Here is a 72,089-nt window from a genome sequence, read left to right as displayed (position 1 = left end):
CTTGTGCTTTCAAACTATGAAGTGTGTAGGTTGTGAAATATGTGTTGTGGCTTGGGGTTGGAGTGGAGGCTCTTAAGTGGGGATCAGGTGGCCTGTGGGCCATATTTATGCAGAAGGATGTGGTGTACAGGAGCTGGCTTTGGGATCATATGAGGTTCACCTCTTCTCAGCTCTGTGTTCACTGCCGTCCAGTTGCTATGAAATGTGTCCCGCTAGTATTTTTACATGATGTAAAAAGCCAAGACTTGACCCCCTCCTCTGATATCTTACTGTTTACTGGCATACTCCCCCCCATGTCTATACATGCACTCATGTATATGGTATATATGGTCAGATGATTTTGTGGAGAGTGCACAGGCAACAATGAATTGGCATGTATCGGAGGTCTATGTGAATTGGTACTGCCCCATTAGGCTATTGACTACAGTGGTTCTGAGCTATTGCAGTCTTCTGTGTCAGTTAATTCTTTAGGGCCAAACAGCTCTCTCTCCAGTTTTGACTTTGTATTGTTCTTTATGCAGATGAATTAAGACTTGTTTATATTTTAGTCACATAGATGCGATTTTAACATGAGTTTTGACTTCTATGTATTCTTGATATGAACACGTCAATGTAGTTAGGCCTGGTGAAGAGATGGCTATGAAGAATGTATGTATTTCTCTATTTTTCCTTAGTTTTTATTGGATATTTTGTTTATTTACATTTGAAATATTGTTTCCTTTCCCAGTTCCCACTCGAAAATCCCCTATTCCATCCTCCCTCCCCCTGTTTCTATGAGGGTGCTCCCCCACCCACCCACCCACTCCCGACTTCCCAACCTGGCATTCCCCTACACCGGTGCATCAAAGCTTAACAGGACCAAGGGCCTCTCCTCCCATTGATGCCCTACAAAGCTTCCCTCTGCTACTTATGCAGCTGGAGCCATGGGGCCCTCCATGTGTACTCTTTGGTTGGTAGTTTAGTCCCTGGGAGCTCTGGTGGGTCTGGTGGGTTGATATTGTTGTTCTTCCTATGGGGCTGCAAACCCCTTTAGCTCCTTCAGTCCTTTCTCTAAATCCTCCATTGGGGACCCTGTGTTCAGTCCAATGGTTGGTTGCAAGCATCTGTCTCTGTACTTCTCAGGAGACAGCTGTTATCAGGCAACTGTCAGCAAACACTTCTTGTCATCCACAATAGTGTCCAGGTTTGGTGACAGTATATGGGATGGATCCCCAGATGGAGCAGTTTCTGGATGGCCTTTCCATCAGTCTGTACTTTACACTATGTCTCTGTATATCCTCCCATGAGTATTTTTCCCCTTTCTAAGAAGGGCTGAAGCATCCACACTTTGATCTTCCTTCTTGAGCTTCATTCATGTGGTCTATGAATTGCATTTTGGGTATTCTGAGCTTTTGGGCTAATATCCACTTATCAGTGAGTACATACCACGTGTGTTCTTTTGTGACTAGGTTACCTCACTCAGGATGATATTTTCTAATTTTTACCTAAGAATTTCATGAATTCATCATTTTCAATAGCTGAGTAGTGCTCCATTGTGTAAATGTATCACATTTTCTATATCCATTCCTCTGTTGAAGGGCATCTGGGATTTCCAGCTTCTGGCAATTATACATAGGACTGATATGAACATAGAGGAGCATGGGTCCTTGTTATATGTTGGAGTATCTTTGCATATATGCCAAGGAGTGGTACAGCTGGGTCCTCAGGTAATACTATGTTCAATGTTCTGAAGAACTACCAAACTGATTTCCAGAGTAGTTGTACCAGCTTGCAATCCCATCAAAGAGTGTTTCTTTCTCCACATCCTTGCCAGCATCTACTGTCACCTGAAATTTTTATCTTAGCCATTCTGACTGGTGTGAGGTGGAATCTCAGGATTATTTTGATTTGCATTTCCCTGATGTCTAAGGATGTTGAACATTTCTTTAGGTGTTTCTCAGCCATCTGATATTCTTCAGTTAAGAATCTTCTGTTTAGCTCTGTACTCCACTTTTTAAATAGAGTTATTTGGTTCTCTGGAGTCTAACTTCTGAGTTCTTTGTATATATTGGACATTAGCCCTCTGTTGGATGTAGGGTTAGTAAAGATCTTTTCCCAATCTGTTGGTTGCCATTTTGTCCTATTGATAGCATCCTTTGCCTTACAAAAGCTTTGCAATTTTATTAGGTCCCATTTTTCTATTTTTGATATTAGAGCATAAGCTACTGGTGTTCTGTTCAGAAAAATTTCCCCTTTGCCTATGTGTTTAAGGCTTTTTCCCACTTTTTCTTCTATTAGTTTCAGTGTATCTGGTTTTACGTGGACTTAATCCACTTGAACTTGAGCTTTGTACAGGAGATAAGATTGTATCAATTTGCATTCTTGTTTGTGTAATTATTTATTTATTTTTATTGGATATTTTCTTTATTTACATTTCAAATGTTATCCCCTTGCCCAGTTCCCACCCCCAGAAAGCCCCTATCCCACCCCTCCTCCCCCTACTTCTATGAGGGGGTTCCCCAACTCACCTAACCATTCTGCCTCCCTGCCTTTTATTCCCCTACACTGGGGTACCAAGCCTTCACAGGACCAAGGGCCTCTCCTCCCATTGATGCCCAATAAGGTCCTCCTTTGCTCCAAATGTGGCTGGAGCCATGTGTCCCTCCATGTGTATCCCTTGGTTAGTAGTTCAGTTCCTGGGAGCTCTGGGTGGGGGTGGGGGTATATCTGGTTGGTTGATATTGTTCTTCCAATGGGTTTGAAAATCCCTTTAGCTCCTTCAGTCCTTTCTCTAAATCCTCCATCGGGGACCCTGTGCTTAGTTCAATAATTAGCTGCTAGCATCTGCCTCTGTATCTATCAAGCTCTGTCAGAGCCTCTCAGGAGAAAGCTATTTCCAGCTCTTTTCAGCAAGCACTTCTTGGCATCCACAATAGTGTCTAGATTTGGTGACTATATATGGCATGGATCCACAGGTGGGACAGTCTCTGGATGGCCTTTCCTTGCATTCTTCTACATGCTAACCACAAGTTGAACCAATGCCATTTGTTGAAAATGCTGTCTTTTTTTTCCACTGGATGGTTTTAGCTCCTTTGTCAAAAATCAAGTGACCATAGAAGTTTGGGTTCATTTCTGGGTCTTCAATTCTATTCCATTGATCTTCCTGCCTGTCTCAGTACCAATACCATACAGTTTTTATCATTATTACTCTGTAATACAGCTTGAGGTCAGGGATGATGATTCCCCTAGACGTTGTTTTATTGTTGAGAATAGTTTCTTCAATTCTATTCCATTGATCTTCCTGCCTGTCTCAGTACCAATACCATACAGTTTTTATCATTATTACTCTGTAATACAGCTTGAGGTCAGGGATGATGATTCCCCCAGACGTTGTTTTATTGTTGAGAATAGTTTTTACTAACCTAGGTTGTTGGTTGTTCCAAATGAATTTGCAAATTGCTCTTTGTAATTATATGAAGAATTGAATTAGAATTTTGAGGGGAATGCATTGAATTTGTAGATTATTTTTGGCAGGATGGCCTTTTTACTTTATTAATCCATGAGCATGGAAGATCTTTCCATCTTCTGAAGTCTCCTTCGATTTCTTTCTTTGGAGATTTGAAATTCTTGTCATACAGATTTTTTACTTGCTTGGTTAGAGTCAAACTAAGGTATGCAATATTATTTGTGACTAATTTAAAGGGTGTAATTTCCCTAATTTCTTTCTGAGCCTGTTTATCCTTTGAGTAGAGGAAGTCTACTGATTTGCTTGAGTTAATGTTATATTCAGCCACTTTGATCAAGTTGCTTATCAGTTGTAGGAGTTATCTGGTGGAATTTTTATGGTCACTTAAGTATATTTTCATATCATCTGCAAATAGTGAACTTCCAATTTATATCCCTTTAACCTCCTTTTGTTGTCTAAATGCTCTGGCTAAGACTTGGAATACTATATTGAATAGATAGGGAGAGGGTGTGCAGCCTTGTGTGGTTCCTGATTTTAGTTGGATTACTTCAAGTTTCTCCCCATTTAGTTTGATGTTGGCTACTGGTTTGCTGTATACTGCTTTTACTATGTTTAGGAATGGGCCTTGGATTCCTGATCTTTCCAAGACTTTTACCATGAATGAGTATTGACTCTTGTCAAATGCTTTCTCAACATCTAATGAGATGATCATGTGTTTTTTTTTTCAGTTTGTGAGAATATTATTGAGTATTTTTGCATCGATATTCATAAGGGAAATTGGTCTAAAGTTCTCTTTCTATGTTGGGTCTTTGTGTGGTTTATGTATAAGTGTAATTGTAGCTTCATAGAACAAATTGGGTAGCATTCCTTTTGTTTCTATTGTGCAGAATAGTTTGAAGAGTATTGGTATTAGGTCTTCTTTGAAAATCTGATAGAATTCTCCACTAAACCCATCTGGTCCTGGGCTTTTTTTTGTATGGGAGACTTACAATGACTGCTTCTATTTCTTAGGGGTTACAGGACTATTTACATGGTTTATATGATCCTGATTTAACTTTGGCACCTGGTATCTGTCTAGAAAATTGTCTGTTTTCATTCAGATTTTCCAATTTTGCTGAGTATAGGCTTTTGTAGTAGGATCTGATGATTTTTTTCAAATTAGCTCGGTTTCTGTTGTTCTGTCTTCCTTTTCATTTCTAATTTTATTAATTTAGATACTGTCTCTGTACCCTCTGGTTAGTGTGGCTAACAATTTATCTATCATGTTTATTTTCCCATCTCCTGGTTTTGTTGATTCTTTGTATAGATTTTTTGTTTCTACTTGGTTGATTTCAGCCCTTAGTTTATTTCCTGCTGTCTACTCTTCTTGGGTATATTTGCTTCTTTTTGTTCTAGAGCTTTCAGGTGTGCTGTAAAGTTGCTAGTGTATGCTCTCTCCAGTTTCTTTTTGGAGGCATTCAGAGGTATGAGTTTTCCTCTTAGCTTTGCTTTCATTGTGTCCCATAAGTTTGGGTATGTTGTGCCTTCATTTTCATTAAATTGTAAAATGTCTTTAATTTCTTTCTTTTTTTCCTATTTTCATATTTTATTCTTTTTTCCTTTTTTTTTTTTAAAAATTCAGTATATTCTTTATTTACATTTCAAGTGATTTTCCCTTTCCTGGATCTCCCCTCCCTGAAAGTCCCATAAGCCCTCTTCCCTTCCCCTGTTCCCCAATCCACCCCTTCCCACTTTCCTGTCCTGGTATTCCCTGACACTGCTACACTGAGGTTTTCCAGGACCAGGGGCCACTCCTTCGCTATACCACTCCTGGGCATATACCCAGAGGATTCCCCAGCATGTAAGGATACATGCTCCACTCTGTTCATAGCAGCCCTATTTATAATAGCCAGAAGCTGGAAAGAACCCAGATGTCCCTCAATGGAGGAATGGATACAGAAAATGTGGCATATATACATAATAGAGTACTATTCAGCAATTAGAAACAATGAATTCATGAAATTCTTAGATAAGTGGATGGAACTGGAGAACATCATCCTAAGTGAGGTAACCCAGTCTCAAAAGAACACTCATGGTATGCACTCACTGATAAATGGATATTAGGCTAGAAGTTTGGAATACACAAGACACAATTACTTTCTTTGTTTCTTCCTTGACAAAGTTATTGAGTAGATCATTGTTCACCTTCCATGTGTATATGGACTTTCTGTTATTTTTGTTCTTACTGAAGACCAGCCTTAGTTCATGGTGATCTGATAAGATGCATGGGGTTATTTCAATCTTCTTATATCTGTTGAGGCCTGTTTTTTTGACCAATTACATGATCAGTTTTGGAGAAGGTATCATAAGGAGCTGAGAAGAAAATATATTCTTTTGTTTTAGGATAAACTATCTCATAGATACCTGTTAAATCCATTTGCTTCATAACTTCTGTTAGTTTCACTGTGTCACTGTTTAGTTTCTGTTTCCATGATTTGTCCATTGATGAGAGTGGGGTGTTGAAGTCTACCACTATTATTGTTTAAAGTGCAATGTGTATTTTGAGATTTTGTAAAGTTTCTTTTATGAATGTGGATGCCCTTGCACTTGCAGCATAGATGTTCAAAATAGAGAGTTCATCTTGGTAGATATTTCCTTTGATGAGTATAAACTGTCCTTCCTTTTTTAAATAACTTTTGTTTGGAAGTCTATTTTATTCAATATTAGAATGGCTACTGCACCTTGTTCCTTGGGACCTTTTGCTTGGAAAACTTTTTTCTAGCCTTTTACACTATAGTTAGTGTCTGTCTTTGTCACTGAGGTGTGTTTCCTGTATGCAGCAAAATGATGGATCCTGTTTATGTATTCAGTCTTTTAATCTATGTCTTTTTTATGGGGGAATTGGTCCATTGATATTAAGAGATATTAAGAAAAAGTGACTGTTGCTTCCTGTTATTTTTGTTATTAGAGGTAGAATTATGTTTGTGTGGCTATCTTCTTTTGGGTTTATTGAAGCAATTTTCTTGCTTTTTCTAGGCTGGTAGTTTCCCACCTTTTGTTGGAGTTTTCCATCTATTATCCCTTGTAGGGCTGGATTTGTGGAAAGATTGTGTAAATTTGTTTTTGTCGTAGAATACCTTGGTTTCTCCATCTATGGTAGTTGAGAGTTTTTCTGGATACAGCAGTTGGCATTTGTGTTCTCTTAGGGTTTGTATGACATCTGCCCAGGATCTTCTGGCTTTCATAGTCTCTGTTGAGAAGTCTAGTGTAATTCTGATAGGTCTACCTTTATATGTTACTTGATATTTTTCCCTTACTGCTTTTAATATTCTTTCTTTTTTTAGTACATTTGTCGCTTTAATTATTATGTGATAGGAGGTATTTCTGTTCTGGTAAAATCTATTTGGAGTTCTGTAGGCTTCTTGTATGTTAATGGGCATCTCTTTCTTTTGGTTAGGAAAGTTTTCTTCTATAATTTTGTTGTAGACATTTACTGGCCCTTTAAGTTGGAAATCTTCACTTTCTTCTATACCTATAATCCTTAGGTTTGGTCTTCTCATTTTGTCCTGGATTTCCTGAATGTTTTGGGTCAGGAGCTTTTTGCATTTTCTTTGACTGTTGAATCAGTTTTCTATGGTATCTTCTGCACCTGAGAGTTTCTCTTCTATCTGGTATTCTGTTGGTGATACTTGCATCTATGACTCCTAATCTCTTTTCTAGGCTTTCTATCTCCTAAGATGTCTCCCTTTGTGATTTCTTTATTATTTCTATTTGCATTTTTAGATCTTGAATGGTTTTTTTCAATTTCTTCACCTCTTTGGTTGTGTTTTCCTGAAATTCTTTAAGGTATTTTGTGTTTCCTCTTTAAAGGCTTCTACCTGATTACCTGTGTTCTCCTGTTTTTCTTATTTATGTCCTTAAAGTCCTCTATCATCATCATCATCATGAGATGTGATTTTTAAAGCTGAGTCTTGCTTTTCCACTGTGATGGCATATCCAGGACTCACTCGTGGGAGAACTGCATTCTGATGGTGCCAAGTTTCTGTGGCTAATGTTCTTGTGTTTGCCTCTCACCATCTCGTTATGTCTCATGCTCCCTGCCCTTGCTGTCTCTGACTGGAGCCTGTGATCCTGTTTGTGTCAGAACTCCTCAGAGTCCAGCTGTCTCTGTGAATCTGTTATTCTATGATCCTGTGATCCTGAGATCCTGGGTGTGTCAGAGCTCCTGGGAGTCAAGCTTTCTCTGGTTGTTGCAGGAGTGGGTGGGTAGCCAGAGCTCTGAGTTTTCTCAAGGCACAGGTGCAAGCTGAAGAAACCCATGCCTGTGGCTGGGCAGGGATTTGTGTTTCTTGTGGGGGCACCAGTTATTCTGGTTGTTGGGAAAGATAATGTGGCCTCAGCTGTGATCTTGAGTGTGTCAGAGCTCCAGACCTTTTGGGTGTGCTTGATCACCTGGGAGTCGAGTTTCCTTTGAGATCCTATGATCCTGTGATCCTGGGTGTTTCGGAGCACCTTTGATCCTGGGCATGTTAGAGCACCTGGGAGTTGAGTGTCTTCTGGGTGTTGTGGAACTGGATGCAGAGCTAGCACCCAAGGTCTGCTCAGGACACAGGCTTCAGAGCAGAACATATATCTTGCCTAGTGTGTTGTTTGTATGATGGGTGGTGGAAGTCACAGTATTGTGATATTTGTTTGACAAGCAATCAGATGTGTTGGGTCTTCTTCACTGATATCAATCTCCCTTAGAATCATTTGTATGCCAAAGGTGCTGCTGACTCCTCTGTAGGACAGCTGGTGGGCTAGAATATACTCCCCAGAGTGTAGTGATTGAAAGCCTACAGATCATGTGCTCTTGCTGTTGCATACTCCTTTCATGTTGGGTGAGTACTACTGGGTATTAGATAAGTTATCTGTCTTACTAGTTGTGAACCAACATGTTTCCAAGTTAAGCCTGAGACTTCAGGGATTAGGTAAGACCTTCATGGGCCCCTTGTATTGAATGACATATGTAGGGATGTTGAGACATGTATATGCCACAGGACACATTCAGAGGTGAAAGAACAACTTTGTAGAGTTACTTTATTTCTTCTACATTTACGTAGATTCCAGGATTGTCACTTGTGTCCAGTTTTTTACCTGATAAGCCATCTTGCCTGATGTTACACTAGAACCAAGCTTCAGTATCCATTTGAAGGAGGGAACCTACACACAAGCCACAAGAGACCAACCACCTTTACATTTCTTAGAAATCATGGAATTATTTATGGGGTAAAGGCAATAAAGTTACAAATAAGGCACTGAACGTTCTAGAGAGACAGTGTATAGAAGAGACTGGTAAATCACATGAGTGGTACAGGGAACCTCGAGGAGGTAACACCAAAGTTCTAGCTGAATTTTGCAGGGATGTGGACCTTGAGCTGAAGTTGCGATAAGATCACAAAGTACTTATCAGTGTCTCAGAGCAAGGAAAGGCTTGGGCTGATCCAAACTATCAGAAATGGCAGGCCAGCAACCTGATCAAAGATGAGACCACCCAGACAGCCAAGACAGGTCCTTGAAAGCTCTGAGAAGGATCTGTAGCTTTAGTGGACTGGCTGAGAGGTCATTTGGAGGAAGCAACACAGTTCGATTGTCTCTTGAAAGGATGCATTTGTCATGTGGTCACACATGTAGGTGTAGACCTGAATGAGGATAGGAATAAACTTCAGTAAGGATAGTGGGGGTTGTTCTTAGGATAGAGACAGGGAGGAGGGAACAGACTGGAGCCAAGACTGTCTGGAAGAGAACTGGGGACTGGTGCCCAGGACATGAGAAACTGGGAAAGAGAGTGAAATTACCCTGAACCATCACTGGTCTGATGTACTTTTACATCCCTGGCACTAATAGAAAGTTGTGCTACTTAATGCTTATATTGAGGAATTTGCTAAGTGAGGGCTGAAGAGCTAGAACTAGGGGACTGGGGACAATGCCCGTCAGCATCTTTACAATGACCCAGAGTTGGGGATTCCACATCCCAGAGTGGCCCCTTCCACAGAGGAGCCTCTTTTGTGATGGGGGGCCCTTGAGCATGGGCACCCCTTTCTGTGTGGCGTCCCTTCCACTTAGGTGTCCCCTTTGGGAGGATGCCCCTCTGCACAAGCATGCCATCTGTATGGGGCTTGTTGTTTCTGTGTAGTTATGGGTTTTCTTTTGTTGTTTCTTGTTTTGTTTTTTTTTCTTTTATTGACAATAGGCTTTCTTTGTATACTGTATTGCTTACTTTCCTCTCCTACCTCCTTCAGTTCTTCCACCTCCTTTCCCTTTCCAACCCACACCCTTTATGTCTCTCCTTTGAAAGCAAACAGTTGTCTAAGGTATAATAATAAGATAAAACAAAAACAAGTAATCAGAATAGAATAAAACCAAACACAAAAGAAAAATAGCCAAAGACACACACACACACACACACACACAGGAACCCCATAAAGACATAAAATCCAAGAACCTGTAAAGTCAAAAAACAAAGAGAATGCCCTGACTCAACACCACAACACAAAGAAAACCCAAAGATGTTATTGAGTTTCTTTTGTGCTGGCTGTCTACTGCTGGGCATGGGACCTACCCATAGGAGTGGTATATTTCTTTAGAGAGAAAACTGATTTTTCTCTTTGCAAGTGGTTATCAATCGGAGATAGCTTCAGGGTTAAGAACATCAGGGAGTGGTGGGGGAAGCTAAGGGTGGAGGAATAGGGGGACCATGTAGGGCGGAGTATGTTCACTTCTTTTGACTCTAAGACTTTATCTAGTGCAGACTGGTATAGGCCCTGTGCATTCTGCTCCAGTCTGTGAGTTTATATTGTAAGTTGTTGTTTTTAGATGGCCTCCCTCTTCAGTGTCTTCTGGCTCTTATGCTTTTTCTTTTCCTCTTTCATGGAGTTCCCTGAGACCTGAAGGGAACAATTGATAGCAACACTCCATTTAAGAAAGAGTGTGCTAAGGTTTCTCACTCACTGTGTGATGTCTGACTGTAGGGAACTAGAAAAAATTATGTTGACTGCGGTAATGTTAATCCCACTGGGTGAGGAGAAGACTACTACCACAATTTTAACTCAGATTTGAAGCAGGCTTTAATTAAATACTGGTCAGGTTGTTAAACTCAGGCCAGCTCCATTCCAGCAGTCCCAGGAAATGTCAGTTGGTCACATTTTGCAGAGGCTTACAAATGCAGCCCCATAAAACCATCATTTTTTTCTCATCAGGTCATTCAGGGTCACACATATATCCTGATGTTCTTTTTGCTCACATAACTCCTGCCTACCTGAGATGAAGCACATCTGATATAGTTGGGTCAAACAAACTTGTTTAGGGTAGCAAAAACACATTGTGGTTTATTATTTCCCTTCAAGAAATGCTTCCAGTATTCCAGGAAGTCATCTGTTCTTGGGCAGGTGGGGCTTTCTGGTTAAACTTGGCCCACAAAGACAAAATGTGATCCAAGTCTTGCTCAGACATCATCAGAGAAGTCTCCTCCTGCAACAGATGGTTCTTGGGTTTGGGAAGCATCTTTGTTCTTTGTGTCCAGACATCTTTCTGATTTCAGATGATGTGATGCTATGGAATAACTGGTGGAGAGGGAGGTGGGGGTCTACTCTGCAGTGTAGAGTCCTGGATTTTTTCAGGTCCCATTATGTTTTTTGTTTGTGAGGGATCTATCTGGAAGACTGTCTGCCTCTAAATCTGATACATGAGGTGCAGTTTATTCTTCAGCAAGGATATACCCCTTGCTAGCCAGCAGATGATGTCTGAGGCAGGAGCAGTATTTCCAGTGTTTATCTGAAGATTGGTGAAAATCCTGTGGTTCACCAGGGGCCTGTCAGGAGCGAGAGCCTAGTTAATGCCTCTGTCGAGTTCACCCACTTTACCTACAAATATTTAGTGTCCTGTTGAGCATCCTTTTCAAATTCTGTGTTGTTTTTTATTAACATGTAGTATATTAGGTTTTATTGCAGAAGTCTCAAACAAAATTTGTTTCCATTGATTCTCTGTCCCTTGACTCTCCTCTGTCCCCTGCCCTTATTGTGTCCATATGCCCCTAGAAGTCTCCTCTCAGATTTCATAACATATGTATTCTGTTGCCCTCTCTTCCTACCATCTCCTCCCATAATGTGGTCTCCTATTAAATTTCATAGCCTATATCCACAATCACACACTTGTAAAATAATACACATAAACATAGTTTTCCAACATGAAAATTACAAAAACCCTGTATTGACATTGCCTTAAAAGTTTGGTTTTAAAAAACCATGTGTTATTATTTATTATGAATGGAAATGCCTGAGTTTTCATTGCTACTGAGAGAAGCTGTTAAGTTCTGTGATGGAAAGTAGCCTTATATATGCCGTGGGTCAGAGACCATTGATTGTATAAAAATGTAGTGCAGACATTTGTCAAGGAAAGAATAGTTGACATTATTGGAATATGTTCTTGAATTTGTCTCTTGGATGATTGTAGGGCCTGTTGACTATCACAGCTGTATTAATTAGGGGAAAACAGCAAGTAAAATGGTCTGTACAGGACAGTGTTTAGTACAGGTGTGACCATTCTGGGCCTAGTTACACTCATAGGACCAGTGTTATATTTGAATCTGCAGTTGGTTGAATTCCAGGACACTCAGACCTGACTGCATGAGCTTAGGCCCTGTTGCTTCCCTCTCAAGAGTTCTGTTGTCTTCACATCATCCTGAGACCCTTGAAGAGAGAAGCCTGACTTTTTCTCACAAATGAGAAATGAGGAACACAATGTGGTCATGTCTTAGTTTGAATCGCTGAGGGAGTCTGTAAACCTCAGGAAACTGGAGTTTGACTTTTCCTTTTAAATTTGTAGGTTTCTTCTAAAGTGTGTACTGAGCAGCCAGATGGCTTTGATGGTTAGTTAAGGTTTCTTTCTGTTTTCATGCAACTTGGCTAGATGAAATCATCAGTCACTGGCAACGTGGGGAAGCCATTGTCCTGCCCTGGCCCTCCAGAGTCTCATGCTTTCATGCTTTTATAATCTAGGGCCACCACTGTCCTCACAGTATGTGCACAGGCTAAGGATAGAAGCCAGAATGCTCTGTGGGAAGTCAACAGAACTAGGCTGTTCCCCTCTGTTCGTGGAAGATACTTTGCAATATCAGGAACAAGGATTTTCACCTCTCTTTTCTCCTCCAGCATCTTTCTTCTTGATAAAAATATATTTTATTTTAGTGTGTGTGTGTGTTTGTGTGTGTTTGTGTGTGTGTGTGTGTGTGTGTGTGAGAGAGAGAGAGAGAGAGAGAGAGGAGAGAGAGAAAGGAGAGAGAGAGAGAGAGAGAGAGAGAGAGAGAGAGGAGAGAGAAAGGAGAGAGAGAGAGAGAGAGAGAGAGAGAGAGAGAGAGAGAGAGAGAGAGAGAGAGAGAGAGAGAGAGAGAGAGCTCGAGCTCATATCTATTCACATGTATGTGGATGCCAGAGAAGAATGCTCATCATTCCCTTCTCTGCCCTGTCTCCATGACTCTGGCAACTCCAGAGCCTTCAGGTGTGTGTACTCATATTTGTCCTTTTGTACCTGGCTTGTTTCATTTCCCATGGTGTTCTTGAGGACCACCGTAGTGTTTTACAACCACCCTTCTTAAGCTGTTGGCTGCACTGTGTGGTAGGGTCTTGATGTTAAAAACCCAAATCTGTGTAGAAAGTGTGAGTCACCCCAACATTCACCTTTTCTTACCTTATCCATTGGGACTCTGTTGGTGCCTGGATCCTGGCTAAAGCCTAGATGTCTCCAGTTTATACAGTCTTGAGTCCATGCTTCCCTCTCAATTTTCTGAGCCTCCCATTCCAGCACTTGGAAGGTAGAGGCAGGAGCATCGGAAGATCAAGGCCACCTGAGGCTACATTAGGGAAAGTAAAAAGAAGGAAAGTTTCCCATTCTGAAACTCAAGCTTGGCCTTAGAATCTTTCAGAATCCTTCATTTTTACAGCCATGCCTTTCCACTCTCATACCTTCTCCTGTTCCTCTCCTCCCTGGTTACACAGGAAACTTTGTCCACAAGTTCCAATGGTCCATGGCTGTTCTTGGGGTAAACTTTACAAACTACCTTTTAATGGCACAAAATCTGACTTGTAAAAAGTCAGGTGGAGGCAAAAATCAGGCACAGTTCTCTCTGCCTCTACTTATTCTAGAGCAGTGGCTCTCAACCTTCCCAGTGCTGGTACCCTTTAAAACAGTTCCTCAGGTGGTGGTGACCACCAACCATAAAATTATTTTTATCGCTGTTGTAACTTTAATGTGTTACTATTTAAGTCATAATGTCAATATATATGGTTTCCAATGGTCTTAGATGACTCCTGTGAAAGGGGTTGTGATACGAGAGGCTGCTGTTCTAGACTCAGGGAAGTTACCCACATGGCCCTGCTTTGTCGTCTTCCTCTGAGTTTTGGCAGGCTTACTTGAACAGCCATCTTCGCCCCTGTAAGAAGCTGAGTCCTGTGTGTGTTCCTCTTCTCAGGTTAACTGAAAGAACTGGATCTAAGGGAGCCCTTGGGAAGAATCCCATGGACAGACAACCCACTCCCCACTTGGAAAGGTAAGCTGGAGGAGCACTGCCCCTGCGGTGTTTCCAGACTATCATAGGCGGGTTGCTTTGCCCTTGAGTCTGGAAGCTGTACCCGCCTGACACTTGGAGAATAGGGTGAGATGGCCTGGTGCTGCCCATTGTTGGGCAGATGAAATGCCTGCCTGGAGTTTCTATTTCTTGACCAGAATAATCCCTACCCCTAGCATTCTTTAAATCACACACTTGGGGCAGGGGTGTATGCCTATATCTATATCAAGGCTAATCTTTTTTTTTTTTTGTCGGCATTTTTGAAATCACATGTATTTTGTGAATTGCTGCTAATCATCAAAATCCCCAGATGCTCAGTAGCACAGCTCTTGGCATTCTGTTCATTGTTTCCTTAGGAGCTACTTAGCGTAGTTCTCACCGCATTTGCCTTTGACTGACCTGGACAGACCCTTTGTCCTTTTCTCCTTCCTTCCTCACTGCTTTTGCACTTCTCAAAACTCATGTCCATAAAATGATCACTTTCCACCACGGGACTCAGCAAAGCCACGAAAGCCCTACCATAGTCCTGAGAACCCCATAGAATCAACCTCTCATAACTCTCAGTGAGCACTGTCATATTTGGCCTGGTGATTGAGCATCCTAAGATGCCTTTCTCATCACTGGCTCTATGGATGATGGCTATCTGTTCTTTGTCTTCTAGTTCCTGAAAGTTATGAGGACCTCAGTCTATGATAACCAAGTGCCCTTAGTACTTTCCATGAGTTAGTCCTCCAGCACCTGATTGGCTAATCTCTTATTGCCTCAAACATTGCGGCCTTTCTAGTGAGGAGGGATGGGCAGTTTGCTTGCCCATTTCTCTACATACATGGTACTCAGCCTGGTATTTCTATCTCATGTCCAACCTCAGGACTAAGCTGTGAGAAGCTTTCAGGGCTTGCTTAAAAGTCTTTCAGAGACAGAACACTCCATACCCATTAGGGTTGTTGGCACTGGTCGGTTACTAAGTTTTACACTGGCATACCTGGATATCTAGGTTTGTGAGAGAACATGTGTCTAGACTCTGTGAAGCCAAAGTTTGATTCCAGCACTGAAAAGAAAGAAAGAAGAAAGAAAAATTCTGCAGAGGAAATTAAAAGATGATGTAGTTCAAGAAATGAGGCTCATTATTAAAAAAATATGTTAAGAAGAAGAGCTGCAGCCTGAGAGTCAGGGTATGTGTGCGGTCCCAGCTTCTTGGGAGGATGAGGCAGGAGGCTTGCTTGAGTCTGGGAATTCAAGACCCAGTTTGGGCAGAATATCTCCAAACAAACTTCAAGCATAGAATGTGGACTGGTCAAGGGAAGAATGTGTACTTAGTGCACAAAAGGCTTCACATTTGATCACCAACATCAAAGAAGAGGTGACAAAGCAATCCTTTGATGCCTCCCAGGATGCTGTAACTCCTCATTCTCCACCCTTAGCACACACCTCCGGATGTGTGCTGGTGCTGGGCATTGAGCATGCTCAGTCTGTGTTCTGCCTCCCTCTTTTTTGGTCTCTCATCCCTCCAGATTTCATCCCTGAGAACAGGACAGTATCTTGACAATGTGTAGCCTGTCTAGGCACACATTGTGCCAGGCATAGCACACAGTGTGTATCCACTCAGGTCTGTGGAATGAGTCAACATCTCTTGTAGAAATGTACCTAGAGGCCCAACCTGAAGCCATTTCTTATAGGCTCTTGGAAAGGCACATTGGAACAGAAGAGGGCCTCGAGGGATGTGTAAATAGTGTCATAGACTGTGAGTACAGAAGCGATTCAGACAGGGGGCATGGTAACACACAGAACAGTTGAAGGAGACTCACAAAAGACCTCTCTACATTTCTACTCCATGATTTTTTTTTTTTTTTGGTTTTTTCGAGACAGGGTTTCTCTGTATAGCCCTGGCTGTCCTGGAACTCACTCTGTAGACCAGGCTGGCCTCGAACTCAGAAATCCTCCTGCCTCTGCCTCCCAGAGTGCTGGGATTACAGGCGTGCGCCACCACCGCCCGGCAAATTTTTGGATTTTTTTTTTTGAGACAGGGTTCTCTGTATAGCCTTAGCTGTCCTGGAACTCACTCTGTAGACCAGCCTGGCTCAGAAATCCACCTGCCTCTGCCTCCCAGAGTGCTGGGATTACAGGCATGCACCACCACTGCCCGGCTATGATTTTCTTATTCTTTATGACAAAGAACATTTTTGTAAGTGAGTAAAGGTTTAATAAGCATAAGGGAGCTAGTACTCCAAGAGAAGGTTGCTGGGTGTGTTGTGCCCTAACTTTGTCATGAGCCTAACACACAGCATTTCTTTTGATTACTGTTATTTTTTTATTTAGTTCACATAAATCTGGATGTGAGGGAGAAACTTAAAAAGCCTGCCAGATGGAGCCAACAAGGACACAGTGTCCTGACACAGCAAGAACTTAAGAGGCTAATACTCCACTTAGAATATATATATATTATATATTCTAAATTTTATATATATATATATGATTATAAATTATATATATATATATATATATATATATATATATATATATATATATATATAAAAATTTAGGAGGTTAATAATAGTTTTTCTATATGGATCTTTCAAGAATCCTTAGTGTTCTTTGTCTCCAACCTTTCCTTTTCTTATCCTTCCTCTTCTCCTGCCTGTTTAAACCTTCCCTGACTAGGTTCCCATTCCCCACTACTGTTACTTTGCTAAATGGATAGATGTAATATCAAACTGCCTTCTAAATCTCTCTGTGTGTACCCAGTTCAGTTCTCAGTACTCACCAAAGAAGGATCTTTGTGTTTTGGCTGACAGTTAATACACAGAGTCACAATTAGTTGAGTGGAAAGAGGGGAAAGAACAAGTCAGTGGCGTGTCCAGCCATAAGTGGGACTCCTGTACCACATGCTCTCCCATCACGGCTCAGGGAACGTTGCTGAAGAGGGGGCAGAAAGACTGTAAGAGCCAGAGGTGAGGGAGAGCCTGGCGAAGTTGTTCTCCTGAACACGAGAAGAATCGCTGTACTTGCAGCAGCTCTGTTGCCTGCAAAGGCCAGAACAGGATCAAGCCAGTCAACATTTCACCGGTGGGGTAGGCACTCAGGAGCCCTCAGTCCTAGCTGAGGTGCTACAGACAGCTGATGACTGCTAAGGGAGACAGACTCCAGAGGAAACAGATCAGTTTTCATTAGGGGGAATGGCCAGTGGTAAGATTACCCTGCTCTAGTTGGGAGAAGGACTTGAGTGGGGGATCAATTGGAGGGGAAAGGAGAGTAAATATAATCAAAAACCAATGTATGTATGTATTAAAGTTCTTCCAAATAAAACTTTTAAATTAAAAACAGGTCTAAGAAGTTTATAGCTATAAATTCTAATATCAAAACATAAACACAAAACCTAATGATACACTTCAAGAGAAACAAGAACAAACCAGACTCCAGAAGAACTGATGTCAAAACAGAAACAACATGGCTGGAATGAGAGGTAGGAAAGGTAGAGGCAGCTCAGCAGACGGGGAGGGGGAGGGGGATTGATGGGAAAGGCAGCTCAGTTGGGGGGGGGGAGAGAGAGAGGAAATGAAGCACAGCAGAGGGTCAAAGAAACAGTGTTGGTATTGAAAAGAATAAGCAAGATTGACAAGCCCTACAAAGTGACCAAGACAATAAAAAATAATAATAAAATTAGAGATACGAGGAGGTAATATTTTTACAGATATGGCTAAATCCCAACAATTATTTGGGAAAATTCCTGGTTAAAGGGGGTTCATCAAGGAGTCTTCGGGTAAGTCCACATACGCATTTATGAACAACACAGCATCTAAGCAGACTCAAAGCTTCAGCCCCACAGTCACCCATAAAAAAGTGAAATTTTGTCATGTTCAGAATAATACACAGAACCGGAGTCCATGTTATGTGTAAGAAGCCAGTTCCTTAGAAACATGGAAGTGTGGATGGGGCTTAATAGGAAAGGGGGAAGGCATTAGCCATGTGGAGAAAATGAGTTAGAGAAGATGAATATGATCCAACACAGTATATGCATGTATGGAAATGTTATAATGAATTTCCTTATTCTATACGGTCAAAATAAACTACATTGTCAAATAAAGAAACCAATGTAAAAAATGACAAATATTTTTAAAAAATAAATGGTAAATATTAATAAAAATAAAAACATTTTTTAAAAAATAAATGGTAAATATTAATAAAAATAAAAACATGAGCACAAATAAAACCCAAAACAAAAATTAGTAAATAAAAACTTAAAGTTGTTAATCCCTAAGACCACTACTACAATTTTTAGCCATATTTGAAGCAAAGCTTTAATCAAATATTGGCCAGGATGATAGACACTGAGTAGGCCCATTTCAGGTTCCCAGAAAATGGCCAGGAGCTGTGTCACTTATAATAGCAAACCCGCAAGGTTACATACTTCCAGCCTTCGTCCAGTCAGGACGAGCATACATCATGATGTACTTCCTGACTATGCACCTCCCACCTACATGTGATCAGGTGCATTTGAGTCAACCACATTTGTTTAGGGAAGTGAAAACGTGTGGCTTGTTTCCCTATATGAACAACAGCCTCCAGCACCTCAGGAAGTGTCTGTCCTTGGGCAAAGGCTCTCAGCTCTCTTGGGACAGTAATTAAAAGGTAAAACAACTTTGGCTCTTGCACTCTTCTTCAGTTGTATCCCAGGACAAACCCTTGACTCGGTGACAGGTACCTGTTTATTTTGCAATCTAAGTACCATCAGCTCAGTGCTACCCAAACAAGAGTTATCATCTAGTTAAGGCATTAATGATACCACAGCCAACAGTAATTGGCAGAAACATAAGGGTAAAAGGACCTGTGATGGCTGACATGAGAGTTACTATCTAGGAGGAACCTGGAAAGGAGAATGGGCCAGTCTCATTGCAGCTCAGGTTTCCCTGACCCTTTTATTATTACTATTATTTCTATGATTATGATTATTCCTAATGATTCCCAAATGGTTTATATAGAATTAATAATTTTCTCTTAAAACTATACAATAACCTCTTTATTTAAGTTTAGTGCAGCATCATGGTATTTTATTATTATTAACATCATCATCATTATTTAATCTTTTTTACAGTCCAGTTGTTATCCCTCTCCTGCTCTGCCCTCTGACTGTTCCTCATCCCATACCTCCTCCCTCCAACCCCCCAATCTCATCTCTAAGAGGATATCCCCACCCCTACCTCCACCCCACCAAACATTCCCCACTCCCTGGGACCACAAGTCTCTTGAGGGTTAGGTATGTCTTCTCTCACTGAGGCAAGACCAGGCAGTCCTCTGCTCTATGTGTGTCATAGGCCCCATATCAGCTGACATATGCTGCCTGGTTGGTGGCTCAGGGTCTGAGAGATCGTGGGGTCCAGTTTAGTTGGGACTGTTGGTCTTCCTATGAGGTTGCTCTCCTCCTCAGCTTCTTCCAACTTTTTCCTAATTCAACCACAGGGGTCCCTTGTTTCTGTCCATTGGTTGGATGTAAGTATCTACAGCTGACTCTTTCAGCTGCTTGTTGGGCCTCTCAGAGGGTAGCCATGCTAGGCTACCATCTGTAAGCACACCATAGCATTAGTAATAATATCAGGCCTTGCAGCATCCCCTTGAGATGGCTCAGCAGTTAAAGGCTAGGCATAACCAAAAATATAAAAATTTCTGTTTTACATAGAGCAGGTTGAGTCCCCTATTGTATTGTAGAACTATTTCAGCTAATGAATCTACTACCCATTGATAGAACTGGGTCTATTTGGTTTTTAGCACGAACCTTTCCTGGGATGCTAATAGGGACTATAGGAAGCTTTTTTTGGTCTCTATGCCAGGGAGTTTCCTTTTGACCTAACATTCTGGTCTGATAGGGACAAGGGAAGACATATTCTTCCTGTAACTACTTCCTACTGGAACCAGGATGTTGTCAGGGCCCAGGAAGGTGAGAATGTAGTCAAAGGCTGGGAGGAGATATTTCAGAAACATCACATTTGCTGGACTGGCCCACATCAGCTTTCAACAAGTCCATGACTCACAGTTCTTTGGAGCAGCTGTCGTCCACAGCTGATTCCTGGATTGTGTCCGTCAGTTGAGGGAAAATCTGCTGAGACAGATAAAGATAAGGGACTTAAGTTAAAGTACAGGAACTTAAAGGAAGAGCTTACATTTGAAACTTTCAAGCCCGTAGTCCTGGCAGTTGGAGGAGGGTAGGAGTCTCAATACCATGGGAGAGATCCTATCCTCAGAAATAGGCAGATAGCAGAACAGGCTGTACTTATCTAGAGTCCATTTAACCTGTGAGAAGTGGATCCAAGTCTCATAACTCCCTCAAGCTTACATGAAGTTTTAGATAACAGAGACAAAAGCTTTAGATATATTAGCCACACTGAAATCCACATTGTAGAAAAAGCATCCAACAGGTGTCTGTACGGATGACTGGAGTAGCCTTTGAGTTATAGGAAAAACTATGGTTTTGGAATCAAAAGCATGAACATCTCTTCTGTCAGAGAGCTCAGACAGATGCTAGCACAATGAGAAGCTCTTTTAGGTCTATGCCCTTAGGACAACCAAAGGATATTTAAAATCTTGAGCTTGTGACTGACAATAGCAATCAATGCTCTACCAGCTTATAAGAACTCCATTGATCAATGTTATAGTTCTGAACTTTTGAAATCTTAATAATAGCATAGAGGGGAAAGAATTATGAAATAATTCACACTTTCACATACCTTACTTAAATCACTTTCTAATTCCTTTACACTTTTACTTATATACCTTAAATCATTTTCTTATGCCATTATAACTTTATCTACACACCTTAAATCATTGTTTAGACCTTCAGAACTTGCATAGACTTTAAGCCTTTTTCTTTAAATTTAACCATGTATCAGAGACAGGAGGAGCAGTCATTACTGAGAACAGCCATTACAAAACCATTGCAAGTTCTTTTAAATAAAGGAACAGGAAACAGTTACATCTGAAACCTGTTATCCTTTAATACAAAGCCTGTTAGCAAGGAGACCTAGTAGCTCTCAACAAAGCGAGGCCTGGTGTTTTACAGATGAAATGAGGTAAACATGTGGCTTAAGAGATCTTATTAGGAGGAGGAGGTGGAGGAGGAGGAGGAGGAGCTGCCTGCTGCAGTTAAACTGACATCTCCAGTCAGCCTAGGGATCAATGCCACCAGAGATCTGAGAGGGATAAGTAATAGCAGAAAGGCTAATCCAAATGGCCTATGGATTGGTTAAAATAACAGACTGACTTTCTACCTAGGCAGTTACTCTAGGCTCCTGTAGCCACCACAGCATTATTAGAGGCAAAAGCAACCTTTAACTGCCAGGCCCAGACTATCTGAGAGAGTATCCAATGGAGGAGGAACTTGGGGGACTGACTTTACTTTGTCTAGGCAAAGCTGCGCAATCAACTCTCCGGGATCCTGCTTCGTTACAGTTTGGCAGGGTCCTGGCGGTGGGTGAGGCACTGGGTGAGGCACTGGGGCAGCCCTTCCTCAAAAGACCAGGAAAACCAGAATGTGCTCAGATGTTTTTAAGAAAATAGGGAGCTTCCGGATTTCAAAGATGTTGCTGAACTTGAGGAAACAAATGAAGCAGTTGTTCAGTTCCATTTTATAGATCAACAGGAAGTGTCTGGTCAACCTGTACAATGTATAAACTGTCAGCGGAAATATTCAAAGGCCAGGGATAACCTCAAAGCTTGGAGTAAAGCAAACAGTTTTACACATTAAACAGGTTTTGCTGGAAAACAAAAGTACAAGGAGCTCCTTAATGAAGCATAACAGCAGCGATCCCAGAACTTCCATGGCTCAGAGGTTAAGAGCACCACCATCTCCTCTTGGAGAGGTCTTGAGTTCAATTCCCAGCAACCACATGGTGGCTCACAACAATCTCTAATGAGATCTGATGCCCTTTTCTGGCCTGCTGGTGTACATGCAGGCAGAAAGCTGTATACATAATAAATAAATCTTGGGAGAGAGAGAGAGAGAGAGAGAGAGAGAGAGAGAGAGAGAGAGAGAGAGATAGTGATAGTAGCATATAGAGGACCTCATAACAAGGAATTGGATAATCACAGGGTGGTGTTGAGAAAACTGAGTTAAAGAATTTGCAGGATATGGAGGACAAAACTGACCCGTAACGTCAGCAAGGGCTATCTGCTGAGAGTCAGGTGAAGAATTGGAAAGAGGGAAAGGGGTGCACCATGACATCCAGGTCTCACGTAATGACCTAACTGGCCAGAAAAGGCCCCATCAAGGAAGTTGAGCAAGAAGGTCGTAGGAAAAGGTCAAAGCACTGCTGGCATTAGCGGGCAGAAAAGTCCACTCTGTGGGACTGAAGTCTTCGTAGGGCTAAGAAATGATGTAAGAGTGAGGGGAAGCCCCGTGTCACTGTGGCTCAACTGCCCATGCGCGGCAGCTTGACTTCACTAATCATAAGGTCATGTTGCTTTCAGGGTGAAGTTGTCCAGGAGAAGAGGGGTCATGGAATGGTAAAACCAGGACAGCAATCTTTGTAGTAAATTTGAAGGAAGGTCTAATCCAGTTAATGTTTCCTAACATTTTGAAAGTTAATTAGGTGCTTGCAATTGATCCATATATGTGTGTGCCTTCTGTAGGCAAATGGTGTGTTCCCCTAATAAGAAAAGGGAGCTGAGTTTTTGTTCTGTTTTTTTTTCCTGAAGAAATTGCTGGACAGTGAGAAACAGCTGAGTTGTTAGTTCTCTAGCAGGAGCTGCTAAGAGCAAAGCTTCCTGTGCCGAGTAGCCTTGAGAGAGGGGTTCTTTCTTTTTTATTACTGGAAATAAAATCTGAGCAATAAGCTGTTGGCACAGCGTGGGGCCACACCCCGTGGTAACACCTTCAATTGAGACTTCTTCATGGGTCCTGAAAATTAAGCCAAGGGAGTCTAAAAGCAAAATGAAGAGGTCCCCGGGGATGAACAGGGACTAGTTAGAATGCATCCTTGAATATCATAAGGCGTCAGGGAAAAGCACAGCCTAGGGAGAAGAGGGGACGGCTGTAACGCTCCCATAGGCTGCAGAACCACTGACAGCTCTGGAGTCTTGTTATTACAAGATAGTCTGGGCCTGGCAGCGGAAGACAGCTTCTGCCCTGGAACCTCTCCCTCTACCAATGCTGTGCATACCACAGGAGCCGAGGGTAACTGCCTAGGTAGTAAGTTAGTCTCTGTTATTCTAACCAATACATTTGGATTGTACTTCTTGCTATAACTTGCCCTTCTCAGATCTCTGATGACATTGATTGCTAGGCTAACTGGAGATTTGTCAATTTAACAGTAGCAGGTAACCAGCTCCTGCTCCATTGTCCTGACCTTTTCTTAATATCAAAAATAGTATTACAGAGACTGGTACTGGGTTCAAGATGTCCAGAGAAAGCCACTCCTCAACCAGTGGTGTAGCAGCCTCTTGTTCCTCAAGTGTGCGTAGCCACAGACCCTCCCAGACTGGATGTTCAGTGCACCAGACAGTAGACTCTTAATGTATGGGTCGAAGAGATATCAGTGCCTCATGGAAAAACCCAGGCCTTCCGTTCTAGGGTTGAGGGAAGACACGATGATAGAGATTATGTCTTGTCCCTCTCTATCAAATCAGGAGTTGTAACCTTGTTGAAACATTTCATGGGCCACAGTAAGACCATAGAGAGCACATCCCCTCCCCACAAATTAGTGGGGAAGATGGAAAGAACATATTGGTTGAAATTGCCCTTGATGACCCTCAGCTGTTTCCTAAGTGAAAAAAAGACAGCATTTCTGAGGACTCTCTGCTTATCCAATGCCCTGCAGCCCTGTGAGAGCTTACAGCAGAGGCCAGGCCTCAGGTCAGGTACCCAAGCCTATTACAGACACATAACTCAGTATCCACCAGGCCCCGAAATGCTTTGCCATCAATTTTTAGCTGCAACTCAGGATGTTGTAGTCCCACCAATTATACTGAACAGCAACATCAGACAAACCAAAATCTTTTGTTCTCTTAGAAGCCAGTAAGCACACAATAATTTCCTTTAACTAGTGGCACTACAAGAAGGCAATCGGCTGATTAGAGCATACTGTGGAATTCCTTGAGAATAGTGAGCGGTAACTTTAATTTTTTCCCCCGTATCATTAGCGTCAGTGATGCCCAGGAAAACATAAAATCCCCTCACAGTTACGCTAGATCTGTCTAGGAAAGGACCCACCATGCCTTGGGTCAGGGGACCAAATACTCCTGTGGGGTTGCCTGGAGCCCCATTTCAGGTGCTAATACACGGTAGGAGGGGGCCCAGAAGTCCAAGCTGGTGGAGCAGGATGACTAAGTGATGACTAAGGATGTTGAACATTTCCTTAGGTGCTTCTCTGCCATTCGATATTCCTCAGGTGAAAATTCTTTGTTTAGCTAGGTACCCCATTTTTTAAAAGGATTATTTGGCTCTCTGAAGTCTAACTTCTTGAGTTCTTTGTATACATTGGATATTAGCCCTCTGTCGATGTAGAGTTGGTAAAGATCTTTTCCCAATTTGTTCATTGCTGTTTTTTTCTACTGACAGTGTTCTTTGCCTTACAGAAACTTTGTAATTTTATGAGGTCCCATTTGTCAATTCTTGATCTTAGAGAATAAGCTATTGCTATTGTTCTGGAAATTTTCCCCTGTGCCCATGTCCTCAAGAGTCTTCCCCAGTTTCTTTTCTATTAGTTTCAGTGTGTGGTTTTATGTAGAGATCCTTGATCCACTTGGACTTCAGCTTAATATAAGGAGATAAGAATGGATCCATTTGCATTCTTCTGCATGCTAGCTGCTAGTTGAACCAGCACCCTTTGTTGAAAAGGCTATCTTTTTTCCACTGGATGGTTTTAGCTCCTTTGTCGAAGATTAAGTGACCATAGGTGTGTGGGTTCATTTCCGGGTCTTCAATTCAATTCCCTTGATCTCCCTGCTTGGGGTCTGGGATACTGATTCCCCCAGAAGTTCTATTACTGCTGAGAATAGTGTTAGCTATCCTGAGGCTTTTGTTATTCCAGATGAATTTGAGAATTTCTCTAACTCTATGAAGAATTGAGTTGGGCTTTTGATGGGGATTGCATGGAATCTGTATATTGCCTTTGGCAAGATGACCACTTTTACTACATTAATCCTGCCAGTCCACAAACATGAAAGATTTTTCCATCTTCTGAGGTCTTCTTCGATTTCTTTTTTCAAAGACTTGAAGTTCTTGACATACAGATCTTTCACTTGTTTGGTTAGAGTCACACCAAGATACTTTATATTATTTGTAGCTATTGTGAAAGGTGTCATTTCCCTAATTTCTCTCTCGGCCTGTTTATCCTTTGAGTATAGGAGGGCTACTGATATGAGTTAATTTTATATCTGGCCACTTTGCTGAAGTTGTTTATCAGCGGAAGGAGTTCTCTGGTGCAAGTTTTTGGGTTGCTTAAGTATACTACCATATCATCTGCAAATAGTGTTAATTTTACTTCCTTTCCAATTTTTATCCATTTGACCTCCTTTTGTTGTCTAGTTGCTCTAGCTAGAACTTCAAGTATTATATTGAATAGATAGGGAGAGAGAGGGCATCCTTGTCTAGTACCTGATTTTAGTGGGATTGCTTCAAGTTTCTCTTCATTTAGTTTGATGTTGGCTACTGGTTTGCTGTACATTGCTTTTACTATGTTTAGGTATGGGCCTTGAATTCTTCTTCTTTCCAAGAATTTTAACATGAAGGGATGCTGAATTTTGTCAAATGCCTTTTCAGCATATAATGAAATGACCATGTGGTTTTTTTCTTTCATTTTCTTTGTGTAGTGGATTACATTGGTGGATTTCCGTATATTAAACCATCCCTGCATCCTTGGGATGAAGCCTTCTTGATCATGGTGAATGATTGTTTTGATGTGTTCTTGGATTCGGTGGGCAAGAATTTTATTGAGTATTTTTGCATCAATATTCATAGGGGAAATTGGTCTGAAGTTCTCTTTCTTTGTTGGATCTTTGTGTGGTTTTTGTATCAGTGAAATTGTGGCTTCATAGAACGAGTTGGATAGTGTTCCTTCTGTTTCTATTTTGTGGAATAGTTTGAAGAGTATTAGTGTTAGGTCATTTTTGAAGGTCTGATAGAAATCTGCACTAAAACCATCTGGTCATGTGCTTTTTTAGGTTGGGAGACTTTCAATGATTGCTTCTATTTCTTTAGGGGTTAGGGGACCGTTTAGATGGTCTATCTGATCCTGATTTAACTTTGGTATTTGGTATCTATCTAGGAAATTGTCCATTTCATTTAGATTTTTCCAGTTGTGTTGAGTATAGGCTTTTGTAATAGGATCTGATGATTTTTTGAATTTCCTCAGTTTCTGTTGTTATATCTCCCCTTTCATTTCTGATTTTGATAATTCGAATACTGTCTCTATTCCCTTTGGTTAGTCTGGCTAAAGGTTTGTCTATCTTGTTGATTTTCTCAAAGAACCATATCCTAGTTTTGTGATTCTTTGTATAGTTATTTTTGTTTCTACTTGGTTGATTTCAGCCCTGAGTTTGATGATTTCCTGCCTTCTACTCCTCTTGGGTGAAGTAGCTTCTTTCTGTTCTAAAGCTTTCAGGTGTGCTGTGAAGCTGCTAGTGTATGCTCTCTCCAGCTTCTTTTTGGAGGCACTCAGAGCTATGAGTTTTCCTCTTAGCACTGCTTTCACTGTGTCCCATAAATTTGTGTATGGTGTGACTTCATTTTCATTAAATTCTTAAAAGTCTTTGATTTCTTTTTTTATTTCTTCCTTGACCAAGGTATCATTAAGTAGAGCATTGTTCAGCTTCCATGTGTATGTGGGCTTTCTGTTGTTTTTGTTGCTATTGAAGACCCCCCTTACCACATAGTGGTCTGATAGGAGGCATGAGATTAGTTTGATCTTCTTCTATCTGTTGGGGTTTGTTTTGTGACCAATTAGATGGTCAATTTTCGAGAATGTACCATGAGGTTCTGAGAAGAATGTATATTCTTTTGATTTAGGATGAAATGTTCTGTAGATATCTATTAAATCCATTTGGTCCAAAACTTCTCTTAGTTTCACTGTATCTCTGTTTAGTTTCTGTTTCCATGATCAGTCCATTGAGGAGAGTGGAGTGTTGAAGTCACTCACAATTATTGTGTGAGGTGCAATGTGTGCTTTAAGCTTTAGTAAAGTTTCTTTTACAAATTAGGGTGTCCTTGTATTTGGAGCATAGATGCTCAGAATTGAGAGTTCTTCTTGGTAGATTTTTCCTTTAATTAGTATAAAGTGTACTTCTGTGTGTTTTTTGATGACTTTTGGTTGAAAGTCTATTTTTTTGGATATTAGAATGGCTACTCCAGCTTGTATCCTGGGACCATTTGCTTGGAAAACTGTTTTCTAGCCTTTTACTCTGAGGTAGTGTTTGTCTTTGACACTAAGCTGCATTTCCTGTATACAACAAAATGTTGAGTCCCATTTACCTATCCAGTCTGTTAGTTTATGTCTTTTTATTGGGGAATTGAATCCATTGATGTTAAGAGATATTAAGAAATAGTGATTGTTTCTTCCTGCTTTTTTTGACATAATTTTTATGTTTGTGTGGTTATCTTCTTTTGGGTTTGTTGAAAGAAGAATAATTTCTTGCTTTTTCTAGTGTGTAGTTTCTCTCCTTTTGTTGGTGTTTTCCATTCATTATCCTTTGAAGGGCTGGATTTGTGGAAAGATTGTGTAAATTTGTTTTTGTCATAGAATACCTTGGTTTCTCCATCTATGGTAGTTGAGAGATTTGCTGGATATAGCAGTCTGGCTTGGCATTTGTGTTCTCTTTCTTTTTTTTAATATTTTTATTTTCTATATTCTTTGTTTACATTCCAAATGATTTCCCCTTTCCTGGATCCCCCTCCCCATATGTCCCATAAACCTCCTTCTCTCCATCCATTCTCCAATAACCTCTGTCCTTTTTCTCTGTCCTTATATTCCCCTCCAATGCTAGATCAATCCTTTCCAGGATCAGGACCCTCTCCATACTTCTTCATCGGAGTCATTTGTAATGCGATTTGTGCCTTGGGTATTCAGGGCTTCTGGGCTAATTAATATCCACTTATCAGAGATTGCATTCCATGTTGCTGTTTTGTCCTTTTAACAGTGTCCTTTGCCTTACAGAAACTTGGTAATTTTATGAGGTCCCATTTGTCAATTCTTGATCTTAGAGCATAAGCTATTGGTTATCTGTTCAGGGACTTTTCCCCTGTGCCCATGTCCTCAAGGGTCTTACCCAGTTTCTTTTCTATTAGTTTCAGTGTGTCTGGTTTTACATGGAGGTCCTTGATCCACTTGGATTGAAGTTTAGTATATGGAGATAAGAATGGATCAATTCGCATTCTTCTGCATGCTGACCTCCAATTGAACCAGCACCATTTGTTGAAAAGGCTATCTTTTTTCCACTGGATGTTTTCCGCTCCTTTGTTGAAGATCAAGTGACCATAGGTGTGTGGATTCATTTCTGGATCTTCAGTTCTATTCCACTGGTCCACTTGTCTGTCACTGTGACAATACCATGCAGTTTTTAACACTATTGCTCTGTAGTATTGCTTGAAGTCAAGGATACTGATTCCCCCAGAATTTATTTTGTTGTTGAGAATAGTTTTAGCTATCCTGGGTTTTTTAAGACCTAACACCAATACTCTTCAAACTATTCCACAAAATAGAAACAGAAGGAACTCTACCCAAATCGTTCTATGAAGCCACAATTACGCTGATATCAAAACCACACAAAGATCCAACAAAGAAAGAGAACTTCAGGCCAATTTCTCTTATGAATATTGATGCAAAAATACTTAATAAAATTCTTGCCAACCAAATCCAAGAACACATCAAAATGATCATCCACCATGATCAAGTAGGCTTCATCCCAGGGATGCAGGGATGATTCAATATAAGGAAATCCATCAATGCTATCCACTACATAAACAAACTCAAAGGAAAAAAAAACCATATGATCATCTCATTAGATGTAGAAGAAGCATTTGACAAAATTCAGCATCCTTTCATGCTAAAAGTCTTGGAAAGAACAGGAATTCAAGGCCCATACCCAAACCTCATTAAAGCAATATACAGCAAACCGGTAAACAACATCAAACTAAACGGAGAGAAACTTGAAGCAATCCCACTGAAATCAGGGACTAGACAAGGCTGTCCTCTCTCTCCATATCTTTTCAATATAGTACTTGAAGTTCTAGCTAGAGCAATTAGACAACATAAGGAGGTCAAAGGGATACAAATTGGAAAGGAAGAAGTCAAAATATCACTATTTGCAGATGACATGATAGTCTATTTAAGTGACCCGAAAACCTCCACCAGAGAACTCCTACAGCTGATAAACAACTTCAGCAAAGTGGCTGGTTATAAAATCCACTCAAGCAAATCAGTTGCCTTCCTATACTCAAAGGATAAGCAGGCTGAGAAAGAAGTTAGGGAAATGACACCCTTCACAATAGCCACAAACAATATAAAGTATCTTGGTGTGACTCTAACCAAACAAGTGAAAGATCTATATGACAAGAACTTCAGGTCTCTGAAGAAGGAAATTGGAGAAGACCATTTATGTTCTCTTAGGGTTTGTATGACATCTGCCCAGGCTCTTCTGGCTTTCATAGTCTCTGGTGAGAAGTCTCATATAATTCTTACCACTTTATATGTTACTTGATATTTTTCCCTTACTGCTTTTAATATTCTTTCTTTGTTTAGTACATTTGTCATTTTAATTATTATGTGATAGGAGGTATTTCTGTTCTGGTCAAATCTATTTGGAGTTCTGTAGGCTTCTTGTATGTTCAGGGGCATCTCTTTCTTTTGGTTAGGGAAGTTTTCTTCTATAATTTTGTTGTAGACATTTACTGGCCCTTTAAGTTGGAAATCTTCACTCTCTTCTATACCTATAATCCTTAGGTTTGGTCTTCTCATTTTGTCCTGGATTTCCTGGATGTTTTGGTTCAGGAGCCTTTTGCATTTTTCATTTTCTTTGACTGTTGAGTCAATGTTGTCTATGGTATCTTCTGCATCTGAATTTCTGTCTTCTATCTCTTGTATTCTTGTTGGTGATGCTTGGATCCATGACTCTTAGCTTCTTGTCTAGGTTTTCTCTGTCCAGAATTGTTTCCCCTTGTGATTTCTTTATTGTTTCTACCTCCGTTTTTAGATCCTAGATGGTTTTGTTCAATTTCTTTGCCTGTTTTGTTGTGTTTTCCTGTAGTTCTTTAAGGGCTTCTCCCTGTTTAGTTGTGTTCTCCTGTATTTCTTTAAGGGAGTTATTTATGTCCTTCTTGAAGCCTTCTATCAGTATCATGAGCTGTGATTTTAAATCCAAATCTTGCTTATCTGGTGTGTTAGACTTGCTGTTGTGGGAGAATTGGGTTTGGATGGTACAATATTGCCTTGATTTCTGTTAGTAACATTCCTACGTTTGCCTTTTGCCATCTGGTCATCTCTGGTTTTAGTTGGTTTTGCTGTCACTAGCTGGTGCTTATCCCTCCTGTGTGCCTGCAAACCTATCACAGCACCCCTGGGTGACTGGCTTTCCTCTGACACAGAGTGCTGTGGGACTGCCCAGCTCCTGTATTCAGGTGGGGCCCTGGAAGACTGAGTCCCAAGTGATCTTACACTTGGGTGTTCTCTGCATTCCTGGCTGTAACAGCCCTCTCAGTCGCAGGAGTGAAGACAGTGGCCCCACCTCTAACCACGGGACTCCCTGCAGAGCAGATGTCCCCTAGCAAGATAGGTGCACAGATGACTGTGATGGCACTGACCAGCTCTTGGGTACAGGTGGGGCCCTGGTGGACTGAGTCCCAAGTGATCTTACACTCGGAACTGTGTAAGATCTCTGTGTTCCTGGCTTTAACAGCCTACTCTGGTGTCAAACACTTATGAACCCAACACACACTCTTTCCGGGAAGGCTGAGGGAGGAGGATTGCCCATGAGTTCAAGGTCAGATTGATTTACATAGTGAGGTCCTGGCTAGCCAGAGTTACATATTGAGACTCTGATCCCTGTACCCCATAAAATAAAAACAAACAATGGAAAATAAAGTCTACTTTAAAAGTATTCAGGGAAATCCCTATCAATGATTTTGCTATCATCTGTGAAATTATCCTTCAAAGGCAAAGGACAAGGCCTGGAGAGTTGTCTCAGCAGTAAAGAGAATGCACTGCTCTTGCAGAGGGCCCCCATTTCCTAGCACCCACAAGAAGCAACCTTCAACCACTGGCACCCCAGCTGCAGGGTATCAGAACCCACACTCATGTGCACATACTAGGACAGGCACATTCACATAATTAAAAGCAAGAGATGTTATAAATGGGAAGAACTTGAGGTAATTTGTAACTGGGTGACTCTCCTTAAAATAAATTTTAGATTAAAATCTCAGAGAAGATAAAAAAAAGGATGGAGGTCAGACAACTGAATTGACATAATGAAAAATATTAAGGAAGAAAGCAAAGAAATAATAGTTTAATTTTTCTGACTCATAATTCTCCTAGCAGAGCTGGGGAGACTTCTCAGGCAGTAAAGTGTGTGCCGTTCAAGCCTGGTCATCTAGGATTGGCCCTCAGCATCCACGTAAAATCCTGGCATATGATGTAATCCCAGAGGCGGGGAGGCATTTGATTGACACCTGAGGTTGTTCACTAACTTCTACATGCATATGCATGCGTGTGAACATGTACACAAAAAAGAAATGAGGGAAGGAAAGAAGGAAATTGGGCACAGAAATACTGACAGTGGATACGAGTGGGCGTGTGCAGATGCACACAAGGATGTGTGACCCTCAGTGTAAGTGAAATGAATGCAATAGGAACACCAAGTCTAATGGCTGACCTCGAGCACATAATGCCACAAGTTGTCCCTGACCCACTTGTGCACAGTGCACATGTACACACAAACAGTGCACATGTGCACACCAACATGACACTAAACACCAGTCCTGTATTGGCTCACTGGTAAATGCCAGCAACCCTCTGAGGAAGAAATTATACAGACTCCCTTTTGCCCAGCAGTACTGTTCACTGGACCTAGGGAGGCAGCTGCCCTACCACCGAGAGGTAGCACCTTCACCCTTCCCAATCCCCTACAAACTCTCCAGAGCACAGAAGCAGATTCTATGAAGTCAGAATTACCCAAATAGCAAGACTGGACTATACAAGAACAGAAAAGGACAGGCCAGTGACTCCTGTGAACACAAATGTAACTCAACAATATATTAGTACAGTGTCCAGATGTAGTTGGGGTAAGCCTGTCATGGCAGGACCTGGGAGGCAAGGACAGGAGGGTTCAAGACCAGTATGAATTACATAGTGAATTCTGAATCAGCCTGAGACACACAGCATGATGCAGACTTCCTGCACCTGCAGACACTCAGCCCTAGTCCTGGTGGCCTGGCCTTCATGTCCTTGGCCAGGGTGTGCTCCAACCTCTGCCTGCTACAGCCAAGTCCCCAGTTATGCCCGAAGAACTGCAGCATGCCAGATAGGGCCAAGCATAAGAAGAAGGGAGGGAAAGGAGGAGGATCAGACTGTAGGAGAAGGAAGAAAAGGAGGAGAAATAAGGGGAGGAGGGAAGAAGAAATACGTACAAATCTAAGAATATACACAATATATCCATAAGGGTCTCAAAGAGCAACTAGGTGGAAAGAAATATCCCATGTTCATGTATTTAAAAACTCCTTGTCGTTAGCATCAATATGACAGTTTTTCCAAGCTGATCTATAGATCCATTGCAATGGAACAGTACACGGAGCCTAGAAACATTCATCTATATACAATTGACTAGTATTGGACAAAGAATTCAATACACAATTACTTTTTTCAACACATGCTCATGGGAGAGTTAGAATTCAATATGCAACACGCAAATAAGGCAAAGCCCCTTAGAACCAAAACAAAAAGAAATAGAAATACAAAAAAAAACAAAACAAAACAAAAGAAATAGACACCATGACAAAATATAACTCAAATGGTCCCCAGACTTAGATGTAAATAGAAACTCTGAACATGCAGGGCATAACATGGGAGAACACAGCCTTACAGTTAGGTAATATTTTTTACTTTTGAAAATTTTATTTCCTATGTGTACGGGTGTTTTCCTGCATGTCTGTCTTATACTACCTGTCTATGTGTACGAGTGTTTTGCTTGCATGTTTGTCTGTGTACTACCTGTCTGATGCCCACAAAGGCCAGAAGAGGATGCCATATAGCCTAGAACTGGTGTTAGAGATAGTTGTGAGTGCTAGAATAGAACCTGGGTCCTCTGCAAGAACAGTACGTACTCAACTGCTGTGCCAAGTCTTCAGCTAACTCACATACAAGACCACATTAAAATTCAGGAGCAAATTGTTGACAAGACATAATTCATGGAAATGAGAACCTCCTGACCTCTGGGTGCAGCTCAGTGGTAACATTTTACTGGAATGGATTCAAGAGGCCTTAGGTTCGAGCCCTACCACTCACTGTAAATACTTCTGCTCTGTAAGGGATAATGTCAAAAGACTAAGAAAAGCTGCAGACTAGGAAACATCCACGAAAGACAGACTTGATAAAGGGACTGTATATGAGACATGCAGAGAATCCTAACAAAAGACAAAAGACAGATCATTTTTTAAAAGGGTTTAATGGTCTAAGCAGACACCCAGCCAAACACATGTAATGGAATGGTGTTTTAGATCATACAGTGTCAGGAGAGCAGGAGTTGTCAGGAGTTCAAGTCACAGTAAGTGACAGCAGCACACTGTGTGCAAGAGCTAAATACTCAGCAGTGACAAGCCAAGCCAAGATGTAAAAGGTGAAGGTGGGTGGGGCTTCCTTGGCAACATCAGCATGCCAGGGTGGGGCTTGTAAGGGGGCTGGTCCTCAGCCTGAGGCAGGGCCTGTTTCCATAGCTGGAGCATCTGGTAAAATATAGCTGGGGCTCTAGACATCTGACTTCCCCGGACCTCGGATACGTAGGCTTCAGGTCAACAGGCCACTCACTCAACATACAGTGCAGCTTTGGCTAGAGCTACCTGTAGGAGGGCCTTGAGCCAGACACCAAGTCTGGGTGTGGCTTGGGTAGGGTAGGGCAGGCTGATAGAGGACCAAGATGCTTCAGGGAGAGTTTGGTATTTAACAAACAAACAAAAAACATTTCAGATAAAGATTTGTTCATCTTAGAGTGATTTAGTCTCTGGATAGATGTGAGTGAGTGAGTCAAACTGTAGTAAATAGGGGATGGTCATGGCCCTGCATACCTTTAATCCCAGCACTAGGGATGCCGTGGGCGGCTGGTGAGTCTTTTGAGTTCCAGGCCAGTCAGGACTACACAGTGAGGTCCTGTCTCAAGAATAAATAAATAAAAGAGCAAATGGGTGGATTACTGAAATTATTAACATATTGACATCTTGTAGTAAAATGTGGCGGTCATTTCCAATCATGGAGTACCAGTTTTCAATATATTTTCATTTTATGCCGATGTAAGTATATATCCCTGTGTGCTGATCTATGTAGTGCTGAGCTACAAGGAACCTCATCCCTAGACTCCACCCAGTGATGAAACTAGCAGCAATGGCATATTGTAAAAATGCACATGAGGCATGACAGGACTTTACAGGCTGCCTTTTGAATTCTTCCATGGCGTGCAAAATGAGATTTGCATTTTCAGACAAATATATGGCCGGCAAGGATTTCAATAGACAGAGAAAAGGCATTCCAGTGTTGAGGCCCTTGAAGTGGGCCTTACCCCCTGCTAAGATTCCTGAAGAATATTTGTATTGATATTAAAGGACACAGATGATGGAAGGAGGCCACTGGCCTGGAGAGGCCCCATAATCAGGTATTAATCCCATTGAACCAGATTCAATTTTTACCCATATTAACCAAATTTATAGCAAGCTTTATTATAAGCACACAGTATAGCTGGCCGGGCTACTGCCTCTTCCCAATGGGAGATTTGAGAGCCCATCCTTGAATGTAGGAGAAAGTAGAGTTTATAGAGCTCAAAAACTGCAGGGGCAGGGGGGTTTCCAGAGGGGTTTTGGTTACGTGGGAACTTGGCAGAACATCTCAAAATTATTTGTCAGAACACTTTATCAGGGTGGAGGTTAGGGTATGAAGTATAAAACAACTCAAATTCCAGGAAATGCATTAAGATATGGTCAAACACACACACACACACACATCAGCATGCACACAGTCACACATCAGCATGCACACAGTCACACATATACATACTCACACCAAGAAAAAAAGGAGGAAGGAAAATAGTTTAAAGTCCTGAATGCCTATTAAATATTCTGAGACTCCAAAGCGCCATTTTGTATGCTTTGTGTTATGCGGTATAGTGAGAGGTTCCTGCCCATGTGGGCTCCGCTGTTTGGGGTCTGTATTGAAGCCAGGCATGACTGAGGGCTGTGTGTGAAAGAGCGCTAATAACTCCATGGTAGCTCAGAAGCAAAGCAGGCAAGGGTGGGAACTGCTGTCCTGAATCCTCTTAAGGGCCACAACCCCCAATGACCTGGCCCTTAATTGAATGGTGTCATGGGCACAAGGATCTTAGGAGAACATTTGTGATTAACCATAGCACATCTGTCTTAGGTTTCTATTTCCTGGTGGAAGCTAATATTTATGCCCTCCAAGTTCTTCCCCCTTGTATGCTCCCTTGAGAAAATCTATACTTACATAATTCATGGCTCTACTAGACACAATACAAGAATATTGTCGAACTCTTACCAGAAATCCGCCAAACTCGCTTCCAAAACGTTGCCACAGTGAGTTTGCCTCAATAATGAATGGAAGTCCATGGTTAGTGTTGTCTCTGCTTTGCCCTGTGACCATTCTCAAGGAGGCTCACCAGACACCTCACCTTGGTGATGAGAGGAGATATCTTGTCTTGTCCTGATCTTATCAGGGAAGCTTCACATTTTTTTTTTTTTTGCTATGAAGAATTATGCTGCCTCTAGGTTTTATGTAGCTGTTTCTTTTTAAGTTGAGAATGGTTTTTATCTATTTACCTCTGTAAGTTTCTGGGAAGCGCTGATTTGTTGCATAATTTTCATGAACATATTTAGTTCCAACACTTTAAAATTTTCTTTCCTTTTCTGATTTGGGGTTTGGAAGACTCCAGCTAAGCCCTGTGTTCCTTTACTTCCACTGGTGGTTCTGTTAGGCTCACTTCTTTTGGGTCTGCATTGAGTGGCCTATACACACTACAAAATACAACATCATGGTATAGTGACTGTATTGTCATATGCTGCAACCCTGGTTGTTATCCTAGTTGTAATGTCTGCTCTGTGTGAAATCAGCATACTTATTTCTACCTGTGTTTAGTTTTGGTGCCAGAGATCAAACCTGAGGCTCTGTGTTTGCTGGAATCCTCTTTAATGTAACCCTCTGACCAATTCTCTCTCTCTTTTTAAAGATTTATTTATTTATTATATGTAAGTACACTGTAGCTGTCTTTAGACACTCCAAAAGAGGGTGTCAGATCTCGTTACAGATGGTTGTGAGCCACCATGTGGTTGCTGGGATTTGAACTCTGCTGAGCCATCTCTCCAGCCCCCTCTGACCAATTCTTGATTAGCAGAAGCCAGATGTGTCTTTCTGTCTCATTACTGTTTGTTTATGTGTCCTTGTATATTTTTGCATGGGTATATGTGTTCTTGAGTGTGTGTGTGTGTATGCGCAAAGAAGTGGAGGTCAGAAGTTGACATCAGATCTCTTCCTTGCTCACCCTGTACTTTATCTTCTGAGACATGGTCTCTCACAGACCCAAGAGCTTGCTAATTTAGCTGGTCTACCTGCAGTTTAGCCCTTGGATCCACTGTCTTGGCCTTTTAATTGCTGGGATCTGCCTGGATCTTTTATGAGGGTTTTGGACATCAGAGCTCTGGTCCTTACCCTGAGATAGCAAACACTTTTAGCTCCCAGCCCACACATTTACATTATTTTAATTTACTATTGTTGGTCTTAACTGATGATCTACTTTACAGTCCCCATCTCACAGTGAATATGGTAGCTAATAGTAGAGTTAGAGCAAAATTATATTGTGACCAGTTTACACACTAATGGTCTAAGTATACTAACTGCCATTTTGCCATGTCCTTCATTCCTACTTTTGTTTTCTATGTTTTTGACCTTTAAGTCAAAATGTAAAATGAACATTTTTTATTATTATCTATTTTGTCTCTTTTCTTAGCATACAATAAGTTATCATTCTTTGAGTTAAGTGATTGCCTTAAAGTTCCTAGTAAAGACAAACCAAGGGGAATACAAAAGAGCATTCACCAGAACAGGTTCTTTCTGCCATTGTTGGGAAACATGGTGTTCGCAGACACACAAAATGGGAGCTGGCTATAGGCGTCAACTAAACTCTTCTAGACTGTTCTTAGCTTCTTCCTCTAAATGCCAGACCCTTCCCTCAAATTACTCACACAAGAAGTCCCTGGCTAGCTGAGGACTGGATTAGTCTTGCCACCCATGTCTTTAGGGGAACAGAAAAAGCTCCCTAAGAAAGAGGCTAATTCTAGAAACTGGGTAATGGTCTTTAGGGCTGAAGGCTGGAAAGCATCACTCTACTCAAAGGATTTTGAGGACACAGGTAATGACAGCATGTTCTAAGTAGTCCCTGTAACAAGACAGGCTTTGTGAGAGGGTGAGGGTAGGATTCCAGGAGCTGTTAGTCTGCATTCTCCCTAGATCAGTGAGTAAATCTAGATCACCCTAGAGCATGGCATCTCCAGGTCTTCCCCTCAACATCTTCTCACTCCATGTAGCAGCACAGAATAAAAGTAGCAGTTCTAACACCATTTTCAATTAAACTAGCTTTATTTACTGTAACTTAAAAACTCCCAAAGTGACATCACCCTCCCAATCCTTGCCCCACCCCTCATCCCCATGTTTATATCCTAGTGCCTCTAACCTTCTAGATCCACCCTTAGCAGCAGCTGGATCAGTCCTGATTGAGCAAGAGCTCTGTTTTTCTCCCTCACTCTGGGGTTTCAAGATAGAGGCAGGGTAAAATCTCTGCCAACTTTGAGGGGACATGACACAAGAGGTTCAGTGCCTCTTCTTCCTCTTCCTCTTACGGATACCTAGTGGGTCAAGCTTCCTCTTCTGAGGCTGTGAGAGGCGAGCCAGCTCCAGAGCTGAGAGTGGACCTTCAGGTACCCCATGATCAGGTCCTAAGTTAGGCCTCTTAGCCATAGGAGCCAAGTCTCCAAAGAGAGCTCGCTTCTTTGACTTGACAATTGGACATGGATCAGGGCTAAAGCCCCTTACCATTGGACATGGTTTGGGCATACTAGCAGAGTCAGAGAGATCTGCATAGGGGCACATTTGTTGTGACAGTGTCCAGGGCACAAGGTTGTACTGGGAGGCCAGGAGGAAGGACAGACTGTGGAGCTCCTCCTTGTCCTCAATGGTTCTACCCAGTGACCCGAAGAGGTCCTCAGTAGAAGCTGCTGTTCTGAAGCTCCCTGCACATCTGGAGCCTAGGCTTTGGTTATATGTTCCTTTGCAACAAGGAATATTAGTGGGTCTAATATCTACCAGAGAGGATGAACTTTGATTACTTGGGAGGATGGTAGCAGGCTTAGGCCCCCATAGTTCTGCACTGGTGGCTCCAAAACACTGGTGGTCTAAGGAAGCCATTCCCAAGGAACCAGTCTGGGCACCGGCCCCTCTTTGGGCACCATGCCCATCTCTCTCTGCACCTTGGCAGACAGTCAGTACAGAAGCACTGGCAGGTATCTGAGGGGCACCAGGATCCGGAGGTGCACTCTCGACTCCTTTTTTCTTCAAAGTCAGGCAGTGCTTCTCCAGCAGCTACAGGAGGAAATAGGTACATAAGACCCAACACAGGCTGGGAGGCCCCGAGGGGACAAAGCATTGGGGTGGAGTTAGCCAAGGGAAGAGTCAACTCACTGAGTGTCAGAGATGGGCTCTGGGGGCTGACATGTTGGCTCCTTGCGGCTGTTCACTTCACCCTGCCATGTCATGTCCATACCCACATCCCCTTCTGGGTGAAGCCCAAGGCAAAATGATGACTTCCCATAGGTCAGGGTGAGTCAAGGTCACATGGGTCTTATGAGCATGGTCTTCTCCTCTCCCTGTTTGCCTGGTGTCCCTCAGTGTTCCACTCCATTTAGGATTCTTCCTTCCCCATCCAAGTTACCTAGTATTTCTCTATATCCTGGCATGGTATCTGGTTGCCTCTTCTCCACCTATTGCCCCTTCCCCATTGTCTCCAGACCTTCCCTGTCTACCTGGTCTACAATGAGTTCTTCCTCGTGCTCCAGCTCCTTGGTGAGAGCCAGTATGTCCATTTCTGGTTTGGTAGATAGGATTTCTGCCACAAACTGGGGGTTTATTATGGCCTCCACCTATAAACAGAAGTAAAAGTACTTGAGTGCCAGGGCCAGGGAAACCCCCAAGCCAAGGGGACCTCTATCATGTACTGTGTTGCTGGCATGTCATGCTGGCAGCCAACATTCACACACACATGCACATGTATAATGCACACACACATACACACAATACACACATATATACAGGCACACACATGCACACACAAATACATGTGCACACACATGCACACATACACATGTGTTCACATACACAAATACATACATACTCAAATACACATGCCACATACATGTACAAACTCACATACACATACATATATATACATACACATGTGTGTGCACACACATATACATATGTGCAAACACACATATACACACATATGCACACACACATACTCATACATAGACATGCATGTACATATACATACTTACACTTACATACATACTCATACATATACACACATGCACATACACATTCACGCACATACACATACTCATACATGCACATGCACATACACACTCACACATATACACACACATACACACATGCACACACTTGTACACACATACACACACATATATACACATACACACACATGCACATACATGCACACACACACATACACAGAGGGTGGGGGAAGAAAAGAGGGAGGGAGAGGGAGAGCTCTGCCATTAGGGAAAGCAGGCTCATTAGGAAGGACTAGGATGCCAAACTCAGAATCTGGCCCACTCTAGGGCTCCAGATGTAGCTCACTTGTTCAACAAAGTGTTTCTGTGAGCACAGCTCATCAATGTAGCTCAGGAGTCCTGTGTCTGAGTAAAAGTCATCTCCTTCCTGCTCTGGCCCGCTGTTCTCATCTTCCTCCTTTTCCTTGGGCTCTCCTGTGAATGACTGAGGAAGCCCTTCCAGCCAGTCCATGATATCCATGTACTCTCGCACTGCTTCAGGTGGAATTTCCATGGGTGTCTCAGTCTTTCGTAACCGCTGGTGTCTGAGCTCTGGGAGGTGTGCAGGGTCAGTCTTATGGACAGTCTTCATGGAGGTACACTCTAGGAGGTAGGAAAGCACGATGCTACATGGATGGAGACCACTGCCACCCCAAACAAACCACACAGGGCATATAGTTCAGGGGAACTAAAAAGACCTAGGGTGAAGCCAAAGCAGTTTTCTCTGAAGATCTGTGAGAGAGGATGTTGCAAGAGGTGATATGTCTTGAACTCCTGTGGGAGAACATTTGGAGCCACTAATATTTCAGTGGCCATATTCTGATCACATGGTGTTTGGATCCTTGGGGAGATGAAGGCAAGGGATCAATGGTCATGGCCAGTTCAATGATTACCCAGTTCAAGACCAAGACCTGCAAGGAACCCCAGGCTACACAGCAAAAATCCCATCCAGAAGGAAGAAGCCTATGTGTGGGACAAAAGTCTATTTCCACTGATTTGACCTCTGTATAGAAACTTAAAGGTATGTGAGCCCTACCTGGTTCCTCAACCACCTCAGGAGCTGGAAGCCTTGGAGGATCTTGCCTTGGTACAGTTGCAAGAACTTGGCACTGGATGCCTCTCATTACCTCTAGCCTGGAGTTCTCCATCTCTTCTGCACTCTCAAATTCTGTGAACCTAGGGATGAGGGAGGCCAGGGCCCAGCATGAGAGATTACTATGGTGGTAATGCACACAGGGTCTTGAGATAGTCTGGTACAGTCCCATGAAGTTGCTGATCATGGGGCATAACCACAGCTCTGGGGAACCCTAGGTCCCTTGCAGGGAATCAAACAAGTTTGAGGTGTCCAAGCAGGATTTTCATGTGACTGCTCCCTAAGTCCCATCTTGACCTTGCCTGGAGCCATACAGACGAGCTAACTGCCAAGATGGCTACAGATATGACTGATGGACTATAGAAGGTTATCTTGGACCGGACCCAGACATGCGGAAGCTGAGACTGGAAGAGCTGGGATGACCTCGGAGACGAGGGCCCAGGAGGTATCAGGAGAGAGCAGAAGAGAAGCTGAGAGGTGTGACTGCTCCCCTCTAAGAGCTTGTTGGCTTGTGTGCATGAGGGCATCGCATGGTGCAAAGGCATGAGACATGTCCTCAGAACGTCTAAGAGGTACCCCTCACCTGAGTCTCTCTTAAGACTCACCCAGTGTGATACATTGGGATCAACTGAAGCAACTCTCTTGAGACACAGTGGTCTCTACTGTCAAAGGTGGTGGCTCAACTGCCAAGTACCTGGCACAGTGGTCTTTATTTATTGTTAGAAGACAGTGGTTCAACTGTCAGGTAGCTGGCATTAAGACTTGTAGAGCATGTTGCCTTTTCACTTCCCACAGTGCTAGAGGAGACCCTATGTGCAGGGGAACTGCAATGGCCAAGGTGAGCCAGAACTTTTTCTCTAAAGATCTGTGAGGAGCAATGTTGCTAGATGTGATATGTCTTGAACTCATATGGGAGAACACTTGGAGCCAAAAATAGTTCAGTGCCCTGGGGCTGGGATGGGACTCTTCTCCCACCCTGACCCTCAACAGAAAGGCATGGATAAATACCCATGACCAATGAGGTCAGAGCTGCTGGGACCATGGAGCAGATAAACCAGCACTATGGGAATTGAGAACGCCCCATCTCCCCTGGACAGAGAGATTATCCTGTTGGCAGGGTGTGGGTAACAAGCTCACCAAACCCAGCTCTAGCTGAGCAGAGCCCCCCAACACATACCCTCTTCAAGATGCCTGACTCACCAGGCCCATCCAAGTCTAGACAGCTACCCATTTACCCTCCTTTAAGACTCCCTGACTCACTTTTCTGCCATCTCAAAGAAGATCATCCGGTCATAGTTGCTTGTACACTGCCATTCCTGCAGACCCCTCCACAGGCCTTCTTCCACATTCATGGTGGGCTTCCTCCGGGCCAGGGACCGAAGCACTGGGCTGTAATTCATTAGGACCATTTAATCAAATGATCAGCCTGTCCTCCAGCCCCAGCAGGCTCAGCCCATACGCCTCTACATCCTTGTACCAATGTGGAGTCTTAGCCTAATTCCTAACCATGCAGCAAACATCAACACAAAGATATACATCTTTGTCTGTTTCTCTGGCTGCCATGTGAATTCTCCATGTATCACTGTATAGGGGAGAACGAATGGGGCTTAGTATCCCAACATGTATGTATAGATGCCAGAATAAAAGTAAAAGTCATTAGAAATGGGACCTTGGGTGATAGCCAGGTGAAGGTCATAATGTGGGACTCCCAGGATGGGAAAGTACTTTTCCGGGAATGGAGAAGAGACTCTCAAGGTCTCTTTTGGACCAGAGAGACAGCTATGGACCCTTCACCAGAGCTGGTTCTTCTAGGCCCTGCCTGGGTCTCTGATGTCCAGATCCATGAGAATATAGTGTGTATGGTTTCAGTCATCTATCTACCTGGTGGTGTAGCTGAACTGGCTGGCAAAATGCCCAGAAAGACCTAGAACCTAAGGTTACCCAGGGGGCAGTGGTGCGAATGCCTGCAGAGGATCAAAATGGAGCAGGGACCCCAAAGATTTCCCCAGCACAGGCCCAGTGCCTTTCTGGCCTATGAAGAATTCCCCAGAATAGTGAGGTGGGGAACACATGTACAGGTCTTACTGAAGTCTGGCATTTTCCCCCAACCCCAATTATGATGTTCTGTGGGTCCTAAATGCTCCAGTTCATGCTGGAAGAGATAAAACGTTAAGGAGAAAAATTAGCAAATGGATTCAAAGGCCTATGCCCAAACCCTAGCTCCCAGGACTTCAGGGTCCCGGGTGTGACATAGCTATTCCTCAGAGTGTGGCTCTCTGAAATGGCCCTATCAACTTCAGCACCCTCCTTGTCTACCTCACACTCATGGTGTTGGAGCCCCAGGAGGATCCTTGGGCCACAGGTACCACTCACATGAGGAAGCAGGAGAAAGCCGCCACATCAGGGGTCTGGGGCAGGTGCCTCTGGACCAATGTCTTGATATGCTGCCAGCGCCGGAAGTTCCCATAGACACTGTCTGGTTTGGACAAGTAGTTTTCTGGGGAGTTGGCTTGGATGTTGGCCGGGCCACTCTCTCCATATGCCCCTTTTGGGGGTGGGGCCGAGTTCACTGGAGACCTGACAGAAACCAGCTGGACAGCTTGCTGTGTGGTGGGAGGGCGAGGTCCCAGGACCCACGTTCCTTCTTGGGGCTGGACAGCCGAAGCAATTCGGGGATTTATGAAGGTGTTTGCAGCAGGTGTTGTCATGAAGAGTGAAGCGGAGCACCCCATACCCCCACCCTGGGTCCCAGGGACATTACAGTTGAGAGGCACCTGAGTGAGAACAATGTTGGCATTGTGCATGGGCTGGACAGGCCTGCCTAGAGTTCCAAGCTGTACAATGTTCAGAGGCACAGTGGTACTCAGGGCAGCCGTCCCATCTTCTGCCACCAGAGACATCCCGGGCAAGGCAGATAGGACTAAAGGATTCCTGGGAGAGATGCCTGCAGTCACAAGGGGTGCTGGGGGCTCCCAAAATAACTGGGGTGCTGGCTGGGGGGCAGGTGGGAGAACAGGCAAGGTGGCAAAGGTGGGGATGGAGGCACCAGGGTTGACAGTCATGTTCTGTCCCAGTGAAGATGCTGTGAAAATAAAAGAGAGAGTGGATAGAAGCGGGAAGGGTACAGGAGGGCGGCTCTCTGATCTGCTGATCAGTGGAAACTGGGGGGAGAGTCGTGGGGAGGAGGAGACTGTACAGTTTGCAGATGTCCCTGAGTAAATTCCACGCTGGGTTCATCTGGCTGAGCATTGTCTCAGCAGGAGTCTTCCTCCCCATTCACCAAGATTCCTAGATCACTGGATTGTCTGTAGAGAGGAGCCCTCAGCTTTCTCCACCTCTGAGAGACTCTTCCAGGAATCCCTGACAGAAAATTGAAGTGTTCTAGTTCTCTTCCCACCAACGGCTCTTTCTGTCTCTCCCTGGACCACAGTCTGTGTGCTGGTGTTCACGGGAGGCAAGGCACCATCAAGGAGGGCCAGTTTCTGGAAGGGCCTCTGTGAAGGTGGCGGGTTTCAAATATTTTGACCTCGGCCCCTTTTGAGTGTTCCTTTCATGCTCCCAAAGCTCCTTCCCTTTCTAGTCCAGTGCAACAATCCAAAGCAACACCGAGCGATCCTCCAAGCCTATGCCCTGGAGTCCTGGAGGGAACCCCGTAGCACGTCCTACCCATGCTGCTGCTCCCGCTCCTAATATCTCCCGCAGGAAACAGCAACAGAGTAGATCAGGCAGCCCCACACTGCCTGACGATCTTTGGTCCCAACTACGGTTAGGAGCTTTTCCCACAGCACTGGTGTGTAAGACAGCCATCCAGTTGCTGGACACCCTGTTCTTGCAAGCCCCGTCGTGTCTGTGGGAGGCTATAACGGAACGGTGAATGGGGCGGGGGCGGGGGGGCGTCCAGAGGTTTCTGGGGATTATCATAGCTACTGGCCTTGTCACAATTTGGCCATGAAATTTTGTGAGCTCCCACCGATATAAAAGAATTGGGATATAATCATGAGCCAGATGCTAAGCGGGATGCAGTTAGGTTATTGTGGTTCAGCAGGAACTCGCAAGGACCACATCAAAGAGAGCCAAGTCCAAAGAATCTGAGCATGATGGCCAGGACACACGGTCTAGGTCTGCTCAACAGTAGTAGTAGAACATGTTCCAAGGCAAATGGCTCTCTCCAAAGCCTCTGGCAAAGGAAACCAGACACCTCAGAACCCACTAAAACCCAACAGCACTCTGCATCGTGTTTGCTTGTCAAAGCTGCGTCTGGGAAGAGAGACTTCCTGTCGCAGTTAAATGATGGGCTAAGGAAACTGTGGAGATAGTGCTAAGATAACACCTCTTAATTTATATTTTAAAATGTAGTCTACAGATTCGAAACAAACACCTATATCTTTCTTAGCTGATACCCTCTGTTCTGCCTCTGTAGAATCAAAGACATCAACCACCCAATAAAGGAGAAACCTTCCCTGGGAGGGAAGGTGGAACTCTAGACTGCCAGTTGATGGAGTAATCTCCACTTCTACAGAGAGGACACCGCTGAGATCTTTTCTATCTAGACATTTGTCTGAACTGTCCTCCTAAGGTCTAGGGTGGCCCAGTTAAATTCCTGAGATCCAGAATTTCATTGAGTGAGTTTCAGCAGCTGGGAGAAGTGATCCAGAGATCAGCTGTTGCCTAAGAACCTTCTCTGGACCCCCATACACCTATGAACTGTGCTCAGGAGACCTGTGTCCCATACAGCAAGAACTAGTCTAAGTCGGATGCAGTGTATTTCCTATGGCAACTTAGTTGCATCTTGGGGCTCTGTTCATCAGCCTCCCTGGTGGGATGCCCTCATACAAGTCCAGAGCTCTCTTCCCCCACTCCTTAGTCCAGTCAGTCATTGCTAGTATCAAATTTACATTGCCTTTGTCAGGGGATCAGGCCCCATACCCCTAACACCAGGCTTACCTTCTGAAGCTATTCCTATAGGCTTGGACAGTAACCATGCCTGTCTGCTCAGGTCCATGGTGAGAAAATTCAGATAAATCACACCCAAGAATCACCAATCTATGGCAGATGCTCAAGAGAGCCAGCCACAGCTGGGAGAAAAGTTTGAAAGTAAACAGCTCCAGAATGTGGCATATAACATTCTAGAGTGGGGGAGGGGCAGGAAGTAAAACAGGACTGGGGAACATTCCGTGAGGGGCTGCGGCAGGTGCATAAGAACCTTGGGGTCGGTTCAAATGATGCACCCTTGTCGGAGGTGATGGCGCATGCTTGGTGTTTGCCTCTAGGTAAAATTTATTTTCTTTCTCATATTCACAGAACACTGGCATCGCTTATTCCTCATCCCTCATTCCTTCTTCCATAGACCTTGTCCGATTCCCTTCATCCCGAGTCCTCCACCCCCTCAGCAGAGCATAGGCCCACGAATATTTTTATAATGTTTGCATTTACTCCGAACAAATTACAACGTATATTCAGACAAATATGGAGAGTCTAAGTGGTAGAGGAGTACTTGAAAATATGACGTTGGGAGATCTATGGCTCTTCTTGCCTTGTGTATATCATTCTTTACAGAGCAGTCTTTCTGAGTCCAACCAGTGCCATGCCAGGATGTCCATGCTCTGCCCACGATTGTGTCTGCCATCTTCCCCTTTTGCTAGAAGCCCCAGCCCGCGGCCATCACTCAGTATGTAGCCTACAGGACTCAAGGCTGAAATCACTTTTCTTAGGATCAATTGGACTGAGTCATTTTATTGCAAACAGGTATTTGACAACAGAATTAAAAATCTAGACACTGTGACAAAAGTAACTTGTAGGCTTTTATGACAAACTGGTCTTCCTGGGATTCTCAATAGGAATAGGATTAAATGTAAAAGACAGGAAGAGGAAATACATTCTCCCACTCCAAGATGAAGGGGCTTGGCATTTCTAGGGTCCTGATTTTCCAAGCATACAAACCCACTACCTGTGTACATTTGACAAAGCCAGAATTCCACTTACCATTGCCCAATACAGATCCCTGTGTGCATGAATTCTCTTTATTCCTAGCTCCGATACAATATTGGATTCACCAACTGTAGGCTTCCATCTTCCTGGTTTTTTATTATGTCTTTGAAATCATGTTTCCTGGCTGCAGGAAAAGACCATTTCTGACCTAACAGAAATTACCTTACAATTGTTAATGTTAGGATGCTAGAGCAAAAGGCATTTGCACAGACTGGAAGTGCTGTCACAATGCCTGTTGGAGAGGGCCCTGGGTAAAAGACTCAGATGTTTTACAACTGCAGTGAGCTGTTTGCATTTTGCACATTGGGAGTCTTTGAGACTTATCTGATGCAAAGACACCAACTGCAAGTTTTTAGTAGCATGAAATATTCGATACCCTATCATAATGAGAACTTTGCATTAGCTGATTTTGCTCCATTATAGGATAATGCCTGCTCTGAGCATGAGTGAGGTGGATCATGCTAGATACAATCCTTGGAGGTTTGGCAAATTAAATATGTATTTGATTTGTGATATTTTCTGATGATACAGAATCATCACTGAAGGAGCAGGGGACCTTCTGTGTGGGGGATTGGTTTGTAGCACCCTTTAAACAAAGCTTGTCTGGTTCATATTTTAATAGTGTGTATCCTTTGATCAGTGCCAAATGCTGGGAGACAGCAGTCCCATTTTGCATTGTGACAAGAGGGTTGCTAGGAAAGGGTTGAGCAGGAACGCAGACCAAGAATCCTGGAAGGTGCCCCAGAAGCTGCTGGGTGCAAGCCCTACTTCCCTGGTAGGAGTCAATAGAGTCCCTGCTGTTGCAGAGATTTGGGGAAGTAAGAGAGGTTTAGAGGGACCCAGACTATCAAGTCTCAATTAAAAGTATCATGTCAAATCTTACAGGAAACATTTGTAAACCAACATTTATTGGGCAGGGCTCTCCTCCTTGTGAAGTAGGAGATCTTAACACAGTGGATGTTGTAGGGGGGACCCTAGAGGCTGAGTCTGGGTAAAACATCTCAGAGTGTCTCCTGGTCTGAATTTCACCCCCTCCCCCCAGAAGTGTTCCCTAATGGAGCTTTCAGAAAGTATGGGAGGGCCTGCTGTTCCTTAAAAGATGCAAAGGAGACGAATGCCATCTAGAGTGTTGGGTCCAGAAGGACTCATACCTCTTCAACAGTTTTCAGTGAGGATGCTAGGTGCATGGGTGGAGAGGTTTGTAATCCTTGGTTTTAAGGAGGGTTGGCCAGCGCAGGATCAGTGAGGAGGAGAGGCGGGGCGGGGGAGGGGGCGGTGGCGATGCTCCACGTGTGCATTCTTTCCTCTCCCGCAAAGCTCTATGCTTCACCCGAGAGCTCCTATTTGTGCATGCTATTGGAGTTCTAGCGCGAGCTCCTTGCCTCCCCTGGTTCCCTGCATCTGTCCGTTGTGCACCCGCTCAGCTCAGACAGATAAATAAACAAGGAGGGCTCGAGCAAGCCAGCACGAGCATGGAGGATGCTGGAGCGAGCACGCCTCTTAACGCTTGGTGAATATGGCGGCGTCCAGAGTCCGTTACAGAGAAAGAGGTAACGGAAACTCAGGTCTAACTTCCTGAGCATGTAATCGTCACTGTAGCTGCTCTTGACTGTTAGTTCCTTGTGTCTTGCAGGCAGTGTGGTCCCGGGTGACTTGAGTGCCCTCCAGATGCCAGCCCTAAGCTGGAAGTACTTACACCACTGGAATTGGCAAGTGCTCAGACCAGGGTTTCTTTTCATCATTCCCTAGGATGCCTGGCTTTTGATGTGTTTGTTGGGGGTAGATGGGTGAAGTTGATGAATGAAGTGTGAACTTTGAAAGTGTACCTCATTTCTGTCTCCTACCCTCTCAGGAAGCTTGCTAAGTGTTGGAAAGCATTTGATAAATTTCTCATGTTGAAAATGGGTGAACTTTTGACGGTCATACTCGCTGCACTTGTAAAATTCATCCATGGAAGCAGAAGTATCAACCAGCCTCCTTATTGTAACGCCATTGATTGCCATTGGTGTTAGTGACTTTGTTCACAACTGAATGACTGGCCTCTTAAATTCAGCCTTGGATCCAGTTAGGACCCTTTGGATTTTAAAGAGTGGCAATGATCAAGAAAAGCATTATGTGAAAGTCAGATGAGTAAAAGAAATTTATAACAGACTATTTTATTATTAAATTGTATTAATTATGTGACTCTGGGTGTGTAGAATGTTGAGACTGTGTGAAGGCAAAAATGTGTGTTTTCATTTTGGAAGACATGAGAATTGTGGGGTGATTATTCTCATGTATAAATGTGGTAGTGTCCTTGGGGATCAGGGACACTCAAGAAGAGTATGTATTGTTTTCTGTATAATTTTTATGACATAAATTGGGAATAATATATGGATTTGTAGTTTTGGATTATGAATGGTGAGAATCTAGGTGATGCAGATTAGATAGTTAGAATTAAGATATTTTGATAGTGTGTGTAGAGTTTATTGTATTTAGACAATGTGAGTACGTACTTGTAACCTTGGACTTGGGGCTAGATATTTGTAATTTGGGCTTGGGAATACCTTATTTTATCTTCCCCCTCGAAATAGGAATAATTTTGTTTATTGTGGATTTTGGACAAGAAATTTTATTTGGGCAAGAAATAATTCTATGTGGATAATGTCAGTGAATCTGTGCATATTTCTGTGGCAATGCAAAAGGGAGAATATTGTTGGAAAATGCAAGGTTATTTGTATATTTGGAATGTCATGGAAGGTTACAGGATTTATCTACTGTGTTTTGTCATGTGAAGTCAGGCTTGTGGCCAGTTGGGGTTTGGTAGAATGGATATGTGCACCTGTAGTTTCAGGTTTGATTCTGTATTTGGAAGTTGGAGGAGTGATTTCTTTTTGGATTTTCTAAATCTGTCATTTCATTTTGCAGGTGACAAGACTGTACAGTTGTGGGCAGACACTTGCACATTTGTACTGTTATATAAATGTTTGTTGCTGGTGAATAATTATATGTGTATGGAGTTTGTATTTTCTTGCATGGCTTATGGGCATTTATGATTTCTATATAGAGCCAGATTTTTGTGTGGAGAGTAGTTAGGTAACAGTGTGTTTACTAAAGGGTCATGGCACTTTGAATAAATGTTTTCTGATGCTCTATAGATGATAAATAGAAAAATTTGTATAAGCAATAATAAGTAAGCAAATTTATGTATTGGATGATAAGATTGTACATTTGCACAGGCAAGTGTGTAGTAACTACTGATTGCATTAGGATTTATAATATGGTTCTGTGTTAGTATTGATGATGTAGGAAATGGTTTCTAGCAGCTAGAGATAATTCTAGATGGACAGGTTGTTTATGTTTGTAATTTAAATGTTAAGTGGGTGATACTTCTCTATGTGTCTTGGGCATTTAACCTGGTTGTGTACCTCTATCTGTGAGTACATGAAATGTGTATGTTTGTTCATAGGAAAAAGAGGTAATTTGTTATGTATGTATGTATGTATGTATGTATGTATATACATATATGTGTATACACACATATATGTGTATACACACACACACACACACACACACATAATATATATTACTTTTCCATTGCTGTTTTAAAACATCATGACCAAGGCAACTTGCAGAAGAAAGAGTTGATTTGGGTTTCAAGTTCCGGAAGGGTAAGAGACCATCATGGAGGGAAGGTGAGGCAGGTATGGCAGCAGGAACGGGAAGCTGGGCAATCACACCTAGAACCACAAGCACAATTCATAGACTGAACTGGAAATGGCATAGAATATCTAAACTCTTAATGCCCGCCTCCAGTGACATACTCCCAGCAACGAGGCTGAACCTCCCGACTTCCCCACGCAACGCCCACCATCTGAGGACATCTAAGCCTACGGGGAATATTTACATTCAAGCCACAGTGTACACACAAGCATTAGGTTTGGCTAATGATGGTGCGTTTTCAATGTGCATGGGTATATTTAGGGCGTGAGCTCAGAAGTTTGTGTCTTACAGATCCAGAATATTGACTAGTATGTTACAGTTGTATATATTCAGGCACTGAAAATAATTTTGTCTATGTGTATGAAAGTTGTATATACAATGCCTCAAATGCTTGATATGAAGGTATAGTCTGGTGTTTGCCCCACTATGTTTTACTCTTGTGATCCAATTCCTCTTTGGTATTTGTCTTGATCTTCCCTCTTTAAAATCAGATATTTTACAAAATGCCTTTGTATCATTGCCATCACCTTCTTTCCTTCCTTCCTTCCTTCCTTCCTTCCTTCCTTTTTTCTTCCTTCCTTCCTTCCTTCCTTCCTTCCTTCCTTCCTTCCTTCCTTCCTTCTTCTTCTTTCTTTCTTTCTTTCTTTCTTTCTTTCTTTCTTTCTTTCTTTCTTTCTTTCTTTCTTTCTTTCTTTCTTTCTTTCTTTCTTTCTTTCTTTCTTCTTAATGGGTTCACAGTGAAACTGGAGAAGTTTAAGTTCTGCAGCCGCCTAAAAGAACTGGTAAATTGAGAAAGGACATGATGGTAAGAAAATGTATTTCATTTAAGAAAAACTTGCTTATTACAAGATAAAAAAGACTAGCTAATGCCATCAGAGGACATTAATTTAGCATTTTGTGGGAATAGTCACACAATTTCAATTGTTTGGTGTCTTAATTAGCAGTTCGCCTTGAGTCTCAGAAAGGACTTTGGACTTGGACTTAAACAACATAGAAATGGTTGAGAAACTGAGAGCCCTGGAGACAGATAGAACACATTTCATATTTGGGAATGGATATGAGTCATTGGGCTTTTGGTAGGGTCTTGTGTTTTGGATCTTATGTGTCTCCTAAGGGCTCATACTTGTTTTATAGGCTTGGGTCCTAGCTTAAGGCTCTGTTAGGAGCTGGTGGAAGCTTCTTAGGCTGGAGCCATGTGTAAGGAAACTAGGCCGTTGGAGGAGACATCTTGAAGGACATATTAGGACCCACCCTTTGTTTCTCTCTCCTGGCTGCTATAAGGTGAGGACTGTTGCTCTACTAGATGCTCTTCTTCAGGAACGTTCTGCCACATCACTGTCACAGATGACACAGGGCCAAGTGACCAGAGACTGCAGCCTTCAAAACTGAGCCAAAAGCATTGTTTTCATCAAATGCCTTAAGGTGCCTCCTGGACCAGAAGCCAGGCTGGAGAACCTGTTCAGACTCCAGAGACATGCATCCTTCAGTAAGCATTATAACGTCTCAACCCAGCGTAGTTCTCTGCAAGACAGAGTACTAATAATGCCAGTGGTCCAGGCTCATGAAGATTTGAGTCAGGCGGGGACAAAGTGCCTGGAGCAGAGAATGGTATCACATATGTTATCCTTATAAATGATGTGGCTTCTAACTGCTCAACTATTCAGAATATGACTGTCCATTTTTCTTTTTCTTTTTTTTTCAAATCAGATATATTCTTTATTTATATTTTAAATGTTATCCCCTTTCCCAGTTTCCCCCTCCCTGGTAGCCCCTATCCCATCCTCTCTCCTCCTACATCTATGAGGGTGTTCCTCCATCCATCCCCTTCCCACCTCCCCACCCTGGATCCCCTATACTGGGGCATCTATCAAGCCTTCATAGGACCAAGGACCCCTCCTCCCGTTGATACCTGCCAAGGCAATCCTCTGCTACAGATGTAACTGGAGCCATGTGTACTTCTTGGTTGGTGGCTTAGTCCCTGGGAGATCTGGGAGGTCTGGTTGGTTGATATTGTTCTTCCTATGAGGTTGCAAACCCCTTCCACTCCTTTAGTTCATTTTCTAACTCCTCCACTGGGGACCCCTTATTTAGTCCAATAGGTGGCTGTGAGCATCTGCTTCTGTATTTGTAAGGCTCTGGCAGGGCCTCTCAGGAGACAACCTTATCAGGCTCCTTTAAGCAAGCATTTCTTTGCATCCACAATAGTGTCAGGGTTTAGTGACTGTTTATGGGATGATTCCCCAGGTGGTACAGTCTCTGGATGGCCTTTCCTTCAGTTTCTTCTCTACACTTTACATATTTGCGCCTGTGAGTATTTTGTTCCCCTTCTCAGAAAAACCAAAGCACTCACACTTTGGTCTTCCTTATCCTTGAGCTTCATGTGGTCTGTGGATTGTATCTTGGGTATTCAGAGCTTTGGGGCTAATATCCACTTATCAGTGAGTGCATACCATGTGTGTTCTTTTGTGATTGGGTTACCTCACTCAAGATAATACTTTCTAGTTCCATCCATTTGCCTAAGAACTTCATGAATTTATCATTCTTAATAACTAAGTAGTACTCCATTGTGTAAATATACCACTTTTTCTGTATCCATTCCTCTGTTGAAGGACATCTGTTTTTTTTCCACCTTCTGGCTATTATAAATAAGGCTGCCATGAACATAGTGGAGCATGGGTTCTTATTACATGTTGGAACATCTTCTGGGTATATGCCCAGGAGTGTTATGGTTGGTTCTCCGGGTAGTACTTTGTCCAATTTTCTGAGGAACCGCCAAACTGATTTCCAGAGTTGCAATCGCAACCAGATTGCAATACCACCAGCAATGAAGGGGAGTTCCTCTTTCTCCACATCCTTGCCAGCATCTGCTGTCTCCTGAGTTTTGATTTTAGCCATTCTGACTAGTGTGAGGTAGAATCTTAGTTGTTTTGATTTTCACTTCCCTAATAACTAAGGATGTTGAACATTTCTTTAGGTGCTTCTCAGCCATTCAATATTCCTCAGTTGAAAATTCTTTGTTTAACTCTGTAGCCCATTTTAATAGGGTTATTTGATTCTCTGGAAGCCAACTTGTTGAGTTCTTTGTATATATTGGATATTAGCCCTCTATTGAATGTAGGATTGGTAAAGATCTTTTCCCAATCTGTTGGACTATTGACAGTATCCTTTGCCTTACAGAAGAATTGCAATTTTATGAGGTCCCATTTGTCAATTCTTGAGATTCTTGATCTTAGAGCATAACCCATTGGTGTTCTCTTCAGGAAATTTTCTCCTGTGCCCATGTGTTCGAGGCTTTCCCCCACTTTCTCCTCTATAAGTTTTAGTGTATCTGGTATTATGTGGAGGTCCTTGACCCACTTGGACTTGAGGTTTGTTTCAAGGAGATAAGGATGGATCTATTTACATTTTTCTACATGCTGACCTCTAGTTAAACCAACACCATTTGTTAAAAATGCTGTGTTTTTTCCACTGGATGTTTTTAGCTTCTTTGTCAAATATCAAGTGACCATAGGTGCATGGATTCATTTCTGGATCTTCAATTCTATTCCATTGATCTTCCTTCCTGTCTCTGCACCAATACTATACAGTTTTTTTTTTTTTATCACTATTACTCTGTATTACAGCTTGAAGTCAGGGATGGTGATTCCCACCACCACCACCCCCGCCCCCCCCCACACACAAAGTTCTTTTATTGTTGAAAATAATTTTTGCTATCCTGGGGTTTTTGTTATTCCAAATGAGTTTAAAAATTGCTCTTTCTAACTCTATGAAGAATTGAGTTGGAATTTTGATGGGGATTGCATTGAATCTGTAGATTGCTTTCAGCAAGATGGTTATTTTTACTATATTGATCCTGCAAATCCATGAGCATGGAAGATCTTTCCATCTTCTGAGATCTTCTTCTATTTCTCTCTTCAGTGACTTGAAGTTCTTGTCACAAAAATCTTTCACTTGCTTGGTTAGAGTCACACCAAGGTATGTAATATTATTTGTGACTATTGTGAAGGGTGTCGTTTCCCTAATTTCTTTCTCAGCCTGTTTATCCTTTGAGTAGAGGAAGGCTACTGATTTGTTTGAGTTAATTTTTATATCCAGCCACTTTGCTGAAGTTGTTTATCAGCTTTAGGAATTTTCTGGTGGAAATTTTGGAGTCATTGAAGTATGTACCATCTGCAAATAGCAATATTTTGACTTCTTCCTCTCCAATTTGTATCCCTTTGACCTCCTTTTCTTGTCTAATTGCTCTACCCAGAACTTCAGGTACTATATTTTTTTTCTTTTTTATTTTTTTATTCGATATATTTTTTATTTACATTTCAAATGATTTCCCCTTTTCTAGCCCCCCACTCCCCGAAAGTCCCATAAGCCCCCTTCTCTCCCCCTGTCCTCCCACCCACCCCTTCCCACTTCCCCATTCTGGTTTTGCCCCATACTGCTTCACTAAGTCTTTCCAGAACAAGGGGCCACTCCTCCTTTCTTCTTGTACCTCATTTGATGTATGAATTATGTTTGGGGTATTCCCGTTTTCTAGGTTAATATCCACTTATTAGTGAGTGCATACCATGAGTCACCTTTTGAGTCTGGGTTACCTCACTTAGTATGATGTTTTCTAGCTCCATCCATTTGCCTAAGAATTTCATGAATTCATTGTTTCTAATGGCTGAATAGTACTCCATTGTGTAGATATACCACATTTTTTGCATCCACTCTTCTGTTGAGGGATACCTGGGTTCTTTCCAGCATCTGGCAATTATAAATAGGGCTGCTATGAACATAGTAGAGCATGTATCCTTATTATATGGTAGGGAATCCTCTGGGTATATTCCCAGGAGTGGTATAGCAGGATCTTCTGGAAGTGAGGTGCCCAGTTTTCTGAGGAACCGCCAGACTGATTTCCAGAGTGGTTGTACCAATTTGCAACCCCACCAGCAGTGGAGGAGTGTTCCTTTTTCTCCACACCCTCTCCAACACCTGCTGTCTCCTGAATTTTTAATCTTAGCCATTCTGACTGGTGTAAGATGAAATCTCAGGGTTATTTTGATTTGTATTTCCCTAATGACTAATGAAGTTGAGCATTTTTTAAGATGCTTCTCCACCATCCAAAGTTCTTCAGGTGAGAATTCTTTGTTTAACTCTGTACCCCATTTTTTAATAGGGTTGTTTGGTTTTCTGGAGTCTAACTTCTTGAGTTCTTTATATATATATTGGATATTAGCCCTCTATCTGATGTAGGATTGGTGAAGATCTTTCCCCAATTTGTTGGTTGCCGATTTGTCCTTTTGATGGTGTCCTTTGCCGTACAGAAACTTTGTAATTTTATGAGGTCCCATTTGTCAATTCTTGATCTTAGAGCATATGCTATTGGTGTTCTGTTCAGAAATTTTCTCCCTGTACCGATGTCCTCAAGGGTCTTCCCCAGTTTCTTTTCTATTAGCTTCAGAGTGTCTGGCTTTATGTGGAGGTCCTTGATCCATTTGGATTTGAGCTTAGTACAAGGAGACAAGGATGGATCAATTCGCATTCTTCTGCATGCTGACCTCCAGTTGAACCAGCACCATTTGTTGAAAAGGCTATCTTTTTTCCATTGGATGTTTTCAGCCCCTTTGTCGAGGATCAAGTGGTCATAGGTGTGTGGGTTCAATTCTGGATCTTCAATCCTGTTCCATTGATCTGCCTGCCTGTCACTGTACCAGTACCATGCAGTTTTTTAACACTATTGCTCTGTAGTATTGCTTGAGGCCAAGGATACTGATTCCCCCAGAATTTCTTTTGTTGCTGAGAATAGTTTTAGTTATCCTGGGTTTTTTGTTATTCCAGATGAATTTGTTAATTGCTCTTTCTAACTCTGTCAAGTATGAACATCGATGCAAAAATACTCAATAAAATTCTTGCCAACCGAATCCAAGAACACATCAAAATGATCATCCACCATGATCAAGTAGGCTTTATCCTGGGAATGCAGGGTTGGTTTAATATACGGAAATCCATCAATGCAATCCACTACATAAACAAACTCAAAGAAAAAAACCACATGGTCATTTCATTGGATGCTGAAAAAGCATTTGACAAAATTCAGCATCCTTTCATGCTTAAAGTCTTGGAAAGAACAGGAATTCAAGGCCCATACCTAAACATAGTAAAAGCAATATACAGCAAACCGGTAGCCAGCATCAAACTAAATGGAGAGAAACTTGAAGCAATCCCACTAAAATCAGGGACTAGACAGGGCTGCCCCCTCTCTCCTTATCTTTTCAATATTGTACTTGAGGTACTAGCTCGGGCAATTCGACAACATAAGGAGGTCAAAGGGATACAAATTGGAAAGGAAGAAGTCAAACTATCATTATTTGCAGATGACATGATAGTCTACCTAAGTGACCCAAAAAACTCCACTAGAGAACTCCTACAACTGATAAACAACTTCAGCAAAGTGGCAGGTTATAAAATCAACACAAGAAAATCAGTGGCCTTCCTATACTCAAAGGATAAGCAGGCTGAGAAAGAAATTAGGGAAATGACCCCCTTCACAATAGCCACAAACAGTATAAAGTACCTTGGGGTGACTCTTACCAAACATGTGAAAGATCTTTATGACAAGAACTTCAAGACTCTGAAGAAGGAAATGGAAGAAGACCTCAAAAAATGGGAAAACCTCCCATGCTCATGGATCGGCAGAATCAATATAGTTAAAATGGCCATTTTGCCAAAAGCAATATACAGATTCAATGCAATACCGATCAAAATCCCAACTCAATTCTTCTCAGGTACTATATTGAATAGATAGGAAGAGAGTTGGCAGCCTTATCTAGTCCCTGATTTTAATAGGATTGCCTCAAGTTTATCTCCATTTAATTTGATGTCGGTTACTAGTTTGCTGTATATTGCTTTTACTATGCTTAGGTATGGGCCCTGAATTCCTGATCTTTGCAAGACTTTTAACATGAAGGGATGCTGAATATTGTCAAATGCTTTTGTGGCATCTAATGAGATGATGATGTGGGTTTTTATTTGAGTTTGTTTAGGTAGTGGATTACTTAGATGGAGTTCCATATATTCAACCACCCCTGCATCCCTGGGATGAAACCTACTTGATTGTGGTGAATGATTGTTGTGATTAAGAATTAATTATTGGGTTTTTTTGCATCAATTTTCATAAGAGAAATTGGTCTGAAGTTCTCTTTCTTTGTTGGATCTTTGTTAGGTTTTAGTATAAGTAATTGTGGCTTCATAGAACAAATTGGGTAGTGTTCCTTCTGTTTCTATTTTGTGGAATAGTTTGCAAAGTATTGGTTTGGGTCTTCTTTGAAGGTCTGATAGAAATCTCCAATAACTCATCTATCTGTTCCTGGGTTGGCTTTCTTTCTTTCTTTCTTTCTTTCTTTCTTTCTTTCTTTCTTTCTTTCTTTCTTTCTTTCTTTCTTTCTTTCTTTCTTTCTTTCTTTCTTTCTTTCTTTGTTGGGAGACTATTACTGACTGATTCTATTTCTTCAGTTATGGGACTGTTTATATGGTTTATCTGATCCTGTTTTAACTTTGGCATCTGGTATATGTCTAAAAATTATCCATTTCATCTAGATTTCCAATTTTGTTAAGTTTAAACTTTTGTAGTAGGATCTGATGATTTTTTTCAAATTTTCTCAGTTTCGTTTGTTCTGTCTACCTTTTCATTTCTGATTTTATTAATTTGGATACTGTCTCTGTGCCCTCTGGTTAGTCTGGCTAAGGGTTTATCTATCTTGTTGTTTTTCTCAAATATCAAGATCCTGGTTTTGTTGATTCTTTGTATAGTTCTTTTGGTTTTTATTTGGTTGATTTCAGCCCTGAGTTTCATTATTTTGAGCCGTCTACTCCTCTTGGGTGCATTTGCTTCTTTTTGTTCTAGAGCTTTCAGGTATGCTGTCCAGCTGCTAGTATAAACTCTCTCTCCAGTTTCTTTTTGGAGGCATTTAGATCTATGAGTTTTCCTCTTAGCACTGCTTTCATTGTATCCCATAAATTTTAGTATGATGTGTCTTCATTTTCATTAAATTCTAAAAAGTCTTTAATTTCTTTATTTCTTCCTTGACCAAGTTGTCATTGATTAGAGTGTTGTTCAGCTTCCATGTGTATGTGTGTTTTCCATTGTTGTTGTTGGAATTTAAGATCAGCCATAGACCATGGTCATCTGATAGGGTGCTTGTGATTATTTCAATCTTCTTGTATCTGTTGAGGCCTGTTTTGTGACCTGTAAAATTATGTGGTCAATTTTAGAGAAGGTACCATGGGGTGCTAAAAAGAAGGTATATTCTTTATTTTAGGATGAAATGTTCTATAGATATCAGTTAGATCCATTTGGTTCATTACGTTTGTTAGATTCACTGTGTCTGTTTCTATGAACTGTCCATTACTGACAGTGGGGTGTTGACATCTCCCACTATTATTGTGTGGGGTGCAATGTATGCTTTGTAGCAAAGTTTATAAATGTGGGTGCCCTTACATTTGGAACATAAATGTTCAGAATTGAGAGATCATCTTGGTAGATCTTTCCTTTTACAACTATAAAGTGTCCTTCCTTGTCTTTTTTGACAACTTTTGGTTGAAAGTTGATTTTATTCAATAATAGAATGGCTACTCCAGCTTGTTTCTTGGGGCCATTTGCTTGGAAAACTGTTTTCCAACCTTTTACTCCGAGGTAGTGTCTGTCTTTGTCACTAAGGTGTGCTTCCTGTATGCAGCAAAATGTTGGGTCCTGCTTATGTATCCAGTTTGTTAGTGTGTATGTCTTTTAATTGGGGGAACTGAGTCCATTGTTGCTTCCTGTTATTTTTGTTGTTAGAGGTGGAATTATGTTTGTGTGGCTATCTTCTTTTGGGTTTGTTGAAAGATTACATTCTTGCTTTTTCTAGGATATATTTTCCTTGTGTTGGTATTTTCCATCTATTATCCTTTGTAAAGCTAGATTTTGTATACATTTGTGTGGTTTTGTCATGGAATAACTTATTTTCTCCGCCTATGGCAATTGAGAGTTTTGCTAGGTATACTAGCTTGGGCTGTCATTTATGTTCTCTTAGGGTCTGTATCACATCTGCCCAGAATCTTCTAGCTGTCATAGTTTCTGGTGAGAAGTCTGGTGTAATTCTAATAGGTCTGCCTTTATGTTACTTGACCTTTCCCTTTTATTGTTTTTAATATTCTTTGTTTAGTACATTTGATTATTATGTGATAGGAGGAATTTCTGTTCTGGTCCAGTCTGTCTGGAGTTCTGTAGGCGTCTTGTATGTTCATGGGCATCTCTTTCTTTAGGTTAGGGAAGTTTTCTTCTATAATTTTGTTGAAGATATTTACTGGCCCTTTAAGCTATGAATCTTCACTATTATCCTTAGGTTTAGTCTTCTCATTGTGTCCTGGATTTCCTGGATGTTTGGGGTTAAGAGTTTTTTTACCTTTGGTGTTTTCTTTGACTGTTGAGTCAATGTTTTTTATGATATCTTCTGCACCTGAGATTCTCTTTTCTATCTCTTGTATTCTGTTGGTGATGCTTGCTTCGATGTTCCTGATCCTTTTCCTAGGTTTTCTAACTCCAGGGTTGTCTCCCTTTGTGATTTCTTTATTGTATCTATTTCCATTTTTAAATCTTAGATGGTTTTGTTCATTTCCTTTGACTGTTTGATTGTGTTTTACTGTAGTTTAAGGAATTTTTGTGTTTCTTCTTTACAGGTTTCTACCTGTTTGGTTGTGTTTTCATGTAATTCTTTAAAGGATTTTTGTGTTTCCTCTTTAAGAGTTTCTACCTGTTTACCTGTTTTCCTATTTTTTAAGTGAGTTATTTATGTCTTTAAGTCTTAAAGTCCTCTATCATAATCATTATAGGTCCTCTATCATAATCATTAGAGGTGATTTTAGATCAAACTCTTGCTTTTCTGGTGTGATAGTATATCCAGGTCTTGCTATAGTGGGAGAATTGGGTTCTGATGATGCAATGTTCCCTTGGTTTCTGTTGCTTATGTTCTTATGCTTGCCTCCCGCCATCTGTCTATCTCTAATGCTACCTGCCCTCGCTATATGTGACTATAGCCTGTCCTTCCTTTGATCCTGGTTGTGTCATAACTCCTCAGAGTCGAGCTGGCCCTGTGAGTCCAGGATCCTGTGATCCTGAGATCCCGGGTATATCAGAGCTCTTGGGAGTCAAGCTGCCACTGGGGCTCTGGGATCTTGGTGTGACTAAGCTCCTGTGATCCTGTGATCTTGTGATCCTGTGATTCTGTGATCCTGTGAGCAGAGGTTACTCTGGGTGTTGTGGGGCTGGCTGGAGAGTTCGCTCTCAAGGTAAACCAGCCCAGACTGGAAGGAACTTGTGCCTCTGATTGGGTGGGTTTCCTGTGTCCCTGGATCCCCCTCTGGTCAATTACTCCCAGTAGTGATGGAACAGATGGTAAGCCCTCCTCGAGTCTGCTCCTATGACCCTGGGCATGTTAGAGTGCCTGGTTGCAGAAGTTCCTCTGGGTGTTGTGGGGCTGGCTGGGGAGTTCACTCCCAAAGTAGACCAGCCTAGACTGGAAGGCCTATCCATTTTTCTAATATACTCCTTCCATGTACAATCAGTCAGTCAGATGCTGACTGTTCTTGCTCCTCAATCCCCAGCCTCAGCACCTTATGGCAAGGGAGGCTTGAAACCTGTGTCCTCTACCAGGATCAAGGCCCCAGGGATGGGAGCAAACCAGTTCACTTTCAGAGCACCCATCATGGTGTCTCCACATAGGAAACAATGATGAGGAATGTTTATAATAGTGTGGAGTTTTGGTTTCCCCACAGTTCACACGAAGTTGCCTATTCCGCAGAGTCTACACCTCATTGGAGGTGTGGTAGGAGTGACTTCAGTTCCTCACTTCCCACATCACTGCCTAACCCATGTGTTTCAGGGTAGACTCCCTCCTCTGTAGCTGTTGGCCTATGGTTGACTGTGCCTAAAGCCTTTCTCCTTTCACTCTGTCTTTGACGGGAGGACACAGGGGGCTGGCTGATGAGGGATGTAGTATAGCACAATGCTGTTCCCATCATGTGAGTAAGCTCAGAGTTGGCCAGGAACAGTTTTCAGAGAAGGCCCCTATAGTTGCTGACACTCAGTCACTGATGGTAGTAAATGCCTGTTAAATGTCTGTCCACAGCCTTGCAGTATTGCTGCAGTAGATAACTGGTATACCTGAAAATGAACACACAACTTCATGCCAAGACAGCGAAGTCTCTTTGGGAGAAATCAAAATCAATGGAAACAGTGTTACTCAAGGCATTGTATTCTGTTTTCTGCAGTTTACCCCATTTTTGTACCATTCTTGCTGCCTAGGTGAAGTGTCTTAATTACCTTGATTATGTGCATGTACTGTAGTGACACGGCACACAGGTCTTCATCTATTGACTCCTATAAGATATAATACCTCCATATGAAATGTGTCTGGAAAGCCTGTAATGTGGGCAGCAAATGAAATCACCAAGGGAATAGACAGTTAGATGGAATTTATTGAAATATAGTGCAAGACAGCTGCAGGTAAGCCTCAGAGAAGGGACCATCTAACTGCAAAGGGAGTGAGAGTCTTGTCCTCTAATTGAGGAGGAAGTCACTTGCTGTTACCTTTTAGAGGCTGCTTGTTTGAGTTCATTGCTGGTGGATAGGGTGGCATTCACTATCTTATTAAGCATCAAATTCTACAGTGTGAGTTGTTTATCTTCAGAATGTCTATCCCTATAAGGCACCATTAGTCATTATGGGTTAGCCTTCAGTTATTTGTGTAATACATCTTAGGTCACCAGGAAGCTGGGCCCCACGGTGTCAAACCTATGATTAAAATATGGGGAATTATTAAATCTATATAAAAATTTCCAGGATAATCTTCAATTCTAAAATGTTTTTCTACATTTTCTACAATTTTATCAGAAATATTTTCCATGTAAATCTTCAATTCTATCATAAAATGTTTCTATCCCGTATTTCAATAAATACAACATAATTTCAACATAATTTAGCAATGTTCTACATGTCTACCACTTTACTCTTTAATTTTTCATGAAAAATGTCAATTTTAACATGTTTATCTGAAATATTTTCCATGTAAACCTTTAATTTTATCATAAAGTGTTTTTATTTCCCTTTACTTCCCTTTTCAATAAATAAAATAAAAAATATGGGGAATTTTCTTTTCTTCTTTCTTTATTTTCTTTCTTTCTTTCTTTCTTTCTTCTTTCTTCTTTCTTTCTTTCTTTCTTTCTTTCTTTCTTTCTTTCTTTCTTTCTTTCTTTCTTTCTTTCTTTCTATTTTTATTCACTTTACATCTTGCTCACTGCTCCCCTCCCAGTCATCCCTTCCCACAATCTTTCCCCCATCTCCTCCCCCCACTTTTCCTCTCAGCAGGTAGAGGCCCCCACTTGGTATCTCCCAAGCCATCACATCCAGTCTCTGTGAGGCTAGGCACATCCTCTTCCATTGAGGCCAGACAAGGCAACCTAGCTAGAAGAACACATCCCATGGACAGGCAACTGCTTTGGGGACAGCCCCCTCTCCAGTTATTTGGGACCCACACGAAGACCAAGCTGCCCACCAGCTACATATGTTTGGGGAAGTCTAGGTCTAGCCCATGTATGTTCTTTGTCTAGTGGATGGTCTTTGGTTGGTTTTTCAGTCTTTGAGACCACCAAGAGTCCAGGTTGTTGAATCTGTTGGTCATCCTGTGGAGAAGCCCCTTAGGGCTGCAATCCTTCCTTCTATTCTTCCATAAGAGTCCTCAAGCTCCATCTACAGTTTGACTGTGGGTGTCTGCATCTGTCTGAGTTAGCTGATAAGTGGAGCCTCTCAGAAGACAGCCATGCTAGGCTCCTGTCTGCAAGCATTACAGAGTAATAGTGTCAGGGATTGGTGCATGCCCATGGGATGGGTCTCAAGTTGGGCTGTTTATTGGTTGGTTATTGGTTGGTTATTGGTTGGTTCCTCAGTTTCTGCTCCATCCCCAATCCCTGCATATCTTATAGACAGGATAAGTTTTGAGTTGAAAATTTTATGAGTAGGTTGGTGTCCCTATCGCTCCACTGGGCTTCCTGGCTGGCCACAGGAGGCAGCATCCCCAGGCTCCATACTCCCAATGCTGTGAATCACAGCTAAGGATACCCCCACCAATTCTTGGATGCCTTCCTTATCACAGGTCTCCTGGAGATGCCCCCTATATCCACCCCTCTTGTCAGTTATAGATTTCCACTTATTCTCATGGACATATGGCCATCCCCTCTGCCCCTCCCCACACCCAACCACACCCAACCTGAATCCCCCAACTCCCCTCCTGATTCCCTGTCCCACCCACTTCTCTCCCTCAATCTGCCTTCCATGACCTTTTCATTCCCCCTTCCAAGTGAGACTCAAGCATCCTCACTTGTGCCTTCCATCCTATCCAGCCTCCTTGCCTCTGTGGAGTGTAACATGGTACCTGTAGTTTATGGTTAATATCCACTTATAAGTGAGTACATACCATGCATGTCCTTTTGGGACTGGGCTACCTCACTCAGGATGATATTCTCAAGTTCCGTCCATTTGCCTGCAAAGTTCATGATATCTTGGTTTTTAATAGCTGAATAGTATTCCATTGTGTATGTGTACCACATTTTCTTTATCCATTCTTCAGTTGAGGAACATCTAGATTGTTTCCAGTTTCTTGCTATTATGAATAAAGCTGCTATGAACATAGCTAAGCAACTGTCTTTGTGGGATGGTGGAGCATCTTTTGAATATATGCCAAGGAGTAGTATAGCTGGGTCTTGAGGTAGAACTAGTTCATTTTCTGAGGAATCACCAAATTGATTTCCAGACTGGTTATACAAGTTTGCACTCCCACCAGTAATGGAGGAGTGTTCCCTTTGCTCCAGATCCATGCCAACATGTGCTATCACTTGAGTTTTTGATCTTAGCCATTCTGACTGGTGTAAGATGGAATCTCAGATTTGCTTTCCCTGATGAGTAAGGCTTTCACATACTTGGTTAGAGTTACACCAAGATATTTTCTATTGTTTGTGGCTACTGTAAAGGGAGTTGTTTCTCTCATTTCTTTCTCAGACCATCGATCATTTGTATGGAGGAGGGCCAATGGTTTCTTTGAGTTAATTTTTTTTATTTGATATATTTTTATTTACATTTCAAATGATTTCCCCTTTTCTAGCCCCCCACTCTCTGAAAGACCCGTAAGCCCCCTTCCCTCCCTCTGTTCTACCACCTACCCCTTCCCACTTCCCTGTTCTGGTTTTACCCTATACTGCTTCACTGAGTCTTTCCAGAACAAGGGGCCACTCCTCTGTTTTTCTTGTACCTCATTTGATATGTGGATTATGTTTTGGGTATTCAAGTTTTCTAGGTTAATATCCACTTATTAGTGAGTATATACCATGATTCACCTTTTGAGTCTGGGTTACCTCACTTAGTATGATGTTCTCCAGCTCCATCCATTTGCCTAAGAATTTCATGAATTCATTGTTTCTAATGGCTGAATAGTACTCCATTGTGTAGATATACCACATTTTTTGCATCCACTCTTCTGTTGAGGGATACCTGGGTTCTTTCCAGCATCTGGCAATTATAAACAGGGCTGCTATGAACATAGTGGAGCATGTATCCTTATTACATGGTGGGGAATCCTCTGGGTATATGCCCAGGAGTGGTATAGCAGGATCTTCTGAAAGTGAGGTGCCCAGTTTTCTGAGGAACCACCAGACTGATTTCCAGAGTGGTTGTACCAATTTGCAACCCCACCAGCAGTGGAGGAGTGTTCCTCTTTCTCCACATCCTCGCCAACACCTGCTGTCTCCTGAATTTTTAATCTTAGCCATTCTGATTGGTGTAGGGTGAAATCTCAGGGTTGTTTTGATTTGCATTTCCCTAATGACTAATGAAGTTGAGCATTTTTTAAGATGCTTCTCCGCCACCCGAAGTTCTTCAGGTGAAAATTCTTTGTTTAACTCTGTACTTCATTTTTTAATAGGGTTATTTGGTTTTCTGGAGTCTAACTTCTTGAGTTCTTTATATATATTGGATATTAGCCCTCTATCTGATGTAGGGTTGGTCAAGATCTTTTCCCAATTTGTTGCCAATTTGTCCTTTTGATGGTGTCCTTTGCCTTACAGAAACTTTGTAATTTTATGAGGTCCTATTTGTCAATTCTTGATCTTAGAGCATACGCTATTGATGATCTGTTCAGAAACTTTCCCTCTGTACTGATGTCCTCAAGGGTCTTCCCCAGTTTCTTTTCTATTAGCTTCAGAGTGTCTGGCTTTATGTGGAGGTCCTTGATCCATTTGGAGTTGAGCTTAGTACAAGGAGACAAGGATGGATCAATTTGCATTCTTCTGCATGCTGACCTCCAGTTGAACCAGCACCATTTGTTGAAAAGGCTATCTTTTTTCCATTGGATGTTTTCAGCCCCTTTGTCGAGGATCAAGTGGCCATAGGTGTGTGGGTTCATTTCTGGATCTTCAATCTGCCTGCCTGTCACTGTACCAATACCATGCAGTTTTTAACACTATTGCTTGGTAGTATTGCTTGAGGTCAGGGATACTGATTCCCCCAGAATTTCTTTTTTTGTTGAGAATAGTTTTAGCTATCCTGGGTTTTTTGTTATTTCAGAAGATTTTGAGAATTGCTCTTTCTAACTCTGTGAAGAATTGAGTTTGAATTTTTATGGGTATTGTATTGAATCTGTATATTGCTTTTGGCAAAGTGGCCATTTTAACTATATTAATCCTGCCGATCCATGAACATGGGAGGTTTTTCCATTTTTTGAGGTCTTCTTCCATTTCCTTCTTCAGAGTCTTGAAGTTCTTGTCATACAGATCTTTCACATGTTTGGTAAGAGTCATCCCAAGGTACTTTATACTGTTTGTGGCTATTGCGAAGGGGGTCATTTCCCTAATTTCTTTCTCAGCCTGCTTATCCTTTGAGTCTAGGAAGGCTGCTGATTTGCTTGAGTTGATTTTATAACCTGCCGCTTTACTGAAGTTGTTTATCAGCTGTAGGAGTTCTCTAGTGGAGTTTTTTGGGTCACTTAGGTAGACTATCGTATCAACTGCAAATAATGATAGTTTGACTTCTTCCTTTCCAATTTGTATCCCTTTGACCTCCTTATGTTGTCTAATTGCCCAAGCTAGTACCTCAAGTACAATATTGAAAAGATAAAGAGAAAGGGGGCAGCTCTGTCTAGTCCCTGATTTTAGTGGGATTGCTTCAAGTTTCTCTCCATTTAGTTTGATGCTGGCTACCAGTTTGCTGTATATTGCTTTAACTATGTTTAGGTATGGGCCTTGAATTCATGTTCTTTCCAAGACTTTAGGATGAATTTTGTCAAATACTTTTTCAGTATCCAATGAAATGACCATGTGTTTTCTTTCTTTGAGTTTGTTTATGTAGTGGATTGCATTGATGGATTTCCACATATTGAACCAACCCTGCATCCCTGGAATAAAGCCTACTTGATCATGGTGGATGATCGTTTTTTATGTGTTCTTGGATTCAGTTGGCAAGAATTTTATTGAGTATTTTTGCATCGATGTTCATAAGGGAAATTGGTCTGAAGTTCTCTTTGTTGGATCATTGTGTGGTTTTGGTATCAGCGTAATTGTGGCTTCATAGAAGGAATTGGGTAGTGTTCCTTCTGTTTCTATTTTTGGAATAATTTGAAGAGTATTGGTGTTAGGTCTTCTTTGATTCTTTGAAGGTCTGATAGAATTCTGCACTGAAACCATCTTCTGGTCCTATGCTCCCCCCCCTTTTTTTTTGGTTGGAAGACTTTCTATGACCCCTTATATTTCTTTAGGGGTTATGGGAGTGTTTAGATGATCTGTTTGGTCCTGATTTAATTTTGGCATTTTGTATCTGTCTAGGAAATTGTCCATTTCCTCCAGATTCTCCAGTTGTGTTGAGTATAGGCTTTTGTTGATATTTTGGATTTCCTCAGTTTCTGTTGTTATATCCCCCTTTTCATTTCTAATTTTGTTAATTTGGATACTTTCTCTGTGCCCTTTGGTCAGTCTGGCTAAGGGTTTATATATTCGTTGATTCTTTGTATGGTTCTCTTTGTTTCCAGTTGATTGATTACAGCCCTGAGTTTGATGATTTCCTGTCTTCTACTCCTCCTGGGTGAATTCGCTTCGTTTTGTTCCAGGGCTTTCAGGTGTGTCATTAAACTGCTAGTGTATGCTCTCTCCACTTTCTTTTTGGAGGCCCTCAGGGCTGTGGGTTTTCCTCTTAGCACTGCTTTCATTGTGTCCCAAAGATTTGGGTATGTTGTGCCTTCATTTTCATTAAATTCTAAAAAGTCTCTGATTTCTTTCTTTATTTCTTCTTTGGCCAAGGTGTCATTGGTTAGAGTATTGTTCAGCCTCCATGTGTATGTGGGCTTTCTGTTGTTTTTGTTGCTCTTGGAAACCACTCTTACACCATAGTGATCTGATAGGAGGCATGGGATTAGTTCTATCATTTTATATTTGTTGAGGTCTGTCTTGTGACCAATTATATGGTCAATTTTGGAGAAGGTACCATGAGGTGCTGAGAAAAAGGTATATTCTTTTGCTTTAGGGTGAAATGTTCTATAAATATCAGTCAAATCCTATTGGTCCAAAGCTTCAATTAGTTTTACTGTGTCCCTGTTTAGTTTCTGTTTTCCTGATCGGTCCATTGAAGAAAGTGCAGTGTTGAAGTCACCCACAATTATTGTGTTAGGTGCAATGTGTGCTTTGAGCTTTAGTAAAGTTTCTTTTATGAATGAGGGTGCCCTTGCATTTGGCGCATAGATATTCAGAATTGAAAGTTCTTCTTGGTGGATTTTTCCTTTGACCAGCAAGAAGTGTCCTTCTGTGTATCTTTTGATGACTTTAGGTTGAAAGTCAATTTTATCTGATATTAGAATGGCTACTCTGGTTTGTTTCCCGAGACCTTTGGCTTGTAAAATTGTCTTCCAGCCTTTTACTCTAAGGTAGTTTTTGTCTTTGACACTGAGGTGTGTCTCCTGTATGCAGCAAAATGTAGGGTCCTGTTTCCTTATACAGTCTGTTAGTTTATGTCTTTTTGTTGGGGAATTGAGTCCATTGATGTTAAGAGATAGTAAGGAATAGTAGTTATTACTTCCTGTCATTTTTGATGTTATTTTTATATTTGAGTGATTATCTTCTTTTGGTTTTGATGAAGGAAGGTAACTATCTTGCTTTTTCCAGAGTGTAGTTTCCCTCCTTGTATTGGAGTTTTCCTCCTATTATTCTTTGCAGAACTGTGTTTGTGGAAAGATACTGTGTAAATTTGGCTTTGTCATGGAATATCTAGGTTTCTCCATCTATGGTAAATGAGAGTTTTGCTGGGTATATAGTAGTCTTGGCTTGACATTTGTGTTCTCTTAGAGTCTGCGTGAGATCTGCCCAGGATCTTCTAGCTTTCATGGTCTCTGGTGAGAAATCTGGTGTAATTCTGATAGGTCTTCCTTTATATGTTACTTGGCCTTTTTCTCTTACTGCCTTTAATATTCTTTCTTTGTTTAGTGCATTTGGGGTTTTGATTATTATGTGATGGGAGGTATTTCTGCTCAGGTCCAGTCTGTTTGGAGTTCTGTAGGCTTCTTCTATATTCATGGGCATCTCTCTCTTTAAGTTGGGAAAGTTTTCTTCCATAATTTTGTTGAGGATATTTGCTGGCCCTTTCAGTTGTAAATCTTTACTCTCATCTATACCTATAATCCTTAGGTTTGGTTTTCTCATTGTATTCTGGATTTCCTGGATGTTCTGGGATACAAGCTTTTTCCATTTTGCATTTTCTTTGACAGTTGAGTCAATGGTTTCTATGGTATCTTTGGCATCTGAAATTCTTTCTTCCATGTCTTGTATTCTGTTGTTGATATTTGCATCTATGGCCCCTGATTTCTTCTCAAGGTTTTCTATCTCCAAAGTTGTCTCCCTTTTTGATTTCTTAGTTGTTTCTACTTCTGTTTTTAGATTTAGGATGGTTTTGCTCAGTTCTATCATTTGTTTGTTTGTGTTTTCCTTTAATTCTTTAAGAGATTTTTGTGTTTCCTCTTTCATGACTTCTGACTGTTGACTCAAGTTCTTCTGCATTTCTTTAAGTTTTTTCTTGCCTGCATTTCTTTAAGTGATTTTTGTGTTTCCATTATTCGGGTTTCTAGCTTATTCATGTTCCCCTGTATTTCTTTAAGAGATTCATTTATGTCCTTTTTGTGTTCTTCTAGCAGCATTATGACCAGTGATTTTAAATCCAAATCGTTTTTCTCTGGTGTCTTGGCATAACCAGGACTTGCTGATGGAGAGTTTGGTTCAGACGCTGTCATATTGCCTAAATTTCTGTTAGTAGTGCTCCTGCATTTGCCCTTTGCCATCTTGTTCTCTGGCGTTAGTTGGTCTTGTCTCTGGCTGGTGTTTGAGCCTCCTGGGAGGCTCTAGGGCTATTTCCGCAACACTGGATGGCTAAGTTTCCCCTGCTGCAGATTTCTGATGTGCTGTCCTCCTCTTGGGTGCCCTTGCAGCCTTAGTGTGCTTTGCCCCAGATTGTGTCTGTGAACCAGATGGTGCCCGTTTGCTCCTTCAGGGAGTGCTGATGGTATATGCTGCAGGACCTTTTCTGAGTGCTGATCACTCTGCTGGGCAGCTGAACTCCCAACAGGGTTGGTGCACACAAGGCTAGCCTAGCTGCTCAGGCCCTGAGTCTAGGCAAAAGCCTGGCAGGCCAAGGTCTGAGCAAAGTTCCCCTTGGCTGTGAGTGTTAATTGGTTCTGTCAGGTGGCCAGGATGGCAGCGTGTGCACGCTCCCTGAAAGTGCAGGGAGAGTCTGCTGGGCTAACAACCTCCTGGCCAGGTTGGCACACAGATGGCCCACCGAGCAGCCCAGGTCTTGGGGGCAGTCCAGGGCCTGTCAAGGCCTAGACCCCCACTATGTTAGCCTTGGGCTATGCCTGTTAGCCATCTTTGCCTGCTAGAACTCTCTGGCATCCATAGGCAAAATGGCGGTGCGGGCGCTGGCCAGGCAAACAACCTCCTGGCCGGGCTGGCACCCCGATGGCCCCCGAACAGCCCAGGGCCTGAGTGCAGGCCAACGCCCATTGGGCTTAGACACCAGCGATGTTGGCCTTGGGTTATATTTGCATACCTCAGGCTGTCTGATCTCTCTGGCGCCTGAGAACCAAGATGGCTGAGAGACTCTCATAAGTGACTGGCAGGAGGCAGAGTTCTTTTTTTTTTTTTTTATTCGATATATTTTTTATTTACATTTCAAATGATTTCCCCTTTTCTAGCCCCCCACTCCCCAAAAGTCCCATAAGCCCCCTTCTCTCCCCCTGTCCTCCCACCCACCCCTTCCCACTTCCCCGTTCTGGTTTTGCCGAATACTGCTTCATTGAGTCTTTCCAGAACAAGGGACCACTCCTCCTTTCTTCTTGTACCTCATTTGATGTGTGGATTATGTTTTGGGTATTCCAGTTTTCTAGGTTAATATCCACTTATTAGTGAGTGCATACCATGATTCCCCTTTTGAGTCTGGGTTACCTCACTTAGTATGATGTTCTCTAGCTCCATCCATTTAGGAGGCAGAGGTCTGATGTGGCTTCTCTGAGGTGAAAGGCACTGTAAATATGCCGCTGCTTGCAGCCCGGCTGGCCAGCGATGGTCAGTGGTCGTGGGCGCAAGGCCTGCCTGGACCCTGTCACCTTGGTTCCATTGCTGATGGCCCTTCCACTGGATCAGTTGCTGCTGCTGCTGCTGCTGCTGTTGCCGCTACCGCCCCCTGAGTTAATTTTTTATCCAACAACTTTGCTGAAGGTAATTATCAGTTGTATAAGTTCTCTGGTAGACTTTTTGGGGTTTCTTATGTATACTATCATAACATCCACAAATATTGATACTTTTGCTTCTCCTTCTCTCATTTGTATCCCCTTAATCTCCTTTAGTTGTCTTATTGCTCTGGTTAGAACTTCTTATACTATATTCAATAAATAGGGAGAAAGTGGGCAGCATTGTCTTTCCCTGATTTTAGTGGAATTGCTTTAAGTTTCTCTCCATTTAGCTTGATATTGGCTATTGGCTTGCTGCATATTGCTTTGATTGTGTTTGTATCTTTGTGCCTTGTATCTCTGATCTCTCTAATATTTTTTAATATTTTTATTTTCTATATTCTTTGTTACATTCCAAATGATTTCCCCTTTCCTGGATCCCCCCTCCCCATATGTCCCATAAACCTTCTTCTCTCCATCCCTTCTCCAATCACCTCCCTCCTTTTTCTCTGTCCTTATATTCCCTTCCCATGCTAGATCAATCCTTTCCAGGATCAGGACCCTCTCCATACTTCTTCATGGGAGTCATTTGTTATGCAATTTGTGCCTTGGGTATTCAGGGCTTCTGGGCTAATTAATAACCACTTATCAGAGATTGCATTCCATGTGTATTCTTTTGTGATTGGGTTACCTCACTTAGGATGATATTTTCCAGA

At 42.1% G+C, this 72,089-nt stretch overlaps 1 protein-coding gene across 1 annotated transcript; it reads right to left on the bottom strand.

Moving 5' to 3' along the window:
* Window positions 1–38,074: 38,074 nt before the first annotated feature.
* LOC127664860 (NUT family member 2-like) lies at window positions 38,075–45,923 on the bottom strand. Its single transcript, XM_052157090.1, has 7 exons — window positions 45,866–45,923; window positions 43,295–44,003; window positions 42,182–42,310; window positions 40,865–41,004; window positions 40,136–40,431; window positions 39,283–39,399; window positions 38,075–38,842 (listed from the first exon to the last, which is right to left on the bottom strand). The coding sequence occupies exons 1-7, from the start codon at window positions 45,921–45,923 to the stop codon at window positions 38,075–38,077; spliced, it is 2,217 nt and encodes a 738-aa protein (XP_052013050.1).
* Window positions 45,924–72,089: the final 26,166 nt, after the last annotated feature.

This window comes from Apodemus sylvaticus, chromosome 14, assembly GCF_947179515.1.
Source record: "Apodemus sylvaticus chromosome 14, mApoSyl1.1, whole genome shotgun sequence".
Classification (NCBI taxonomy): Eukaryota; Metazoa; Chordata; class Mammalia; order Rodentia; family Muridae; genus Apodemus; species Apodemus sylvaticus.
The sequence above is the reverse complement of the archived record's forward strand: the minus strand, read 5'-3'. Positions and strand labels throughout refer to the sequence as shown.

What these genes read in the sequence shown, in the direction of transcription:
- LOC127664860 (XM_052157090.1), bottom strand. Translation starts at nt 45,923, where the DNA reads ATGGACCTGAGCAGACAGGCATGGTTACTGTCCAAGCCTATAGGAATA. An exon ending in TTCTTTGAGATGGCAGAAAA is followed by an intron (nt 41,005 to 42,181) that starts GTGAGTCAGGGA and finishes CCTCATCCCTAG; the next exon opens with GTTCACAGAATTTGAGAGTG. An exon ending in AAGAACTCATTGTAGACCAG is followed by an intron (nt 38,843 to 39,282) that starts GTAGACAGGGAA and finishes TTCCTCCTGTAG; the next exon opens with CTGCTGGAGAAGCACTGCCT.